The 71,660-nt window shown below is 35.1% G+C and overlaps 5 protein-coding genes across 8 annotated transcripts; 3 read left to right on the top strand and 2 right to left on the bottom strand.

The window, feature by feature from the left end:
- Positions 1–1,875: 1,875 nt before the first annotated feature.
- LOC115965901 (cysteine-rich receptor-like protein kinase 42) lies at positions 1,876–5,810 on the bottom strand. Of its 2 annotated transcripts, none has more exons than XM_031085201.1 (6): positions 4,918–5,810; positions 4,266–4,379; positions 3,712–4,062; positions 3,196–3,430; positions 2,862–3,006; positions 1,876–2,639 (listed from the first exon to the last, which is right to left on the bottom strand). In XM_031085201.1, exons 1-6 carry the CDS (start codon positions 5,768–5,770, stop codon positions 2,202–2,204), a joined length of 2,136 nt encoding a protein of 711 aa, XP_030941061.1. In that variant the 5' UTR covers positions 5,771–5,810; the 3' UTR covers positions 1,876–2,201. The 2 variants fall into 2 exon arrangements, with proteins under 2 accessions (XP_030941061.1, XP_030941063.1); XM_031085203.1 differs by having other exon boundaries at positions 2,521–2,679.
- A 13,152-nt stretch (positions 5,811–18,962) lies between these two features.
- On the bottom strand, positions 18,963–30,740 carry LOC115965699 (homeobox protein knotted-1-like 6). The gene is made up of 5 exons (XM_031084990.1): positions 30,253–30,740; positions 29,564–29,686; positions 29,254–29,392; positions 19,509–19,747; positions 18,963–19,306 (listed from the first exon to the last, which is right to left on the bottom strand). Exons 1-5 carry the CDS (start codon positions 30,598–30,600, stop codon positions 19,148–19,150), a joined length of 1,008 nt encoding a protein of 335 aa, XP_030940850.1. The 5' UTR covers positions 30,601–30,740; the 3' UTR covers positions 18,963–19,147.
- A 3,913-nt stretch (positions 30,741–34,653) lies between these two features.
- On the top strand, positions 34,654–35,529 carry LOC115964310. Its single transcript, XM_031083648.1, has 2 exons — positions 34,654–34,990; positions 35,072–35,529. The coding sequence occupies exons 1-2, from the start codon at positions 34,654–34,656 to the stop codon at positions 35,527–35,529; spliced, it is 795 nt and encodes a 264-aa protein (XP_030939508.1).
- Positions 35,530–52,538: 17,009 nt separating this feature from the next.
- On the top strand, positions 52,539–54,506 carry LOC115963979 (diphthine methyltransferase homolog). The gene is made up of 3 exons (XM_031083253.1): positions 52,539–52,603; positions 52,898–53,224; positions 53,437–54,506. The coding sequence occupies exons 2-3, from the start codon at positions 52,900–52,902 to the stop codon at positions 54,153–54,155; spliced, it is 1,044 nt and encodes a 347-aa protein (XP_030939113.1). The 5' UTR covers positions 52,539–52,603; positions 52,898–52,899; the 3' UTR covers positions 54,156–54,506.
- A 7,969-nt stretch (positions 54,507–62,475) lies between these two features.
- LOC115963562 lies at positions 62,476–71,387 on the top strand. Of its 3 annotated transcripts, XM_031082601.1 has the most exons (13): positions 62,476–62,979; positions 63,517–63,652; positions 64,128–64,264; positions 64,845–65,046; positions 65,292–65,530; positions 65,962–66,073; positions 66,294–66,438; positions 66,663–66,805; positions 66,926–67,092; positions 68,148–68,456; positions 68,537–68,592; positions 69,065–69,279; positions 69,916–71,387. In XM_031082601.1, the coding sequence occupies exons 1-13, from the start codon at positions 62,773–62,775 to the stop codon at positions 71,097–71,099; spliced, it is 3,252 nt and encodes a 1,083-aa protein (XP_030938461.1). In that variant the 5' UTR covers positions 62,476–62,772; the 3' UTR covers positions 71,100–71,387. The 3 variants fall into 3 exon arrangements, with proteins under 3 accessions (XP_030938461.1, XP_030938462.1, XP_030938463.1); XM_031082602.1 differs by lacking the exons at positions 62,476–62,979; positions 63,517–63,652 and having other exon boundaries at positions 64,179–64,268; XM_031082603.1 differs by lacking the exons at positions 62,476–62,979; positions 63,517–63,652 and having other exon boundaries at positions 64,184–64,272.
- Positions 71,388–71,660: the final 273 nt, after the last annotated feature.

The following is a 71,660-nucleotide window of genomic DNA, read 5'->3' as shown; positions in this document are numbered from 1 at the left end:
AGAATGGACCAAATATGATCAATTTTGACCGAATAGAACAAAAGTGGACTAGATGGACTGAATATGATCAATGTGGACCAAATAGGACTAAAGTGAATAAAATATGAAGGTACCCAATAGGACCAACGTAGACCAAATAGAACCAAAGTAGACCGAAGAGGACAAAATGGATAGAATGGGACCGAATAGGACTATTGAATGTTTATCATTTTTATTGCAATTTTATGGCTCATATTTCTAATTTATAATTTCTATTTTGTTTGTATTTTTCATCTCAAAACTAAAGAGTTTAGCCCAAATACAATAAAATTTCATACTTTTCAACCCAAAAATTAAGAAAAAAAAATTTGTGTGCTAGACTTGAAAAGGCAACTTATAAAAAGAATCAATTTAAGGCTCAATTCCTCTTAAATGGATTAAAGGAGACCGAAATTGACCGAGTAGACCAAATTGGACTGAATGGGACCAAAGTGGACTGAAGCAGACCTAATTGGACTGAATAAGACTGAAGTAGACCTAATTTGACCGAATAGCAATTGTTAAATTTTTAGGGAGAACAAATTATATTCAACAAATTTTTGCATTTTAACCTTTAGTTTATTACATTCTTTTTTCTTATATAATAATGGTAAGATCACTTTTTATATAATAAGTTCATAAAAATAAAATTGTGGGTTTGAATTAACTCAAGTGCTGAAGTTGTCTCTTGTTGTATTTAAACTCCAAATGACCATAAAATTGTTTTATTATAAATTAAGACCGTTAGCTAATAAACAAAAATCTCATGTCCCATATTTAGTATTCCATTTTATACTCTATAATTACAGTTACCTGAGTTTTTTCTATTTTAAACTTTAGTAATTTTATAAATAAAATAATAACAATATGTAGCAAGAAATAATTGGTGGAGCACAATGTAAAATACATATTAAAAAAGGGCAAAATATTTTTACTTCTTAATTACGGTAATTTTAGAAAAAACCCGATTTGAAAGGAATATGATTAACCGTGAACAACATATCTTCATTTGTTGTTATGACCACAAGAGACAGAGACGGCCTTAGTCTTAACAAAAAACCGTTTTTCAAACAGTTTTTGACTCCAACGGTATTCAACTGACTATTGGATCAGCAATCATCCTCGGCATGAAAACATAAACAACCATTTTTCATTGATGAAAAAGCTAACCCATTCCTTTTTCTACTATTTTGTCAGTTAAGATAGTAAAAGAGAATCACAGAACTTAGCAATTATTAGCCCAAAACAATGAACTCTGGTTTTGACATAGTTGTTGCATACGAAAATGTGATATTAGAAGACAGTCAACACATAAAAAATGAAGGCACAAACTGAACTTTTGCTAAATAAAGATATTGTAAATACATTGAGGTGGAAACATTGTTAGAAAAAAAAAATTTCAAGAAAAAATTACACATATTTATCCCATATTCTTGAGTTATTTGTTCTTTTTTATAAGGAGAGCAAAGATTAAAATCCCCATCTCCCATTATTTTAACTATAAAATAAAGTATGAAAAATTGATTTGCAATGTTCACACCACCCTCAAAATCAATAATTAGTTCATATTAAAAGGCAACTATCTAGCCAAAACTATTGGAGCTTTTGTATTGTACACCATAAACTACGAAAATTCTGCAATCAACTTCATGATTTGAGTTTAATTATCGAGACAACAACAACAACCAAACTTTATCATAAATTTAGTCCTTAATTTTGATAATTTAAACACTAATTTGGATGGCAATTAAACATTATAAATTAGTCTTGAATTGATTTTTTTTTATTGCAAAATTTTGTGATTTAGATATATATTACAAATTATCTATAATGTGGGGAGAATAATTGCCTGTAACTAAAAAAAAAAACATATATGATCCTTCTTTCCTTCAATGGAAAAAGAAAATGCCAAAACATCCTCTACATGACTAAACCCTCTCATTATTTGTACACATCCCCGATTATATGTGCAATAAACTTCCCTCATGTCATAATTTCCATTGGCTTGGGAATCCACCTCCGTCTTCATCATAAATACAAACTTCAAGGAGAGATTCACCACACATACAGTTGCATTGGAACCTTTCTTTTGGCCAAGATAGCCAATCTCTTTTGCCTACATTTCTTGAACTTACATCTGACATTAACCCCTTGAATCTTTAAAGAATTTAAGGTCAATATATTTACCTTATCTCAGATGCTTCACATTTTGATGGACTGGATTCAGCACTGTCCACTGTTGTGGACTCAGCAGCAGTATGAAAAGAATACACTTCAGTTCTCAGTTGCTCATTAAAGGAATGATCACTGGAATAATAGGACCGTTCAGTTGTTGTTTGAAAGTTTGAGGTTGAAGTTCTTGCAGCTGAATATTGGTTAGTTTCATCGGAACTTAGGATGCTAGCATTTAAGAATGGAGCCTGTGTTGGTGAGGGAATGATATATTCTTCATCGTTTAACATCCGAACCACTTCAGACATGGATGGTCTTAGTTTAAGAGAAGTTTGCGTGCAAAGAAGACCAATTTGAAGCACATTCGATGCCTCTCTTACAGAATATCCGCCATCAAAGGAAGGATCAACACATTCAAGAATTTTGTTTGCCTTGTAATTTTTCCAAACCTGATGGCAGCACGATGAAAACCATGTCATGTGCTGAGACCTATACATATGGTAAAATAATTCTAAAGAAAATAAAAAGGGTTGCATATGTAGGTTTTAAGAATTCAAATGAAGTGAATTTTTTAATTTCCACAAATATTAGAAAAGAACATATAAATATGCCCTATTTAGAATGTTGCTATAGAATATAGATTAGGAATGCAAAAGGAATATGAATCTTACAGATTGCAAAACCGAGCTTGATCTTTGTGTGAAAATACTGTTCTTCCTACCGCATACAACCTCAAGAACCAGCACTCCAAAAGCATAAACATCTGCCTTCTCGGTTAGCTGTCCTCGAACAAGATATTCAGGAGCCATATATCCCCTGCAACAAATGGTCATTGTTAACTCTTTAAGAAAAGGAAAGAATCATTCACAATTTCAGTGACTTTTAAAAACTATATGGTGGCTAACTATTTGTCAAGTTGGAACAAATTCTATACTCTTAACTTGTATGTAAACAATGATGTAGACCAAATATTAGATGAGACTAATGGAGATAGTTTGTGCTTACAGTGTTCCTGCTATTCCTGTACTAATATGAGACTGATCTGGACCAACACATTTAGCAAGTCCAAAATCAGCAATCTTTGGAGTAAGATTCTCATCAAGGAGAATGTTACTGCTTTTTATGTCTCTGTGGATTATTTTCACTCCACAACCTCCATGAAGATATGCAAGGCCTTCTGCTGTTCCAATTATGATATCAAACCGCTGCTGCCAATTTAGAATGAGGAAAGTGTCCTTAACTGCAAAAATAAGAGTTTGATTAATAATTAGAAAAATAAAATTGGAGTGGATAGACATCCAACACTATTCTACATGCTCTCCAGCTAAATTGTATCTTAAGTTAAATGAAACACAACCAAATTGAGACAAAGTTAGTTAAGATGCCAAAATCTGAGTCATGGTCATCCACCATTTCAAATTCCAAAGGACGTGTGGCTTTGTTGGCAGGTTGTACATATTGCAGTTTTTAAGATACCTCATGCTATTGAAGTTATAAGTAAAGTTAAGATGCATTACTCACCGAAAAGGATTTGATCAAGGCTTCTGTTAGGTACATATTCATAAACTAGAAGGCTTTCGGGGCCCTCAATGCTGCAACCCAAAAGCTTAACAACGTTCTTATGCTGAATACCACTGATCAAGTTCACCTCATTGAAGAACTCATCCACCCATTGCCGCGTATTGAACATCAATCTTTTAACTGCGACAATTCTTCCATCAGGGAGAGTCCCCTTAAACACAGAACCAGCTCCACCTTGGCCTAATTTCCTTGAGGAGTCAAAACCATTTGTGGCCTTCTCAAGTATTTCATACTTGAAATTCAAACTAGACTCTCTCACGGGAACTGAAACCCCATTGAGATTGTTTTGTGCTGCAGAGAAGCAAAAGAAGGTCAAACTAAAACATGGAAAAAAATGAACATTGAGAGGCTATTAAGATTTAAGACATGCCAGTTTCTTACAACTAATTTTTCAGCTTTTCGAAAATAGGGTGTTCGAAAAAGTTGTACCTAAAAAAAAGTGAAGCTCAAGAAAGTGCAGCTTGATAAATGTATGATTTTTTACAGAAATGTACCTTTTTTCTTCTGTGATATTCTCTTATAGCCTAAAAGAGCACCAAAAAGAGCAAACATAGATAAGGCAATAGCTGATAAAATGCTTGCTATGATGATCCCAATTTTAGATGACCCTGAAAATACATGAAATGAAGAAAATAAATTAGTAAGGTTACTAGCAACCCCAACCCGTAGCAGAGATGAAATGCCATAACATAAATTAAGAAAGGAATGTATTAAACTAAATACCCATCACATAATTACAATTGCAGGACCTCGAGCAAACAAAACAGGAAAGAAGGGGCGTAATATATGTTCATCAGAATTAGAAAATAAAACTCAGAGAGTTCCATTGAGCACATAATGTGAATTTATAGAACAAAGTAAATCAAAAAAGACAAAGAATATAATTCACTATAAGCCATTGAAGAGCTCTATTTTCTCAGGGTCCAACATCAAATATATACCATCATACCCAACACTCAAATTCAAAAACTTAAGGAAATAATGCCGAACTAAATAACAAGTACTAAAACTAACACCCCCCCCAAAAAAAGGACAAAATAAACAATTAAACAGCCTCAAAGAACGTTCATACAAAATACTGAAAATAGTATCCAATTAAAATAAAATAAAAAACACATTTGCTTTGTGAGAGTAACTTGTTCTTACCAGTTTCATCCTCGTCCCCAGCGCTATCAGCAAAGAATTTCTCTGTAGAATACCTCAAATAACAACCGCTATTCATAACCCTGCCATCTGTGGCCGGAGCACATTTTCTCAATTTATTCCGTGCATCTAACAAGCATTCTTTGCAACTTTTAGTATCCACTGTCATCCAACACTGCGCCATTGCATAAACAGCCTCCAGACCTCCTCTTTCCCCTGACAATGCAAAACCTTTGTTCAACACTGCCAAGTCAGTCACATTTTCAATAACTTTAAACACTTTTTCTTGAAACTCCTTTCCAATGTACACATCTTTGCTAACATTTGTGGGCAGGCTACACTTCACGTAGTCATGCTTTTCATTGAGGGACTCTTTGAAGAAGTTATAGGTATCGTAACGAAAGAAACAACCATCAAGATAAATGCGAGCCGAATTTGAAGGAAGGCATTTAGGAAGCCTTGTCCTGGACTCAGAGTAGCAGGATAAGCAATCCTTGCGTGAGAGGAAACCATAGCATTGAGCATATGTGAAGATCTCAGGCTTTGTCGAAAGCACAGCATTGGCTCCCCAATGCTCATCATTAATTTTTCTAGATACTTCTTCCATTGAAGATATGAAATTAGGAATGAAGTTTGGGCTGGATTCCAGCTTTATGGAACCACAAAATTCGCCGACTAAAGAGGCTTGAGGGTCAGAGAGGGAGACATCGAAGAAGAAGAGGAAGATGAAGAAAATGAGGAACACCATTTGGTGCTCTGTTTGATGCTCTGTTTCTTCTGTTTCATATGTTCTAGTATTGGTAAGAAACAGAGCAAATGGATGTTTATCTCCTTCTTTTTCCCTCTCTCTTTTCATGTGAGAATTGGGAGAGGGAGAGAAGTTGAACCCAACAAGGGAATGGTGTGGTTTGTGTAAATTGCTTTCTGTTTCTTCTTCTTACTTTTTTGGGAAGCATGATTTTTGTTTCAATGTTTTGGGGTTCCACAAAGAGAGAGAGAGAGAGAGAGAGAAAAGAATGTATGAACTGGATTTTGTTTGTGTTTTTACTTTATTTAGGCTACCGTTACGTGTTTCTCAAAAAAAAAAAAAAAAAAAAAAAAAAAGAAGAAGGAGGCTACCATTATATGAAGGAAGATTATAAGGTTCATGTTGGACACTCATAAAATCTTCAGTGAGATTAGATAAAGGTGCAGAATGTTTGACACCTGACAAGCTTGGATTATATATATAAATTAGAGCCACCAAAATGGTTAAGGTCGTAAATAGCCCACCTATTTATTAATAATTTAGATTCGGTACAAAATAAGTTTGATTATGTTTAGTAATTTAGTCAAACTTAAGCATAATAATATATTTGTGGACGATTATATTATCATGATTTTGGAGCTCGATTTCTGTGTGTGTGTATATACACACACATCTGTGCGTGTACATGTGTAAAATACACTTATAGAAAGTCAAGAATAAATTGACTAAATAGTTTCTCAAAAAAAAAAAAAATGACTAACTTTGTAAATAAGCTTAAAATATCAAATTATAATTTTTCATTGTTGATAATATACATAGTTAATTTCATAGTAAAAATCATTTATATTCATACAAAATAAGTGAATATAATTTTATAATTGACTCAAATAATATAATTTCAACTACAATTTTATTATTAATCATTAGCATAGATTTGTGAATGGATAATAAATTACACATTATATTTATTTTGAATAAATAATGAGTCAATCAAGTAACTTGTAAATAAAATCAAGCTTGCTATAATAAAAATTAAATTAAATTAAAATTAAAAATTAAAAAAAAAAAAAAAAAAAAAAAAAAAAAAAAAAAACCAAACCAAGGCTGAACATATAGTGAGCGTTTGGGTAGGGCTGAAAGTTGCGTTTCAGCCCTGCGTTTTCATGCCTTTTTTTTTTTTTTTTTCTTCTCTGCAAGTGGACAGTAAAATCACTGTGCAGGGGACAAAAAACACTATTCGTGCACTGTTTACGCACTGTTCACATACTGTTCATGGGTCCCACGACACTATATACACATTTAAAAATTATTTTGCTACAGTGTTTTCAGTTTTCAGTTTTCAGTTTCAGCAACAATAAGCTCAATCCAAACGGACCCATAATCTTCCTTTGTGATGAGTTCGAGCTTTGCTGCTATTCAAAAATTAGAAGAATCAATCCTTAAAATTATAATACCCAATTTAGTTTGGCTCTAAAAATAAGACTTGTTTAACAAGTTAAAGATCTATAAAACTTTCTCTCAAAAAAAAAAAAAAAAAAAAAAGATCTATAAAACTTTTCATGTAGACATTTTTCTTTCATTTAATTGATTTCTAGTTAGGAGTCTCCTTAATTAAATGCAAAAGTCTTGTATGTGATGGGTGCATGAGATACCTTCTCTCCTTAAACATATCAATACTAGTAGTGGTAACTATGTTGAGAAGGCAAAACCTCCTAATAGTTGTAGTAAGTTGGTGGATCAAAAGGATTGTAACCGCAATAAGGAATATAACTATAACTTAGATTGTGATAGATCAAATAAATGTACCAAAATAATAACTTGCCTAAAAATGAATTTATGTGTTCAACCAAGATCAACCAGTGAGACTGGACGAGCAGGTCCTGATGATTAAGTAAATAAAACTTTGGAAAGAAAAGAAAAATGCACGGTAATAGCATGTCTCTTATACAAACTTTTGTGTGTGGGGTGATGGGGTATTTATAGGACAAAATAGATGGTAGGCCTATCAGAAAATCATCCTTTCAAGTAGGCTGAGGGATGCACGACAAGGGTGCAGCCCCCAAAATTGCAAATAGATAGAACAAATTCAATTAATCGCATATCATTTGAATGATAGTTGGTGAGACACAATATATGCTGATATGAGCAACAATGGTACATCTGAGGGCGCTCCTTTCTTAGAGGGTTCACTGAACCTTAGGACTTTCGCATCCATTTGCCAATAGAGAAATACCAATAAAAATTAGAGATTTAGAGTTTGACAAGTTGTTTAGGATGGGTTAAGGAGAATAATCAATAATGTCTTGGAGTAACACCTAGGAGATGGAATGCCTCAAAATTGTTGTTGCATAAGTCCTAACAAGTAATGTCCAAACATGTTATTTGTGCAAAATTCTGACAAAATGAGTTTTTTTTTTTTTTTTTAAGAATCCAAAAAATAAGATTTGAGAGAGATAAACAAAAATATGGTCATAAATTCATGTATCTTATCAAGAGACTTATAGTTCAACTAGTGTTTGGTGTTTTCAATTGAGAATTAGGGGTGTGCATAGGTTGGGTTGGGTGGGGTTGAGGAGTTTTTTCAATCCAACCCACCATGGTTGAGTTGAAAAAAGCTCAATCTAACCCAACCCATCACAAGGGTCCAACCCAACCCATGTCAATCAAGTTGGACCCATGGGTTATACATTTTAAAAAAAAAAAAAAAAAAAAAAAAGAGCATTGGAAATTTAGAATAACAAATTTATAAGATTACCAACACAGATAACAATAAATTTACTAATCAAACCTGAGCATAGCACCAAACAAATACAAATTATTTGATTTATACATCTGTTGGTAGTTCATCAAACCAAAAGAGTAAATAATAAAATTATATAAAATATATATTAAATATAAGTGAGTCGGGTTGAGGCGGATATGTAAATCTGTTAACCCACACCCAACTCAACCCACTATAAAAAATTAAAAAAAAAAAAATGGCAACACAACCTAACCCATTAACCCTTAAAAACCAACCCAATCTAGTAGGTTCGGTTAGATTTGATCAGTTTTGATAGACCGATGGATTGGTTGCATACCTCTAATTGAGAAATTCAAAATTTTGAATCTTTTATTTCATAATTTCAGGGAATTTTATGAATTGGAATCCATTATGATATTTAGCATGCTACCTAACAATTATATTATAAAAATAGTTTTACATGATGTATCATTAATGTGAATTATCTTAGCTTGAATACAAGAGTTAGCATGTAACTTTGGTAGATCAATTAAAAAAAATGCCTTACTATAAATGCGCATGCTTGACATAATCAAATGGAAGCTACCCAAGCCGCCACATAATAAGTCATAAAAGGATGTCAAAAAAAAAAAAAAAAAAGTCATAAAAGGAGTAAAGAGAATGTCGTTCGCTATAAGAAATACCAACTATGATGAGAAATGTACAGCACTGGTGTTACACCACTCAAGCATTATGAGTTGTTCGCTATAAGAAATACCAACTATGATGAGAAATGTACAGCACTGGTGTTACACCACTCAAGCATTATGAGTTAATATGTGGAACTTTAAAACTCATTTTTCTTTCTTCTTTTCTTTCTTCTTTTCTTTTTTGATAATTCAATTGAGAGTTCAAATAGTGTATAAAACACCCTTGAACGTTTAGATCCCAATTACAAAATAACCAATTCAAGCTTTATGTCAAACAACTAGTGTGCGGAAAATGAACAAAAACTATAAACAGAATTGGTAAACAATCTAAGCCAATTAAAAACACATCCACAGCAGAAAATAAAAGGCAAAGACAAAGGGAAGAGAGATGCAAACACAAGGACAACACACTATATGTTATCGAAGAGGAAACCGAAGCTCTCGGCGTAAAACCTCTCCGCTGCCCTCCAAGCGGTCAATAATCCCCGCCGCCCTCCAAGCGGTCAATAATCCACTAGAAAATGTAGTTGGGATACATGAACAGTAATAAACCCTCCAAGCCTAATCTACCCGATGTACCTAAGCCCTCCAAGTTTCTTGCTCCAACAAGGTTGTGCCGAACCTTTTTCTTTTCTAACTTACCAGATTCCGCTATAATCCATAGCATCTGCCATCCTTGGCATTTACCATCCTTGGCATCTTCCAATACTTCCCAAAGTTCCAAAAACACTCAACACTCTAAATGGGTGTGGGTAGTGTTTGGATAGAAATCTTCTCTCAATAGATATGACAATGAGAGAGGGAATGAGAAGAGACTACAAAGATTTCTCTCTAAGAATGAGTAGCTCTCTCTAATTGAGTGGGTGTTTTGAAGAAACCTCTCTTAGGGTTTTTCTTTCTGAATAGTCACCTATATTTTGTGGGAATGAGGGGTATTTATACTGGTGTGAGAATGAAATGCGAAGAGTCAGTTTTTCCAAAATAAGGTTGGTTGGCGACTTGACCTCGCGACTTGACTGAGTCGCGAGTTCAAGCCACGAGCTAACTTAATGGCCAGTCTGGATTTTTGTCCTGTAGTGCTCTAGGTGGCATGACTGTTCAGCTCCCCTACATGCTCAGCGCGTGTGCAACTTTTGGCGGCTTGCAAGCCGCGAGCCTCCCGCGAGTCCTAGTCGCGAGTCTCTGCTTCACTGCACTATCTTGAGCATTTCTTCACACTCTCTCACACATTACCCTTACATGATTCCCACCTAAATACAAGGTTTCTAAGTGCTGTATTACAAGCAAATTTGTCACGGAATAAAGCCAACACATGGTTGATTAAATTCAACCTTACAATCTCCCCCTTTGGCTATTCCGTGACAAAACACCCTAAAACAGACTTTAGACTTAAACGTGAGTTTGGGAACAATGGCAAAACTCACTCACACCTAAATCTAGAAGCTGTGAAGCACATGAATCATATGAACATGAAACTCCTGAAACACAACAATACACCATGATCATTGTAAGCAGAAAAACATAAAATGCATATGAAACAGGCTATATGTGATCAAGCAAAGATGGAATTAAGAAACAAACTATGACTTGATCAACAATCAATCACTACAAGGTAGTGACCATAATGCTCATTCACACTTGGAATGAATACTTGAACATACAAGCAAACAAGAACAATGCAAGTTACTTTGTATGCCCAACACTCAACCAATGCATAATATACTAAGTATATACATTTAGGAACAATCTTACAAGGGTATAAGAGTGACAGTACTTAAAAGGAAAATGCATGACATTTAGTTAGAAGTACTGATTTAACAAAATATAAAAGGCTGCATATAGCATGATACAGACCATAAAGCCTACAGACAATGATAGCAAACCCTAAAAGCTTACAAAAGCAACAATGATACAAACCACATAATACTGAATAAAAACTTAAACAATATAAACTAAAAGTGCTTGAAGTTTCTCTCTTTCAAAATGATGAGAAGCTGTGATGCACTTGGAACATATATACTTGTAGCCTGAAATACTTGCACAAAACACATTAGACCCTCAAGGTAAAGCAAGTAATAAAAGGACAAGTATAATGTAACAAGTAAATTGTGATCAAGTAAACATGATGTGAAACATGTGAGCAACTTAATCATAAACCAAACCAGTCATATAGAAATGACTACAATGATCACATAGCAAAGCAAATGATCATCCGAACATGCATTCAATAAAGCACAATAGCATAGGGATATATGCATGTCCAAAACAAAACCATTATGCGATGAGAACCACAAAGCATAACTCAACGCAATATAAAGCCAACAAGAAAACAAACAGAACAAAGTTTTCTTATTATCTCAATGTCTTTTCCCCCTTGGTATATGCATCTCCCCTATGGAATATCTCTCCCCCTACAAATGTGCATGAGAAATAGAATTTCTCTCTCTAAGGATGTGCACAAGAGTCATATAGAAATGACAAAACACTCCGGTATACTCTTTAAAGCATACTCTCTCCTTTTTTGTCAGGAATAGATAAAGGGTCAAGAAGAAACGAGGGCAAGACATGAAGGTACAAATAATGCTAATGATGCATGAGGGGTGCGAGATGAATGAGAAAATAAAGCTCAAACCTAAGACAATGTAAATTGCTACAGAGCATAAGGAAGACATGACATGCTAGGATGAAGAAGCAAGGTTTAGATCAATGCATAACAAGGGTAGCAAAGGTGTGTGCAAGAGGTGGCTAAGTGCAATGCATGACCAATGCATGAAAAATGCACATGTGGGGCAAGATGTGTTAAATACATAACCAATAAACCAAACATGTTCCTAATGAGGAAATATAAGAAACCCCAAAGTTTGGTACTCATCGAAGTCCAAAGAAGCGAGAAAATGTCTAAGAGGCATTTTATCAAACACCTAGCATGCATATGATGAACAATAATGTGAAATAATGCATGAACATCATAAAATCCACCCTTAATACATGTTTTTTTTGCCACAAGGGGCCAACATCCAATACAAATCAACAAAAGAAACCAATCCCATTAAGAAATTTGACAAAAGATTAAGTTTTCCCCACCCTTATGATAAAAATCTCAACCAAGAGCACAAAACTTTCCAAAACATAATCCAAGGATCAAAATTAATGAAAAGAATTTATAATTACCTTAGAAATGTTAATGGAATGAAAAACCATTCAAATTGGTTGGGTTTTGATGTAAAACATATTGAAAGAGGGGTTTTAGAGAAGATGGGAGAGGTTTAAAACAAGTTTCCCACGAAAAAGCTCTTTAAAAAGCAGATTCTGGGCGTTTCGCGACTAACGAGTCACGAGCTGAGTCGCGAGTGAGTCGCGAAACCCCTCTGTATGAACTCGCAACTTGCAAGTCGCCAAAACGAGTAGCCAAAACTGGCAGCTTGCTAGCAGCTCACGTGAGTAGCCAAAATGAGTAGCCAAAAATTCTGACACTTGTTTTTCAAAACAGAACATGTTTAAACATTGAAAAACAAAGTAAGCACTAAACATAAATACAAAAAGTGATAAAAATCACTTCCAAAAACATATAAAATGATCAAAAATCTTTTTGGATTGAACCATATATGATTAAGCACACACAAATCACATTTAGACAAGTACAATCTAACAAATGAATAAGAGATTCATTGAACATTAGGCATATGTGTTGTGTGTGTATCAAATGTGGAATAGTCCTTAGTCTAAAGTGAAGCTTCAATGATCAATTTAATCAAGTCATACACAACTAGTACTAAGTCAAGTGGTCTATCTCAATTATAGAAATGAACATATATGACCTCTCACAAGAAAATGATTACATACGATGAAACTTTTCATTTGGCTTCTTTACAACTCATAACATTTGATCCTTTTGAATCAAGACATCTCATTTTGAGATCGATGCCTGAAATTTGTGATATTTCAATTTGATGAACAAGCCTTTGGCTTTTTGGGTATCATACATTTTCATATAAGTCGTTTTCCCTTTTTCCTAGTTGAATACTAGTATGTGCGACGGCTTTTGCAACTCAATATCTCTTTTCATTTGGAGATTTACATTTGGTGAGCTCTTTAAATAATAAAAATAAAAGAATGGGAAGAGATATAAGCACAAGTCTATGCATGTATCGAAACCAACATGACTATTGACTAATCATTCATGACAAGTTTGAAGATCAATTTACAACAATCACACAAAGATGTCAAGATTTTTCCCACAAAGATATAAGTGCATAAAGAACAATCTAAGCTCGTAAATGCACAAAACTATTTGTACAAAGGTACAAGACCAAATTCACATGTGATATGTACTCAAACATATACGATCAAACTTTTTAAATTTTTCACTTTTTATATGGTTTTGGATTTTTTACTCACACAAAACTGAAATATAAAAGTAAGATTAAAAACAAAACAATGCATACAAATAAATGCAAGATGCACAAAATGCATGAAGGTATGACATTTAATGCATGAAGGGTCCTACAAAGATCGAAAGAATTAGATCAAGGACCAAAAGAGTAAAAGCTCAACCATAGGAACCCTTCCTCATCCAAACGGAATGATTGTTTGGAATAAGTGTCTCATGGGAAGTGAGACGAGGGTTGGAAGAATGAGAACCGGAGATGCACATAGTCAAGGAGTTAAGAGCATTAAACATTTTTTTTAACAACATGTTATTTTCACTCAAAACTGATTTACTCTTTTTAGCACAACTTCCATGAAGATCAAGTTTTTCTTTTCTTTTGATTCTTTTGACAACATGAAACTTAGAGCATTGAGGTCTAAGATGACCAAAGACACCACAATGATGACACACAATGTGTTTAGGTCCACTAGGCCTTTTGGGAAGGGATCTAGCAATATGGTTTTGTTCCCTCTTCAACTTATGACATTGAAGTCTTATATGACCAATCACACCACAATGGTGGCAAGTTGGAACAAACTTAGATCCATCCCAAGCCTTAGGTTGAGACCTACATGGAGGCTTTGACTTAACAGCCTTTCTCTCCATCTTTTGATTTCTTTTATGTGGAGGAATGTACACTGATTTGTCCTTTAATGTAGAACACACACTAGGCACAAAATTGGTACCATAACATGATTGCAACAAATATTATCATCCTTTTTAGCAGTAAGTTCAGCAATCAAACACTTGACATGCATCTTAAGAGATTCATTTTCACATTTTAACTCATCAACAAGTTTGTTAGACAAAACAAGTTTAGCATCCAAGTCCATATTCAAACATTCAAACTCTTTCAGCTTTTTAAGAGAAACTTCAGCAAGTTTTTTATATTTTTCAACCAATTCGTTGGATTCATTGAGCTTAGCAATCAAATCATCCTTTTCACAAAATAACTTGCTCAAATTCTTTTGAAACTTCTTAACATTTTTCTTCAAAAGTTTGTCAACAACACCCATAGATTCAAATAACATGTTAGCACACTTATAAGAATTAACACTCATAGAGGCATTTTCACAAACACGTGGCATGTTACATTCATCACCAACCAAATCATACAAAGAGGCATACAAAGCACAATCCATGGCCAAAAAAAAAAACACAAGGGGTCAAGGATCACACTTAGGTAATTAAACCATAACAAGTGTACCCACTCTGATACCAATTGAGAGTTCAAATAGTGTATAAAACACCCTTGAACGTTTAGACCCCAATTACAAAATAACTAATTCAAGTTTTATGTCAAACAACTAGTGTGCGAAAAATGAACAAAAACTATAAACAGAATTGGTAAACAATTTAAGCCAATTAAAAACACATCCACAACAGAAAATAAAAGGCAAAGATAAAGGGAAGAGAGATGCAAACACAAGGACAACACACGATGTGTTATTGAAGAGGAAACCGAAGCCCTCGATGTAAAACCTCTCCGCCGCCCTCCAAGCGGTCAATAATCCACTAGAAAATGTAGTTGGGATACATGAACAGTAATAGACCCTTCAAGCCTAATCTACCCGATGTACCTAAGCCCTCCAAGCTTCTTGTTCCAATGAGGTTGCGCCGAACTTTTTTCTTTTCTAACTTACCGGATTCCACTATAATCCATAGCATCCGCCATCCTTGGCATCTTTCAATGCTTCCCAAAACTCCAAAAACACTCAATACTCTAAATGGGTGTAGGTAGTGTTTGGATAAAAATCTTCTCTCAATAGGTATGACAATGAGAGAGGGAATGAGAAGAGACTACAAAGATTTCTCTCTAAGAATGAGTAGCTCTCTCTAATTGGGTGGGTGTTTTGAAGAAACCTCTCTTAAGGTTTTTCTTTCTGAATAGCCACCTATATTTTGTGGGAATGAGGGGTATTTATACTGGTGTGAAAATGGAATGTGAAAAGTCAATTTTTCCAAAACAGGGTTGGCTGGCGACTTGACCTCGTGACTTGACTGAGTCGCGAGTTCAAGCGCGAGCTAACTTAATGGCCAGTCTGGATTTTTGTCCTGTAGTGCTCCAGGTGGCATGACTGTTCAGCTCCCCTGCATGCTCTGCGCGTGTGCAACTCTTGGCGGCTTGCAAGCCGCGAGCCTCCCGCGAGTCCTAGCCGCGAGTCTCTGCTTCACTGCACTGTCTTGAGCATTTCTTCACACTCTCTCACACACTACCCTTACATGATTCCCACCTAAATACAAGATTTCTAAGTGCTGTATTACAAGTAAATTTGTCACGAAATAAAGCCAACACATGGTTGATTAAATTCAACCTTACATCGATAATTATAATGAAAAATAAAGGATTTGAAGTCTAGATATGAATTTTAAGAAGAGAGAGGTATATAAATCTAAGCAAACAAGTATAAATTCCTAGTCTACTTACTTACTTACTTTTCATATTCTTTTTTTGTTTCACATTTTTTTCTATTGGAGAAAGCTTTTCTTTTTTGGCACAATAACCTAATAATCCTATTATATATATTAGAAGTTATAGATGAACTCCACATGAACTTAGCTTTATCAAATTTGAAATTAAAGCTAACTTGAAAGCTTCTCAAAATGTGTTTTGAAGCCAAAATTAGATTCATCTTATTGTAAGTATTGATAACTACTTTTATAAATTTGTTTATATATATAAATATATATATATATATATGTTTTTTTTTTTTTTAACTGTGAATTGATTTAGACATGTTTAAGGGGAAAAAAAAAAGAGGAAAAAGGGGGTGGGTCGACCAAAATTCATCCTCCCAAATGGAGAGCAAAAGTAAAGAAGAAAAGGTTTACTACATAAAATTTACTATTTTACCCCTTTTATCCACAATATTTTCTATCCTTATTTGATGTGATAAGAGCATGGCAATAAATTCATTCAAATCATTTTTGTTTTTTCACTTTTCCATCCCCTCTATCACATGCGAGGAAAACTAAAACATTCTATATCATTTCATGCTTATTGCCTCCCAAGATTACATTAAGGTGGAATTTCATCGTTACTAATACACTTCGCTTGAGTCAGATAAACTAGCTTATCCCTATCGCCAAAGCCTTAGCCTAATAAATCAAGGCTCCATTTTTATTTCTCTTCTTGTATAATGTTCTCTTTTAAGTGCAATTAATGACCAAGCAGAGTGTTGGTCTATCTCTACTGTATGGTGATTGTTATAGTGGCTAGTGCACACAACCTTACTTGTCAGGGAGAAAGAGGGCCATTAATTTTTGAACCCTTAGCACGATACATTTGGACTGAACTCTCAAGCCGAATACATATAAGAAACCATTATATCTTCTACTTGAGAATATCCCATGAACGACACAAACAGCAAAGCCAAAAAATGAAGCTCAGGTCAGGCAGCTCAATGTTACACATTTTCTAGACGTGAGAGAGAGAGAGAGAGAGTAGGCTAGGGTTTTTCCTATGTGGGTGGCTGGTTAGTGGAGCTAGGCCACTCTTTTTCTCAACAACCTTTTCTCTATAATGAGATGCTAGCTTCAAGAGCCTCTTGTAGTAAGGCTAGTGATAGGTTTTTCTAATGGGCTACCTACATGGATGTATATTGGGTCCAATGTTAACTCCCTAGGCAGGCTATCGAAAGCATATCTTTCATTTGCTTCCACACACTTGTTCAACACATAAAGGGTAAATGCTTTATATGACCAACATGTTTAACTTGCAAGGCGCAGACACTACTACCAAACTCCAATGAAACCAACATAGTGTAACCCCTAACAAAACAACAAAGACCCATATGATCGCATCATATTTAGTTTCCTTTGATCCCTCATGAGCTTAACCAACTTAGAGCTAAGCTCGATAACCCAACTTCACAGTAATGTCCTCATAGTCATGTCCAAACTCCCTACGTTGACATGAATGCCAAAGAATAATCACAAAACCATGATGTGTTACTAATATCGTCTTCCCTTCACCTTAGTGCCATTCAAATTTGACCCGACAGTTAACCAAACCATGTCCATTCGGGTCTAATCACTCATGGTCTCATGGCCATAGACAACAAGCTAAATCAATAACCATTGTTCGTCTATCTAGTGTCATAACAACTACGTGGTATGATCACATGCTATAATGGGCTTTTGAGCAAAAACTCTTTCATCCTCGTAAATAATTGTTCAAAACGGTATGGACCATTTACGAGGACTAAAATAAGAAAAGTGGACGAAGATATAGCTCCTACTTTGTAACCCCACCCAAAAAGGACTTAACGAGGTAAAGCAATCTTTTAGTCTAGATGATAATCTTAGGCAACGACAATGAGTTATGAAAAAGTAACCATTATGCCCTACTCTTTTGCGTCACAACAACAATCAATCACATAATTCTCCATAGAATCAACTCCCATTATTTTTTACAATTATTAAAAAAATAGTGCATGAAAAGTAGTTGATTATGATGGGGTTTTACGTCTTCAAAAATTATAACAATTTATTACTTATAAATAGCAAAATTGACCAACCAACGTAATTAGCGGAGCTAGGGGTATTGCCCCATGCACCATTAGGCAAGAGTGGGCTTCATCCATGCATGCACTCTTCATTCTGTTTTTCATTGGCTGGGGTTTCCAATTGAAACCCTAGCCGAGATCTCCTACTTCCAATCTTCGTATCTCGCTGCTTCCACTTCCATTTTGCTTGTTTTTTGTGCTAACATACATCATATTACACATACTATATATGATGATACAGAATCACTCAAAACATAATGATTTGAAAGATACATTCAGAGTGCAAAATCGATACTTCTAATATGTAAACCAAGCATAAAAAGTTTCTCTCTTTTTACACTCATCCAAATTAACCACATGTTGATTGCTCCTATGGAACCCTATGGTAGAGGAGAGGCAATTATCAGTGTCACTGAAAACCAATGGAGGAAAAAGATATTTGCACGGCAATTTTTTTTTTTCTTTTGCTGAATAGATATTTACATGGTATTGCATCAAACTAGATTGGATTTTAAATATTTCCTTGCTATTTATCCAACACGCAATGAGGAACCGTGCACATCCTTTTGCTTACCAATATGAGTGCATACTCCACATCATTCGGAGACCAAATGGTCCAAATCCCAAGACTAATGTTTGATGGAACCTTAGAACATGGAGAGCACTTAAACCTGTACCTTAAGGCCCAACGCCAACACTGCCTAACGCACAACACTGGCTAAATAACTCAACCACCCCAGCCCAATACACAAGCTTTCCTAGCTAAACAAGATCTTATTATTAAGGTGTCTCATCATTTGACCCAAAGTACACAAGATTGTGCTTATCATGGTAATGTAAAGTCAAAATTCAATGTGGAGTGTAGCGGTCACTACGTACGTTGGACATTATATACAAGCCATTTGGGATGGCGTGAAATGCAAGTCCCATTTGAATAGTAAGAAACAATCAAGATCTCTTTTGTCCAGCTAACTAGTTTAGAAGTAACACAAGCCTAGCAACCAAAACTAAGATTAGTGACAAAAATATACAAGAGAGCTAAGTGGTTAAGCAATTCATTATGCATTAGAAAAGGGTCGTGTCCGAGTTCCTCATACAAAATAATAGGATCCCACCTTAGTCATTCATGAAAATTGGTCCATAGAGACTATCCATAACAGCAAATTGCATGTTCTCTGATGGTTTCCAGTGACGCTTCCTTTGATTTATAAACCAGTTATTTATTTGTTTCTGATCTAGCCCCGTTAAATCAGCAAGGGAAACCTTGTCTGCTTCCTGAATGATGAAAAACAGTGTAGTCAAAATATTGTCAAGGACATTGGAATCATTGTGCTACCATAAACCCAAGCACCTCCTTTTTTTTGGCTCAAACTAACCCTAGCACTTGAAGTACATTCGAAGTTCTAAGCATAAAACACTTTGCAACTGTTTCATCAGGATAAAGAAAATATGACTATTGCTTCCAAGAAGTGCTTACCGTTGGGTATGGCCATTTGTAATGAACATTCCACCACTCGAGCAGGATCTGCCTTGCTTCTTTGGGTAGCTTGCCCTTCTTCTTCTTTTTCGAAAATTCTTGCTTCAGGCTACCGATATAACCGCTATATTTCCGCAAGAGTTTGTCCTTCAGTTCACGATCCTCATTTGAACGCTGGCACTCCAGCGCCTCAATCTCTCCACCACTGACATCTTCATCAGATGATCCATCTACTTCATCTGGTAAGATACAAAAACCCACAAGTGAAATTTTGTTTTCAACTTGTCCTTGCTCTACAGAAATGTGCTTAACATCAAAACAAAATCATGGAGAAACCATCAAAAGCGTGGAAAGAATCTTGAAATAAAAATGCTGTGCATATATAATGCAGATAACTTTATAAAAAAGAATCACACAAAGTACAAATCGATAGGCATGTTAAATAAACATATGTCAACATTTAGTGTTACTGCTATTACTCAACACACTCATGACTCACTTTTTCTACAAGAACAGCAATATTAACACTCATTGAGACAAAATCACGTTTATCAAATGAAGGAGGAATCCCTTCATCAAAATTCTAAAGAATATAATCATTAAATTTTGATGTTGAAAGAGGTGAATCTCTAAATCTAAATATACCTTAAAAATTCTCTATTGGACGGTGTATACCTAGATGAATGGATTTTGCCAAAAACTCACAACCATACTTCCACAGGCAAAGGAAATTGAATACAGAAAATGTTACTGTCAAATATAAAGTAACAAACATTATGAATTAAAATTGGTTAATCAAACCAAAGAAAACATTGTTGGATAGATAAGTTATATTCATATCATAATGGCTTTCAAGACATTAATCATCCTTGAATTTAATAATAGTTAACAAATAAGAACATAAACAAATTAGAGGATGCCAGTATTTCCTATTTAGGTCATCATGAACTTAGAACTTTTGGCACGTGAATAAAAATCAAACTAAACCAAAGCGTGATTCACGAGTACACGTGTTTATTTCATATAAAAAAAAAAAACAAACCATCTAGAAAACAAAAGATAATAGACATATGTTAAAAAAATCCACATAATAGTGAAAAACATGCACTCATTAGGTTAGATCATCACCATGCATGGGCAAAAGATGATAGACCCATGTACTTATAGTGCAGACTAACTCGTCAAGAAAGGAAAAATAATTTGAAACCTAATTATAATCCAAGTACTGCAACCGAAGAGTTAGTCTAGGGTTAACTCCTCTATATAACCAACTTAAGATTAATTGTAACATACCATTCATATAACAAAGATGTAACCACTTAATTTTATCCCCAGAAAAAGACATAAGACTGTCAGGCAAACTATAAAGTATAAACTACATCAAGCCCTACGTTTTGCTTCCAATTTGTCTTTCTACATTAATTTTATTTTCCTTCTTTCTTATTTAACATTTTAATGAAATAATACAAAGCAAAGTTTCAACTTTCAACCACAACTTTTTCCCAAAAAGAAAACTTTAAACCCCAACAGAAATTAACAAAATAATGTTTCTAGTTCACAAAAATCAGAAAACGGGGGGGGCCCTGATGGAGAGAGAAATGGGTCACTAACACCACAGCAAAAGGTCACACAAGCTAATAATGGAGTCAACCTTACCACCATTGTAATGGAGCATGACTCCATGTTTTCGCGGATGTGATGTAACACTATAGCCAATGCTACAAGCAGATGGGACCAGACGGGACCTAATTAGTACTTTTTATTTTTTGTGTACACAGATAATGATAGAAAACAAGTGCACGAGAGAGAGAGAGAGAGAGAGAGAGAAAGATGACTGAACAGTGAACAGAGACAAAGAAAAGATTCGTAGGTTCGTTGTGTCGTATCGCAGTCGGTGTGTGAATTGGGAAGTGGTGCCTTTGCCAAGGTACGGCCGTCATATCCAAAATTATTTAAGAAAAATATATAGTATATATATAAAAAAAATTCCCATATTATAAGCTTGCTTTCAATTTCTGATGGGACTACCCTTCAAAAACAAAAATCTTATGTAGGCTTTTGTTTTCTACTTTTGTCCATTAACATTGGAAAAAGGAAAAGGGTCTTGGCCTATTTTAGTGAATAAATAAATGGGTTTGAACCTTTTTCTTCCTAGCTGAAGTTATCCCCAGAAAAAGAAGATTGAAAACCCAGATATCACAAAAATGACACACAGACAGACATTTACCAAGATTTAGAGCATCCGTAGCAGATGTTGCAAAAATTATGTCATTTTACCACATCAAAGACCTACTTTATTATTTTACCACATTTGGCACATATCCCACATCTACTATGGGTGCTCTTATATATATAAATGCTAAAACTACTACAGATTTTAGTACATAACATTTACAAAATAAGTGAATGGTGAATTTCAGAGTCATAATAAATGTCAAAATTATTTTTTTATGTTCGTAAACACATTAGTTTGTAAAATTTATAGTCTCTTGGCTGTTAAAAGAGTTTTGTCACTTTTTCATTTTATCATATAAAATTTCTGAAATAGTTTAATATCGTATGCCCTAGGAGTATATGTTAATAAAACCCTAGTCTAATTTCTTTCTAACTTAAATCAGAAGCTCAGAAAAATGAAGAGACAGAGATTCATATATAAGTTATAAATAACCGAAACTGCACTATGAAAGAGTGTGACATAACTTTTAAGGCTTATTTATTGATACAGAGTAGGACTAGTCACTGGCCAACAAAGTAAAAATTCCTAGGGAATAGTAGTAATACAGCGATGGAGTGAGGCTAAGATTTTGAAAGCGCAGGTTGGAGCAGTGTGATTTCATTATATCAAAAGCTGACACCACCGGGAACCACGGGGGAGGCCATGTTTGGTCTCGGACAACTTTTTTGTACAACACATGTTGTCCACTTTACCCTTCCATTATCCACCATATACCCAAACTCAGAAAAATAAAAGAATATAAGCTCAGCAAATTCAATGTGGTTTTGGTTCTAAAAGCCTCGTGTTTGGTGCCAACCATTTTCAGTTTCTAAACAATTTTACACGTATTTTCACATATTTTTTTCACTCACACATATTTTCAAAAAATACAAACAACATTACCAAACAGGCTATTTTTGCAATTTTATATTGTACTTTCAATGAATAAACAACTAAACAAAAAAACTAATCCAAACACACTTGATTAGGACATGATGAGGCAGCAAATGTTTATATATTTTTTTTATTAAGCTTATACATTTTCTTCATTTGTTTATGTACAGTTTTTTAAAGCTTCATTTTCCCCCATGAACTACTCAACTTATTACTAAAATAAGAAAAGATAAGTCAATAAATATATTAAAATAAGCAATAGTCTATAGAAGAGTAAAGGGAAATGCAAGGAGAGTAATAATAAATAAAAAAATATAACTTGTTGATCAAAAGAATACTTCTAGCCAGCCAACTGATTTTCAGTTTTTTTTTTTTTTTTTTTAACTAAATTGCTTTGATTAACAGGGACAAAATCTACAAGTGCAAACAGTACTGTCAAAGAACAATTGCACCTAAACAATTTATCTAGTAATTTAGTTGTGCATGCAGCAGGAGGAATGAATAAGAAAGGAAAATAAAGGTTCATTTCCTTATGTATTTTAAATCATAGTCTAAGATTTCATTCATGTTTCACTGCTTGTTTGAATGTTTGTGTTCTACTTCAATTGAGGACACATCATTTATGTCAACAAACAACAACCCAGTTATTAGTTAGACTTTCAACATATGAAGCCCCTCTAAGTTCTTCCATTTCTGCACCAAACTAAAATTTTGAGATTCCAAACATATATAGCTGGCCAAATACAATGTGCTAGTATGTGTGCGCTTGTACGTTTTCATTTGGCATTTGATAGACCAGATGTACTGAACAGAACAAATGAAATTATCAATATCTGGGGTTTCTATAACAAATTGTCCACAACTGTCAAAAAACTTGCAAGTAATTTTATGTGCCACAAACTAAAGCAACGATATACCTTCCCAAAAACTAGTCTATAGCAAGATAAAGATAACACATGAAACTTTCCGATGTACAACCTCGTGCGTGCAGTCTACTGCTTTATTCTCAAAGTTAAAATATGAACAAACTACAGATTGTCAAGCTCAAATTTAAATAGTTCGTGAGTAACTTTTAGGACCACAAATATTAAAGCACATTCTAAGGCCTGTAAGCTCTTTTAAAGGTTTGAATCTTCTAAAAATAATGAGAGAAGAGAGAGAGAGAGTTTGCAACTTGCTTTGTTTTATAATAAATTCACTTGGTGCAAAGCCAGTAGTCATTAACCACATAGAAAAATGAATAACCCTCATTAGCATCATTATTATTTATTTTCCATAAGAACAAACCAAAATTATTTCGTTAGATGATACACAAGTAACAATAACCCTAATTAGCATAATCTTCAGCATGCAAATCCATATTCATCTATATTCAATTAACAGAACAATTTTTAGGTGATACACAAGTGGTAAGAAAACTCATTAAATTGCGTTTAGTACCAAGCAATACAACAGGAGGAACTTAACCTTGATTCTACTTTGGGATTATGACGCATCGAGTGCTAAGCTAAAAATTTCTCTTAGCAAGCCAAATCAAACCATGATTTTTTTCTCACTTTTTGCATACTACTTACTTTGCAATAGATAATAGGACAAAATAACATCCTAAGAATGCAAAATGAAGTATTTTATAACCCAATAGGCATATAACAAAAAATGACCACCAAACTTGACAAACATTTGGCATCTTTCACATATCTCTAAACAATTTTATATATTTACTACAATACTAGGTAAGTTATAAAAAAAAATAAAAAAGCACAAAAACTAACATCCATAATTTAAAAAGTAGCCTCCACTCTCTAGAAATAAAAGCATTAAGTCTCAAATTTCAAGTTTTCAACAATCTCCCTTTCAAAATAGAAAATCAAACTATCTGCAAGAAATGCACCCTTATTTTGATGTGAAGTCTTGTTTAAATAATTTTTGAGGCCATGATTATAAATTGTTTCAACAACAAAATAGTTTTTTTCCTCCCCACTACGTAAAGAGCCAAAAGCAATGTGCTTCCTATTATAAGGAGTGGGTGGTTATTGCAATTATATCAATAAGGGTTTAATTCAAGTGATTGGTATATATAATTTAATAATCAAAGGTTTATGATTTCATTTAAACAAAACATGAGTAAATTTAGGCCTTTCTCCCACGCATTCATATAACCTAAATGATCAAAATTTTAGGCTGGCCCTAGGCCCTCCACTGGCCCCTCATTGCCATTGCCATTGCCATTGAACACTTCAGTTAGTACAAAATCATTTTTTCACAATACAAGAAAATAATTACTAGTTAGTTGCGTTTAGTCATATACAAGAGTAAACAAACATGTAGAGAAAAAGAATAAATAAATAAATTAGAGGGGTAACGAGTATAGATAAGTAGCAGAAAAATACAGATTATTAGATAGAAGAACACAATTAACAACTACAGCTAATATAAGTCTAAGAACTTAAAAAAAAAAAAAAAAAAAAAAAAAAAAATTCTTGCAAGTTTGGAGAAATCTGACTATGATATCTAACATAAAGGTCTGAAATTATCTATGGCTTAATAACTCAAGAACTAAACAAACTGCCCAAAGGAGATTGCTTTCAGATAAATAAATGACATATTCTGCATGAAATATAGGCATGGATCTACAAACAAATAATGTGGTATAAAAATCTAGTTATAAGTTATAACCAAACAATCAGAGCATCACAAATCTACTACTAAGTCAACACCTTCTACCATGTGAAATACTTTTAAATAGTTTAGGAATTGGACGTGCCCTGTGAAATGATGACACATATTGACTAAGATATTATGGTACCTCGCATGAGAGAATAATTACCGCAAGCCCAAAATTAGAAGAGTTATAAATAAGCGGATGACAATACTACTAATACAGGAAGCACAGGTCTTCAATATAGACAACAAATCAGTGTAATACAGCCAATGATTTCTAACCCAAATGTAATTCATTCATGGGAGATTGAATCGTGTGGCATATGTCACAAAGGATTATATATTTGTGTGTGTGTGTGTGTGTTGGGCGCGGGGGGGTAAATTACACCACAATCACTTCAGGTGTATCAAAATGACATTTCCCCCAAATATTTGTATAAATGACACTCTTTTCCCTAGAGGTTTTTCTAAATGTAACATTAAAGTCCATGCTTGCTCAAATTGTGATTTCCCTAACATAATATTTATTTTTAAATATATTTTTACCCGAACTATGGACAAAATGACATTCCCTTGAGGGTTGTGGATGAATGACCATTGAATACATACAAACCTCAAGGAAGAGTGACATTTAGTAAAACCTTAAGAGAGGTTGCTATACTTTACCCAAAAATATATTATTTAAAGTGGGGCATTGGCAATCACAAGTCATTCCACTCATAGACAGTAGAGGCATGAAATGAAAGAAACCTTGTTTATCCTCTAAGAACCGGTATGGTCACCATGACTCGGGTTGGAAACAACAACATCAATGTGGAGATGCAACAGATGGTTAAAGGGCTTCAAGTAAATTTGCACTTCCTAAATAACCAACAGCATGTAATTGATGTGACATGTCAATCCCATCTCTGCGTATAAGTACACATTGGGGTTGTGTAACACACAATTACACAAAGCCACTAAAATGCAATCTAAAGCAATCTGCCTAATCCAAAACATCTGCAATTAATTCCTTCAAAACTTAAACTTTATAAATTTTTACGCATGTCTGAACCAGCTTATTAATTAGTAACCGTCCACAAAGATGGCTCTTCCTCCTAAACAAAATCCATAACCTCCATGACACCCAACTAGTAATAAAATATTGGATGAAAAAGAAGCTTTCCCTCATCCTGATGCTAAAAATAGCTTGAGCTGAGTTGGGACCATACTATGCGTGCAATCTCATAGCCTTGACCGCATAAAACAATTACTAAAGTGATCATTTTGGTGACAAAGTCCATCTGTCCCAAATACAAAAGCCTATGGTTTCAACCATTATACAATTATACACAGCCATAAAAGTAGGATATCAACAGTGATCAAGCAAATTATAAAAAATAATAAAATAATAAAAAATAAAAAATAAAAACATGATAGGTCTTAAAGGAAGATGATATCAGTACTCCAACACGAGCAAATGTAATATTTTGGAAACCTAACTTGCTGTATTCACTCTGCCACAATATCTTGTTCCAAATGCAATATTATATTAGGAATCTATTTGTGCTAATGATGCACATGATTAAGAAGAAAGGGGTTTCCTTTCAGTTCAAGTTTTATTTTATACAATTGGAACTACCTGCAACCATTCAAAAATGAATCCTTTTAGTGGTCATGAAAAACATTTTTCTCTATCTCTACCCTTTTGGATGGCAGAATAGGTGCGGTCCTTAGATCTTCGTCAATGTTTAGTTATTTATTCTGACCCATGGTATTAATTCAACTCATGCCTCATTGAAACTTAAACACTGGTTCCAAAACCAGACATCGTTATTATTAAGACCATTGTCTGTGTCTAGCTAGAAATGTGAACAATAACAAATCAATTAAAAGCAAAGCAACACATTTGCACCCACATTCAAAAAGAAGCAGCATCATTGCAATCACCAGAAGCACGTCTCCTAGATCTAGAGTAAGTAAAGCTACTTTCTCAAGCTTGTCCTAAAACTCTTATAAGAATTGATAGAAATCTTTACATGAGCCAGTTCAAGAATAAAGCTACAAAGTCTAATGTTCATTTGTGAACTGAGAATGTGAAAGGTTAGATGCCACGAGGCCCACAATACATGATGCAACAAGTCTCCAGTATTGTCAATATTGTATTTTCATTAATTAAGATTTAGAAATCTAACACCCACCTAAGCGTACTTCATTTCCAGCTTTACTAAAATACAGCTAACCAACCATGCCTAGTATACTGATGAGACATTACAAATATCTATAACAACCAAGAGGATGCCCCCAATAAAATTTAGCAATAATATATATGGCATACTGAGATTTTCAAACGGTTGTATAAACTAATATCTAGTTGCAAATAAGCTTAACATATGTGCAAGATACAAAGATTTATGGTCTCCACAAACTTGTGACACATAAATTGTTATCCCCAATGCAATAAACTTCAGGCTGCATGCTAATTAGGAGGTGGTTAGAGTCTATCGTTACAATATTAAATAAGTGATCAAATTCACCAATTCCAAACAACTTATACTTCTGTTACAATTGGTAATTTATCATGAACAGAGAAGGTCCTAATTTCGAACCCTATCTCCACTCTACCTCCCATTTAAAAAGTAAACAATTAAAGTCATAATATGTTAACAGCTTAAACCTTTGGGACTATGGTTAATTTATCACCTATGACATAAAAAATTTAACTGAGAATTTAATTTTCAAAACAAAGTCCTATCAACAATACAAAAACTACAATGTTCCCAAAAGCTCTACTAGTTCTTACTCATTCCAACCAAGTGACACGCCCCCTTTTAATGTGAAGTAAGGTATCTAGCCAACTTTCATGGTTCGGAAATTTTAAAAAAAAAAAATCTAAAAGTTACTGAACACAGAAAAAGTCAAAGTCTAGCTGCCTAGCTAGTCATCCTATGTAGGAGATTTTTGTTGGAGTCATTTACTTAACAAAGAGAAAAGAACATAACTTTCATCAAGGGCAATTCTATACTTAAAATTAATATGAGAGAGAGAAAGGCAACAAAAATCTTTAAAAGAAAAGGTACAAAACTTAATACTGATAACTATTAGGATTTTACTAATATGTGTGCCCTTAGGGCACACATTAATTTACATTTTTGGAAAAAAAATTTTCGAGAATTGAAAAAGTAATGACAGCTTTTTCAATTCCCAAGAAAATATTTCCAAAAAGTAATGACAGCACACATTAACCGGACCCTAACTATTATTAGCAGTTTTTAGTCCCAGAGAAATAACCAAAATAAGGAAACAAGAAAGAAGCAACAAAGAACTGGAAGAAAAGAGATAAGAAAGAAAAAATAGTATACAAAAGAAGAAAAGTTTCTATAGTACTATTACAAAGCCCTACACTGCACAAGCTATTTTCAAGATAATTATTGGTTATTAATTGGTAGAAGAAGTGGAAACATCTAAAAGAGAAAAAGTTTTCAATCATCCTAACCCTTAATATGTAAAACATTCCTCCATGTTCAATTCTTACATACAGAAGAAAATACAGGTACCTTTATGAGAAAAAGGGTCTCAATCTCATCCATTTCTAGGGTTTTGATTGTTGGTTTGTGCTATAGGTGTGTACCACTGCTATACATACATCTGAAATCTGAAAGCTTTTTTTGCTTGGCACCTACATGTTCAGAACCAATTGGGGAATTTGGGCTATGAAAGCTACCTAACTAGTGTCTGTATTTGTACTGTTCGTCATGTGAGTTTTTCCTATGCTAATGTGCGATAGGTTTTGTGCTAACGTGCGCCTTATCTACCTTCTTTCTTGACCTGCATATCCCTAATGTGTGCATAAAATTTAATAAATCTCTCTGGGTATTTTATAACACAGAAAAAGAAAAGTTAAAAATAAAATACCCACATAGCACAAAATTCGACAAAGTAGATAAAAAAATAATTTCATATATAAAACAAGCAGAGAGAGAGAAAGAGAGAGACCAGAAACACAGGTTCTGGAAGCACCATTATTGCAGAGAGTGTTGAGTTGGGTTTCAATGTTGTTCAGGAACGAAGTGGCTTCATCGAAAGGCCTTTTGAGATCCGATTTGTACTTGGACAATATATCACAGTAAGTTTCCTTCAAAAAGAAAAGAGAATAAAATCAAATTTGACCAACAAAAAATAAAAAGAAAACCCATCTCACACACACAGATATCAAGCTAAAATAGGAAAGCTTTATCTAGTTTTCTTTAGGGCTAGACTCTATAAATTGCAAAAGATAACTGTATATGTGAGCGAGAGAAAGAACCATGAATTGGTCAAGCTCTGGATCAGAACCAAAGCGAGTAGAAACGGCAACTGTTCTCTTACAAAGGTCACTTTCTCTTTGAATTTCATCCAAAACGTCAGCTATCTCCGGCGGTGCTCCGACCTGTACAAAAAGAAAGCCCCCCAATACAATCAAATTTCAAAGAATATTGCACAGTACTATATCTCTCTCCGTACAGTTTCTTATTTTTACACAGTTCTCTTATTTAGACTAAATAAAGATTAGCAAAGCCATTAAAAGCGCTTCTTCTACTTCTCTTTCCTTATTTATTTTTTTTCACATAATACGGCGGGAAATTCCGTAAGAACAAGCACAGGAGTTTCAGCATAAATATGTACACACTGTGCATATACATGTTACTACTATTTACGGCTTTTTTCTCAGATCTGAATGACGGGAATCCAAAGAGTCTGAGTTAAACTCTCCGTTTGGTTGATGAGAAAAGCCAAAGGTCAAGAAAAACCATTGGCCACACACAAAAAGCTTCATTGCTACTACTACTACTACTACAGACTACAGTAGTACCACTACTAATACTATTATAGTAAAACTCTTTCTCTTCCATCATGGGGTTCTAATAAAAACAACTTTTTCGTACTTTTCTTTCTTTTTTCTCAGCAACCAAACGGAGAGTCTTTCTTTAAAGAAAAGCATTGAATTTTGATGACCTTTTGGCAATCGATGTAAGCTTGGAGGAGTTTAGGGTAGAGAGGATGGGAAGAGATTTTGGCTCTGATTGCACCAGAAGCCTCTTCATCCGAGCTAGTTCTTCCTCCTCCTCCTCCTCCTCTTTGAATCTCGGCCACCATTGAAGCAGCATCAGATACAGCAGAAGATGATGAGCCGGACAACAAACGTTCCGGCCCAAAAACTTGCACCCGGTCAGCTAAACCGGCAACCGGAGTCTGAAAGGACTGGTAGTTGTTAGTATAATTGTTGTTCACTAAATAATTATCCATTGAACCTTGCACCGAGTAGTCGGTGGCGTTGGAATGGAGGCCGTACAGTTCATCCATAATACAGAGAGAGTCTGAGAAAGAGAGAGAGAGAGAGAGGGCAAAATCTCAGAGTAAGTAGTAAAGGAGTTGCAGAGAGAAGAGACTGAGTGAGTGTGAGAGTTAGAGAGTTGGGGAAGTGTAAAAATTTTAGCGTACAAACAAGGAGAAGCTGGAGCGGCTAGCCTCAGACCTCAGTTGCTTGCTTCCTTCTTTACAGTTCTCTGTCTAGGTGGACCGATTGGGTCCCCCTCCACGCTCTTTTTGGGGCGTGGGTTTAGAGTCAAAGTGGGTTCATATAGATTGTCAACAAAAAAATAAAAAAATAATAATAATTTTAATAAAAAAATTTCTTGTGGAGAAAAGGAGTGAGGAGGAAAGTAATAGTTCACCCAACACCAATCACCAAACACAAGGTATATATCATAAGGTGTGATAGTGTAATCCAAACAACTGAAAATGCATTTTTATTACATGTTATACTGCCCAAAATTATGGCATTGGGTATTGGCTGAGGACATTAATTTGAAGATCTTATGGTTGATGGGGACTTTAGAGAGCTCATAAGGATTCTACTGCTTGTACCCTTACTTTGTCTACCATTGGTGTGTTGGATGCAGGGTTATTAAACTTGACTTGGCCTGGTCGATCAGACCTATAACCCGGTGACCCAATGCAAAGAACAATCCGGGTCATCAATTGAATTGGATGTGCATAAGACTTGGTCAAAATCGATAAAATCCGATAGGTTCTAAGCGAACCATGTAACCCATTTAGGTTTTATCAACCCAACTGGATTTGTGAATTATGTAAAATTATATTAATATATCAATCTTATTAATTTCTTTATTGTTTAATATGTGATAATACTGTAGTTTAAATGAGAGAAAACCTAAATAAATAAATGCACTTTTCAATTTCATAAATTTAGTTAGCACATAGGTATGAATATATTAGTATATGCTATATAACATATTGCTTGAACCTTTTTTTCTCTTCTTTTGTGTATGTTTTTTGGGCTTTATTTGTTTATTGCTTTAAGTTTGAGTCTTTAAAAAAAAAAATTATCTTCTATTGTTTATATATATTTAATTTTTAAAATCTTTTTATTTGACTCTGCAGTTCGACCTTTGATCCACTGGTTGAACCAATAACCTAGTGACCCGCCTCATAAACCAGGTCAACAACTAGTCCGGGTTTAATTGCTATGGTTGGATGTTATTTTTCACAACATAGGTAGTCATTGTAACAAGGCCTCTCACTTGTTGTCAAGCATGTTGGTTAGATTGCCCATAGTGCATAGGCTGGCAAATCGTGAACAAACTTGAGCTTACAAGACTAACTATTTGATGTCCAAAACTTATGCCTAGAACAATTTGAAAAGAGTTTCTAACTTCTCAACACTTAGCTTAACACGACAATTGAGTAAGAATTGTCGGTTTATAAATCAATCACAGATTGATTGAAGGTCATTAAGTCATCCAAAATCTAGTATTTTGTGCCCTACTTGCTAGAGTATATAAAAACTTGTAAGGGATGACCAAATAGAGTTTTTAGAGAGTTGCTAATTATTTGCCTAGGGTTTCTATGGCTGAGTTCTCTCACACTATCAACCCAAAAAAAAAAAAAAAACTATCAAGATCTATGATTAAGGTGAAGTCGTTGCACACAAATCACAAAGATTAATATTGTGAGAAGGTTCTTAAAGTTCAAATGTTGTGTTAGTATGATCAAAGTTCACAGCAGAAGAGTCAAAGGATTTGAGCTATTTGACACAACAAAGGCCTAATCCTTCAACAAAGGCCTAAACCTTCAACCAAAAACCTTGTAATTCAATAGCATAATCCTATCTCTTGTATTAGGAGAATGTTTTCATATCCCACAATTGTTTTAAGTTTTTAACTATCAAGACATGCTTTTCTTTTTAAAAAAGTTCTCTCACTTGTCTATCTCTCGAGAGGCTTTATTTGTGTGATTAGATGAGTGTCCTAATTTCCTCCTAACTTTTTCTTTTCTTTTCTTTTTTGAAGTGGTTGGAAAGTACTGCTATTTACCATGTAGCCCATGCTGGTCGGGAGGTACTACTTGGACTAACTATTAGTCTATTATAAATGGTGAAACATGCAGTTCTTTTCTTTTTGTAGAAAAATATTGTACATAACTTAACAATAATGCTATCCCTCTTTTACTTTTTTTAATAAAAAGTTTATTATGTTGTTTCGTTTTTTTTTTTTTTTTTTTCTAAAAAGAAGAAGGAAAGAAAGATAAGATATTTCTCATGTTCAAGGCCTTGGCGTCTGGTACTCAACTTCCTTTTCCTCTTTTCTTATCATTTCGCCGGACACAAGAATGTGGTTGAGATGTTAACCACATTTAGGTGCAAAACCTATATGGATGGAGAGAAAAGACTAGAGAGAGAGATGAAGCAAAGCAAGAGCAAGTTGAGTCATATCTCTTTTGTGTATTATTTCTGTCCAAACTTTTTTAAGGAATTCAAAGCTGTTCATGCACATGAAAAACAATAAAAATTTTACCACAAATTAAAGCGTGTGATGCCCACTCGCACTCAGAGGAAGATTGAGTGTATATGTCTGTCCCTGTTTGTTTATTTCGAGAATACTCAGAAAGCAGCAATGAATGAATAAAATTTTTTAAGAAAGAAAGAAAGAAAGAAAGTCGCCCACTACATACGCTATGTGACTAGAGAGAAGTGAGTGACTCGTGAGCCGTGAATGAAGTGAAAATACTGATACGGATCATCACTTCCTTCATGGTGACGATAATGCTTGGATTCTGGTAGGTATGGACTGCCATGCAGTCATTCTCTCCAACCCTAGCTAGGGACCTATGCCTTTCAGTACTATTAATTACTATTACTCACTTCTAAACCCCATTTTCTTTCTGTTGCACATTGGCTCCCATTTTCCTTCATCATTATTATAGCTGCATATTAAATGGAAAAGATACCTCCTTTTTTTAAGTGTCAAGTACCTGTGATTGAGATTGATACGATTTTTATTAGCTTATTTGGACGAGTGGTTGTACACCTAAACTATTCCACTCTTTTTTCTTTTTCTTTTTTTTCCAACAATTCCGACCTTGCATAGTGTAAGTGATTGGCTAACGCATATTGACATCATTTTTTTTTCCTTTGTCACTTGTATTCAATTATATTATGGTTTGGTTTAGCAAAAGGAAAAAAAAAAATTTGTATTATGGTTTGTAACGACCAAGGGTTGTGGTTTAATGGTCTTAGATAATATACAAGATGCGCTAAGTATGAGGTATAAGGTTAAAGTCTGAATATGAACATTTCAAAAAATAAAAAAAGTCTGAATATGAACTTATTTTAATTACCTCTCTCAGTAGTTCAAGGTTCACTAGTATTTATTGAGGGACTGGAAAGTTATAGCTTACCGTGATTCTTTTGCACCTCAGCATGGTCTGGAATCCAATGGATAGAGTGGTCCAGGTAGGATTGTTACGTTGGTCGGCCCCTACCCATTTTTCTTTTATGGTACTAGATTTTCTTTTTGTATTTTGACTGAAGATCAAAGAAAATATATTATAATATAAAAATATATTATTCATATGTCAGTTTATGTGGCTAGGTTTTTACCTTTTATGCATCATTTTTTAAAATCTTACGTTTTTTTTTAATAAAAAATATGTGTATATTTTAGAATATTTTCAGCAAAAGGTTAATGCCAAACATACACTAAAAATAAATAAATAAAGACTTTTTATATATTAAAAAAATCAGAAGGAACATTGATGTATTTATAGTAAATCATCGTTTACTACAGGAAGAGGAAGAGAAGGAAAATTCTGTAGCCAAACTCTAGGTTCCTTCTTCTCCTTTGTTTGGGAAGCAAGGGTTTTTGCCACTTTGTTACACGGTTTAAAAAAAAACGAATAAAAGGAAATAGCTTGATATGAAGAGGTTGAAGCGACTCTCCCTCAGTAGGAGCTCCTCTCTCTCGCCTTAGCACGAGTTTCTCACTCCTTCAACTGATACGGGTCTGGCCTGGGTCTCAAGTAGCCCTTGGGGCTTGATACTTCACAGTCACTGAAATGGAACAAGTAGTCATTGATGGACTACAGCATCTTCAAATCACTAAAGAGGAAGAAGAAGAAATCTCCATATCAATTGCTAGCAGCTCAAACCTTTTAGAAGAGTACGAGCTAAGTCTGTTTGGCCGGCTTCTAGTTGACAGACATCAGAATATGAGAGCCTTTAAATCAACTCTTAGATCAGTCTGGAAGATAGGCTCGGATTTAAGGATCGTTGATATGGGAAAAAATATCTTTCAGTTCAAGTTTAGCTCAAGTTATCAACTGGAATGGGTTGAGAGAAATGGTCCCTGGAATTTTGATAATAACCTCTTGCTCCTTTGCAGATGGAGGAAAGGTTTATTAGTAACAAATATCTCTTTCACTCACTCTCCTCTCTAGATTCAAGTTTGGGGTTTTCCCTTTGAAAGTATGATAGAGGAGGTTGGAAAGGATCTTGGCAGCAAACTGGGCAGATATATTGAATCGGATAGGCATTCTTGGTTGTCGAAACAAGCAAAATTTCTGCGAATACGAGTTGACATCCCTATTGACAAGCCTCTTCGAAGGGGTGGGAACATTGTAGATATGGAAGGAGATAAACATTGGGTCACTTTCAAATACGAAAGGCTTCCAAATTTATGCATTTTTTGTGGAATATTGGGTCATGATGAAAAGCACTACACTAGTTCTCAAGGCAAGTCCGAATGCCATAGACAATATAAGGATTGGCTCCGTGCAAACAATGGTTCCAGGGGAGGTCTTGAAAAACAAAAAGCTGCAAGCAGTAATGGGCATGAGGAAAGAATGGATGAGGACCTTGGTAACCAATTTTTTCTGATGAACACTAATCCGATGAGCATGGGACCGGAGAAGATGGGGCTCTCATCAGCCTAGTCAAATCACACGAGCTCCAATAACATGAACTAGGAACAAGGCTACACGTTAGCCACCCTGCCAGTGAAAAAGCAGAGAAGTGACAATACGGTACGTCCCTTGAGCCCTGCACCCTCTCTAGAAAAGATCTCATGTGACTCCTAAATGCCGGTAGAGGCAGAAAGGGAAGTAGAAGCCACGCCTTCTGTTGTGGGCTGTTTTAAGCATGCATTAGAGGCTTATAAACCAACCAGCCCAAAGGAACCCATTAACAATCCCTCCCATGCAAATGAGCCCACCAGCACCTTTTCAAACTCAAAGAAACCCATTAATAGCCCCAATATTTCTTTAAGCCCGAAAAAAAAGAAGTATAAAAAGGATTGCTAGAGCCCAAGGAAGGGGAACCCAAAACACAAATTTAAAAGAACAAAGTCCAATTAGGCTCTCAGGTTCAAAAAGAGCAGCAACGTGTGAAGGTCTAGCTGAGAACGTAAACAAACCTCAGAAGAAGCAACGTGAGTCATGTCAAACTGAAGCACAAAATAACATTGAGAGATCGGCGGTGACTGCTGAGCAGCACTGCCTCAGCAGTCACTGCCGGGAGCAATGAATTCCCCATGCTGGAATTGCCGGGGAATTGGGAACCCCCAGATAGTTTTTGTGCTCTGTGATTATTTGCGGCGCTGGAATCCCAAACTCGTCTTCCTTTTGGAGACAAAATTAGTTAGCAGACGTATGGAGAAAGTAAAATACAAGCTGGGTTTTTCAAATGGTCTAATTGTTCCTAGTAGGGGTCGTAGGGGTGGCCTTGCTCTGCTTTGGTCCAGTGACACTATTTTGGAAATTAAGAGCTATTCAGACTATCACATTGATGCGGTTATTATAGAATCTAGCAATGGCTTTTTGTGGAGGTTCACTGGATTTTACGGGCACCCTGAGACTCATCTTAAGGAAGATTCTAGGAAACTTCTTTCTTTTCTTAGTAGTTAGTTTAATTTTCCTTGGTTTTGCTGTGGTGACTTTAACGAAATTCTTTCAATGACTGAAAAAGCAGGTGGTGTTCTTCGTTCTCAATGCCAAATGGACAAATTTCGGCAGGCTGTGAACTTGTGTGGTTTTAAGGATTTGGGGTTTTGTGGCCCTGATTTTACCTGGTGCAATATGAAAGAGGGGAGTAGCAAAATTTTGCTCCATTTGGACAGAGCCTTTGCTAACACTGAGTGGCTTGATCATTTCAAGGATCCAATTGTGCATCACCTGGTTGAATCTACATCAGACCATTGTATTCTTATCACCACAGACCCCTCCCGCCCGGCCAATAAGCGTAATCGCCGGTTCCATTTTGAGGCGATGCGGACAAAAAGGGATGATTGCAGAGATTGCATTGACGCTTCCTGGAACTCTGGCACCCTTGCCATCACTCCGGAAGGGATTGCTTCCAACCTCCAAAGATGTGCAGCTGCTCTATCAACTTGGAATCAGAATGTAATGGGTAATATTACAAAGAAAATCCAAGATACGAAAAGAGCCCTCACGTCACTTTCCATTGATGATAGAGGCAATAAGGGGGCTGAAGTTAACCAGCTTAGAAGGGAAATTAATGATCTGTTGGATAATGAAGAGATCATTTGGAGACAGTGCAGCAAGACTCATTGGTATAAGGAAGGGGATCGAAACACAAAGTTTTTCCATGCCCACGCCTTTGATAGAAGGAAAAAAAAAAAAACACCATTTTGGGGCCGTGGAATGATGATGGTGTTCGGTGTGAGAATAAGGACAGCATCACTGCTATTGCAATATCTTATTTTGAGAAGATTTACTCCACTTCCTCTCCAAGTGGTATCAATGAAGTCACCCATGCATTATCTAGGTGTGTTACGAAGGATATGAATGCTGAGCTCACCAAGGCCTTTACAAGAGAAGAAGTCATCATTGCACTCAAGCAGCTCCACCCAACCAAAGCTCCCAACCGGATGGTATGTCTGCAATCTTTTTCCATAAATATTGGGACATTGTAGGGTTAAATATCATAAACATGATTTTAAATGTCTTGAACTCAAATATGCCTATAATTGAAATTAATAAGACTAATATTGCTTCATTCCAAAATCCAACCAGCCCTAAAAAATGGCAGACTTCTGCCCAATCAGCCTATGCAACACTATATACAAGCTTTTATCAAAAGTCCTTGCCAATAGACTCAAACTAATCCTTCCAAGTATCATCACTGAAAATCAAAGTGCCTTCATTCTGGGTCGTCTTATTTCGGATAATGTCCTAGTAGCCTTTGAATTTATGCATTATTTAAACCACAAGGATGAGGGGAAGGAAAGTTACATGTCAATTAAGCTAGATATGAGTAAAACTTTTGATAGAGTAGAATGTAATTTTATTCATGAGGCTATGGTTAAGATGGGCTTTGCTAAAAAATGGGTGGACCTGATTATGAATTGCATCTCTTCTGTGTCCTATTCAGTTATTATCAATGGTGAGGCTTGTGGAAACATTACCCCTTCAAGAGGCATAAGGCAGGGGGACCCCCTTTCCCCCTACCTCTTTCTTTTTTGTGCTGAAGGCCTCTCTGCACTCTTTCATAAAGTTGCCCGTGAAAAGCAAATAAATGGAATTGCTATCAGCAGGGGCTGGCTTTCCCTTACTCACCTCTTCTTCGCTGACGATAGCCTCCTTTTTTGCAAAGCATCGGTCCAAGAATGCCAACATCTTGTTGACATCCTCAGCCGCTATGAAGCGGCCTCGGGGCAAAAAATCAATATCGACAAGTCCTCCGTCTTTTTCAGCCCAAACACCCCGTAAGAGAGAAGGGAATGCATTTTGAATATCCCTGGTCCAATGCAAGACTCCAGGCATAAAAAATACTTGGGACTCCCCTCCATCATTGGTAAATCCAAGGCTCAGGTGTTTGCGGAAGTTAAGGAAAGGGTGGCGAAAATGCTGGCTGGTTGGAAGGGAAAGCTTCTTTCAACTGGGGGGAGAGAGATCCTTATCAAGGCGGTTGCCCAAGCAGTGCCCACATACACAATGAGTTGCTTCCAACTCCCTAAGACACTTTGCAAAGACCTTGAAAATTTGATGAGGAATTTCTGGTGGGGGCAAAGGGATGATGAGAACAAAATATCATGGGCTAGTTGGAAAAAGATGTGTAAATCAAAGTTTCATGGCGATATGGGTTTTCGAAACATCCAACCTTTCAACCTTGCCATGTTGGCTAAGTAAGGTTGGAGAATTCTCACCAACCAAAACTCTTTGATGGCTCGGATATTTAAAGCCAAATATTTTCCTCACGATGAAGTTCTCAATTCCAAAAAAGGAAGCAACCCCTCTTACACTTGGCGAAGCATTCATAATAGTCTTGAGGTGATTAAGAGAGGCACAAGATGGAGGGTGGGTAATGGCCGTCGAATTCATATTTGGGAGGATAAGTGGCTGCCAACGCCATCTTCTTTCAAAGTGATTATGCCCCAAACAGATTTTGATGACTATCCTATGGTATCTTCCCTTATTGATAATGATACCAAATGGTGGAAAGTAGATCTGGTCAAGTCCATATTTTTACCCTTTGAAGCTAGCAAAATTTTAAAAATCCCTCTTAGTTATAATCTTCCCGAGGATAGCCTTATTTGGATTGGCAATAAGCGAGGGGTCTTTACCGTCAAAAGTGTATACCACACTGCTTCTTGCCTTGTGGACTCAAATGGGGTTGGGGAGTGTTCTTCATCTGATTCAAAAACGCTGTTGTGGAAAAGGATTTGGAGTCAAAAAGTTCCTCAAAAACTCAAAATTTTTGCTTGGCGATTTTGTGTTGATGGCCTTCCCATTATGTTCAATCTCAGTCACAGGGGTATTCATTGTTCAAGTTTCTGCCCCCTTTGTGACAAGGCTATCGAATCCATTACCCATGCTCTCTTCCTTTGTGATCATGCTAAGCTAACCTGGGCACATTAGCACAATTGTCCAGTTGATGTTATTCACTCATCTAGAGATCCAGTGGACATTGTTCTAGACATTATTGATAAAGGTTCCCCAAATGACTTGGAGCTTTTCTTTGCAGTGGCTTGGTCTATCTGGTGGAACTGTAACCAAGCTATTTTTGATGACTCGGGCACTCCTCCAGGGCAGGTTTGGGAGACGGCAAATAGAACACTGGGCGAGTACAAAGCTGCTTGCTCCCTACCTGTTTTTTCTCCATCCCCTGCCCCATCGGTTTGGCAAGCCCCTCCCCCGGGTTTCTACAAGGTTAATGTTGACGGCGCTACTTTTGATGATGATAGGCCTTCTTGTGTTGGTGTTGTGATTCGTGACTGTCGGGGCTCCCTCATTGCAGCCTCAAGCAAAGTCCTTCCGGTGCCTTTCTCTACCGAAATCATTGAAACCTTGGCGCTGCAAGAGGGGGTGCTACTTGCTTCTGATATGGGAATCTCCCATGTCCTTGTGGAGTCCGATGCACTCTCAGTTATTCAAGGTATCTCTGGCTGTGATACTGGTAGTGACTAGGGACATATTATTCAGAACATCAAAGATGTCTCTTCCTCATTTTCCTGATGCTCTTTTCAGCATTTGAAAAGGAGTGGCAACAGAGCAGCCCATGAGCAAGAGCTGCCAGCTCCTCTGGTGTCTCCTGGATTTGGAAGGGTATGTGTCCAAGTTTTATGAGGCATGTAATCTTAGAGGATTGTGGCTTGTAAGCTTCTGTTATGTTTGTTATGTCCTTTCTAATGTTTCTCTCTATTGTATCTCAATTTCAAATGAATGAAATTTCATATGTTTCCCCATCAAAAAAAGAAAAAGAAAAAAGGTTGAAGCGTAGCAAATGGTTTCTGATAAAGATCATTGTTTTCTAATAGCCTTCTCTCTGTGGACTCGAGTATTTTTTTTTTTTTTTTGTAAAATACTATTTTGGTTCCTAAATTTTAACAAAAGTTTTTTTTTGTCCCTAAACTTTAAAAAGTTCTTTTTTATCCCTAAACTTTGTAAAGAGTTTTTTCAAAAGTTTAGAGACAACAATAGGGATGAAAAATAATTTTTTTTAATAGTTCAGGGATAAAAACAAACTTTTAGTAAAGTTTGAGGACATAAATAAAATATTGTTAATAGTTTAGGGATGAAATATGAATTTTTCAATAGTTTAAGGACGAAAAATGATCTTCTTAAAGTTTAGGAATGAAAAACAAACTTTTAGTAAAATTTAGAAACTAAAATAATATTTTACCCAATTTATTTTTGTTGAATCTGTGGACTGGTATGGAGTACTAAAGCAATTAGCCAAATGATTGTGTATTTTACTATCAGGTCTTGTTGAGTACTCTGCATAGGCCATCATCTTTGTCGTATCATCCCTTGGTTGGACTTGCTCACTACTAGCTGCCATGACTATGCACTAGCTATCTCAAATCACAATACCCAATCCTATGGTCCTGGTAACCTTGAAGTCAGCTAGAGCCAAGTTCAATTTAAAAAGGGGGGGGGGGGGTGGCGGGACGAGTTGGGGGCAGGTAGCCATCAATACTCAACCAGGTCTGTTGTGCCGATTCGCATCGACTCATTGGAAATGCTATATCCCCATAGTTAAGCTAACTAGATTCTACAAAAATGCTATATGATTTATAATACGTTTAAAACAATCCTAATGAACAAAATAATTTTTAAATAGTTATTTAGTAAAAAGGGTCAAGCCTTGTTTCTAAAAAAAATTATGGGTATCTTTTGCAAATACATTTTCCATCGAAATATTTTCCTTTATTTCTTAACTTGTACTAGCATGGTGTTACTCATTTTACATGTGAAAATGTTACGCTCTGTTTGTTTTGATGTAAAATGTTTTATGAAAAACTTGTTTAGTATTTTATTGGGTTTGTTTCATTGTAAAATCTGGTCAAATTTGAAAATGTTTTCCATTGACTATAAACTCTTTTGTAAAATGATATAAAGCCTTTTACCTTAAAAAACGTGGTTAAATTTTTTTTTACAAAAAACACACAATGACTCTCTCCCCTCCCCTCCCATATGGTCGTAGGGCTATTAAAGCCGTTGGTATGGCAATCGGTGCTGGCAGTTTAATAGTGACTAGATTGCTAGTTTTGGTGATTTTTACTTGAAATTTTTTACATACCATACCAAATATCTAAAAATATCTTACTAAAAATATTTTCAAATGTGCATTTTATAGCTAAACAAGCTGCGCCTAAGAAACAAAGTGTGCATGTCATGTACTAAAGAATGAATTTTATTTTTCATACACCGACAGTTAAAAGTGTGTTATCCACTTATCTTTGCATCTTTTACAAGTCTTAGTCTTTAAAGAACGACTTAAAAAGTTTGCAAATTTAACTTTTTACATAACAAAAGTATAATAGTATACATATTTAATCATTCGTCAAGTTTAAAGATTATAAAATAACCCACTTTGATGATTATTTTATTTTTTTTGCTTTCACTTTATTTAAATAGTTTTCAATTGAATATATTTGCGTCAAAACTTGTATTTTGAAAAAGAAACACTACTTATAATATGTGTTAAGAATATAAAATATGAGGAAGACTGAAAAGTCTGTATATTAATGTGTGTATAACAATGTACAATAGAGAGCCTTATATAGGCTAGATATGTGTGCAGTACAAGTAAAAGAAGTAAAGTACAAGTACAGTAAACTGGGCTAAGCCCAATGGGCTAAGCTAGTACAAGCTATACACTAACATCCCCCCTCAAACTCGAGGTGGCAAGGAAGAAGCCAACTGGAGTTTGGATATAAGATCTCGAAGACGACCAGGCGGGTGAGTCTTGGTAAAGATATCAGCAGGCTGGTCAGCAGAGGAGATGGAGAATAACTTGAGATTTCCTTTCTTGAGATGCTGGCGAGTGATGTGGCAGTCGATCTCAATATGCTTGGTGCGTTCATGGAAGACATCATTATGAGCAATGTAGATAGCACTACGATTGTCACAATAAAGAGGAGTGGCAGTGGGCTGTGGAGCATCCATGTCAGCCAAGAGCCAGCGAAGCCAAACAAGCTCACAAGTGGTGTCGGCAAGGGCACGATACTTAGCCTCAGTACTGGAACGGGAAACCACATCCTGCTTCTTACTGCGCCACGAGACCAAAGAAGTACCTAACAAGAAACAGAAACCTGTGATAGAGCATCGATCAGTCGGATCACCTGCCCAGTCAGCATCTGAATAAGCATGAAGCTCGAGAGACGATCGAGAGGAGTAATGCAGACCATGATAAAGTGTGCCTTTGACATAGCGGAGAATCCGAAGAACAGCAGCATAGTGGACAGAACGAGGTGCATCCATGAACTTACTAACCATACCCACGGCATGTGAAATATCCGGACGAGTAACAGTGAGATAGATCAAACTGCCAACCAACTGACGATAACGAGTAGCATCGGATAGAGGTTCACCATCCAAGGGTGTAAGCTTTGCATTGTATTCCAAAGGAGTGGAAATAGTCTTATTATCGGTGACACCGGCTTTGGAGAGAAGATCAGAAGCATATTTAGCCTGGGAAAGATAGTAGCCATCAGAGGATGAGGTAACTTCTAGCCCAAGAAAATAGCTGAGAGTGCCCAGATCTTTCATCCCAAAATGCTGACTAAGGAAATGCTGAAGAGAGCGGATACCTGCAGAATCATCTCCAGTAATAATCATGTCATCAACATAAAGAAGAATAAGAGTGATACCAGCAGAGGATCTTCGAACAAAGAGAGCAGTGTCATGAGGACTCGAAGTGAAACCCTGCTGAGCAACAACTGAGCTAAACTTTTCAAACCAAGCTCGAGGAGCCTGCTTGAGGCCATAAAGAGCACGGCGAAGGCGGCAAACTTGATTGCCTGAGTGTGGATAGCCAGGGGGTGGTTGCATGTACACTTCTTCATGAAGGTCTCCATTGAGGAAAGCATTCTTCACATCCATTTGATAAAGAGGCCAACGGCGAACAGCAGCCACAGCAATGAGACATCTAACAGATGCAAGACGAGCAACAGGAGCAAATGTTTCCTCATAGTCAATACCATACTCCTGAGTAAAGCCCTTGGCAACTAGGCGAGCTTTGTATCTTTCAACAGATCCATCGGCCTTGGTCTTGATCTTGTAAACCCACCTACAACCTACTACAGACTGACCAGGAGGCAAATCAACCATATCCCAAGTGTGATTTTTATGAAGGGTATCTAGTTCTTCATTCATAGCTTGCTGCCAAAGAGGGTCAGTATGAGCCTCACGATAGGTGTGAGGTTCATAGAGAGTGGCAAGAGCAAAAGAGCAATGATAATCAGTGAGATAAGGAGGAGGAATGCTTACCCGAGTGGAACGACGAAGTTCAGGACCAATAGGAGACTCAGGAGAGGGTGGTGCCACAGGATCCAAGACAGGCGGGTCATATGCCGGAGATAGAACCAGGGATGAGTCGTCTAGAGAGGCAGTCGATGTTGAAGAATCCTCCACAAGTTCAGGATAGAGAGGGAGGAAAAGATCAGTAAAAATGGGAGACTCTGAGGAAGAAGATGCAGGAAACTGCTGAAGACTCGTGAAAGGACGATGTTCCCAAAACTCAACATGACGGGAGACACGAAGGCGACGAGAAATGGGATCATAGCAGCGAAAACCTTTCTGGGACACACCATAACCAAGGAAACAACAAAGACGAGTACGAGGTTGGAGCTTTGTACGTTCATGAGGAGGAAGAGAGACAAAGCAAGCACAACCAAAAACCCAAAGAGAGGAGTAGTCAGGAGTTTGACCATAGAGAAGCTCGAATGGTGATTTGTTGTGTGTAGTTGGTGAAGGAATACGATTAATGGTGTGCACAGCAGTGAGTGCTGCCTCACCCCAAAAGCGTTCAGGAAGAGAGGCTGAAATAAGAAGGGTGCGGACAACATCAAGAATGTGACGATGTTTTCGTTCTGCACGACCATTTTGTTGAGAGGTGTAAGGGCAAGACCGCTGAGGAAGAGTACCATGTTTGTCTAAAAAGGATAGGAAAGATTTATCATTATATTCTTGAGCATTATCTGATCGAAAGACTTTAACGGTGCGATTGAACTGTGTTTCAATCATTTTATGAAATGTTTGGTAAATAGACACAAGTTCAGACCTATGATGAAGCAGATAAATCCAAGTATATCGAGAAAAATCATCCACAAATATGACAAAATATTTAGATCCCCCCTCAGTGGGAACAGGTGCAGGACCCCAAATATCAGAATGTATAAGATCAAAAGGGGCAGAAGAAAAGGAGTCACTTTTATTAAAGGGCAATTTTGTTTGTTTACCAAAATGACAGGAAGTACAATCAAATTTTTGAAACTGAACTGAACCTAAATGACCTTGAGAAGCCAATAACTGAAGACGAGATAAGGATGGATGACCAAGACGAGCATGCCATAGATCAGGTGAGGAGGTGGCAGTGGTAGCAGCTGCAGAAACAACTTGTGAAGGAATCTTCAAGTCATGAACCTCAAACATGCGACCAACCTTACGGCCTGTCCCAAGTACTTGACCCGTCCGGGGATCCTGCACATCCACACCATGATTAGTAAATAGAAGATCTACGCCTAATTCGCAAAGTTGACCAACAGAAAGTAGATTTAAGGATAACTTTGGAATATGAAAAGTGTCACTAAGGGATAAACAAGAAGAAGAGATTGTTCCTCTATGACTAACAGGCATAGGAGTTCCATCAGCAGTGTAAATGGTGATTGGATGTTCTAAGGGTGCCTTATCAGAAAATTGGGATTCATCTGGAGTCATATGGTTACAACATGCAGTATCAAAAAACCAAGGTTGTTTACCTGAGGTGACAGAAAGAGCAGTGGAAGTGCGGGATAAAACCTGTTGAACAATTGTCTCAATATCAGCCGTAGTAAGTGAGGAAGTCAAAGATGGACCTGTAGGAACCGATGGATCTGAAGGACACACAGCAGCTGCCTGAGGAAGAGAGGCTTTATTTTGATCTTGCATAAATTTCTGTAACTTACGACAAACAGAAATGTCATGGCCTTTGGCACGGCAAAACTTGCAGTGAGCACCTTTGGAAGACTGAGAGGTGGGTCGCCCAGAGTTTATTCGCGGAGGAGCAGTGAATGCAGCAATGGGAGGCTGTGGTGAGGGTGTAGCCAATACATGATCAGATGATGTCATGTGATAAGTAGGCCGACGATTCTCCTCAGAAATGAGCTCCTTGACTGCAGCATCAAGAGAAGGAGTAGGGGACCGGCTAAGCAGAGAAGCTCTAGTAGGCTCAAAGTCCTCACGTAAACCCATCATGAAGTGCATAAATCTACGGCGATCTCGATATTTGACAAAGAGCTCAATATCCTTAGAACACACCAGTGGAGGATCTGCAGCAGAGAGTTGTTCCCACACAGTAGAAGTCTGAGAATAAAAATCAGAAATAGACTGACCTGTCTCTTGGCGCATTTGATAAAGTTTTGATTCAATGTGAAACTCCAAGCTTGAATCATTAGTGCAGTTATAGCGATCGGCCAAAAATTTCCAAGCAGCCTCAGCAGTTTCAAGACGAGGAAGAAGATTATGAATGGAGGGAATAGAGGTATTGATAAACCAAGACAAGATCTTACTCTAAATACTCTCCCATTCCTCTAGACGTTCTTCATAATCATCTGTCGTAGCAGCAGTCTTGGAAGACTCTTCAGCATCTGTGACTTTGGACTTAGGGTTTGGTACTGGCTTAGGAATTGAACCAGTCACATATCGCCACAGTTTACGACCCTTGAGAAAGACAGTCATATTCTGAGACCATGCATGATAGCTAGTAGGACCATCCAACATGATGGTGATAGGACGTATGATATCTCGTTCACTTTGTTGAGTCATAATAAAGAAAATGACAAAAAAGTGAAATTTAGAGACCTCAAATGCAGAAACGGAGCCCAAAATCAGAATCTACGCGAAAAACTGAGCAAGACAGGTCCTGTTGAAAATTTTTGACTTGGTCAACGGTCAAAGTCAAAGTCAACGGTCAACGGTCAACGGTCAACGGATGACGTCACACTAGGGCTGACGTGGCAGTCCGTGAAGCAAGGCTGGCGCGTGGGCGCGTGAAGGCGCGTGGAGGCTGCTACCTGGCGCGTGTGGCGCGTGAGTAAGAGGGACGGCGCGTGGCGGCGCGTGGAGGCGCGTGTGGCGCGTGTTCGTGAGGCAGAAAATTCAGGCGGCGCGTGGGGGTGCGTGTGAGCTGTTTTCTGGCCGTTCTTGGTTGGGTTTTGCTCGGGATTGTCTGTTCTGTCACTCAATGCCTTTGCTTTTGCAGTTGGATGAGCAGAACGACGAGATCCGAGAGTTGCTGGGACTGTGGTCGTGACGACGGTGACTTGCTTCTGGCAGTGGTTGCTGGATGAAGGCGAGGGCAGCGGAAGGACGCCGGAGATGTCCACAGGAACCAGAAAGTCAGAGGAATGGCTCTGATACCATGTTAAGAATATAAAATATGAGGAAGACTGAAAAGTCTGTATATTAATGTGTGTATAACAATGTACAATAAAGAGTTTTATATAGGCTAGATATGTGTGCAGTACAAGTAAAAGAAGTAAAGTACAAGTACAGTAAACTGGGCTAAGCCCAATGGGCTAAGCTAGTACAAGCTATACACTAACAATATGAAATTCAACTTTATTTTACTCTTACACCATATTTACAACATGTAACACACTAAATTACAATACTCCTGATAAATTAATCTGAATTATGATCTTTTACAAGACTCTTGATAAATTAATTTGAATTGTGATCTTATATATAAAAAGATTAATGGACCCACTAAGTGGTGCAATATTGCCACATTAATTGTTTATTGCTAAGAAGTAAAGCATAACTTTTGGACTGAATGCAGTCAATCGATATCATATATGATACAAAGATATTATACCGTGACGCACTTTCGTCAAAGAAAAAGCTATATAATAAACTTAAAATGATGGTAAAGAAAAAGGTTAAACTAATTAGACGGCCGAACTTTCCTCAAAAAAAAAAAAAAATAGACGGCCGAATGAGAGTTGAGAAACGTGACTAAAATCTAAATTAATACCCTCTTCCTAAGACTAAAATTAGATTCCCCCACAAATTAACAAAGAGGCTAGAGGAAATGGGGCATGAATTGTGATCATATTATTATAATAAAATCTTAAGTATGCCAAATCTTTTTCATTAGCAATTGCAAAGAACATCACTACATTTTGTCTCTTGATTCGCACCAAATGTTTTTTCAAAAAGTTAATGGGTATTCAATTCAATTCAATCCCTAGGGGCTCTTCTTAACAACTTTAATCATCTTAATTATATGCCACAAGCAACAAATTAATGGCAATTAATGTTCTTTGAAATAAAGTTTCTGGAATTTCTTTTTCAATAGCCTATATCCTCTGATATTGCCCACCCATGAGTGACCTTACGTTTTCCACACAAACTGAGATAACCAAGGACCAATGCTTGACCCACTATGGGCTGTACCATTGTACTAAAGTTTATGGAAGTACCTAAATTAGGTACAAATCAAGAGTCAAATAGAAATTATAATTCTTCTTACTTTTAGAAAAAGAAAAATATTATTAGCACATATATATATATATATATATAAAGTAGGGAAATGTTAACGGATGTCCTAAGTATAAACATAACAATTTTTATGAATTTATGAATATTTCATCGAAATGATATTTTGTAAATAATAGATAATAAAGTGATATCAATTTTTTTTTTTTTTTTTTTTTTTTTTTTTTGTAGACAAAGTTTAGTTATAAACTTAGTTGTAGCTTAAGACTATAACTCCACTTTTTTTTTTTTTTTGAATATGAATTTTAACAAATCTACTATTGGATTACATTTTCTTTTTATATTCTCCATGTTTGCAAAATTTTCAAAAGATAAAAAATCAACAGTCATGTTATCAATCAAATATTTAAATTTCAAGTTTATATAGTATAAAATTATGCATAAAAAAAAGGTTTATGGATCGAATAGTAAATAACATCCGATTAACATAAAATTTGATATGGGTGTTGATAATATAAAGAATATATAATCTAAGTTAGATTTTCAAAATATGTAGCCATGTTAATTTTTTTAGTGGGATTTGTAGCCTTAAACTATAACTAAATTTATAGCCAAACTTGGTTTCTTTTTTTTTTTTGAAAAATAATTGATATCAATGATAAATTCAAATGGGAACCAACAAAAATATTTCAACTTAATTGTTGTGAAAATTATTGTGTATCATCTTTTTTCCCCCTCATTTCCTTATTGGGAGATATGGGTACCAAACTAGAATTTGTCATTCCAGCCCTTTTCTAAGGTTAATTCAATGTCATTGGCCACTGACTATGGTTATATTTGTATAACATACAAAGTCATTAAAAGATTAAATTTGAATGGTCAAAATTCTCGAAAAATACTCTAAAATAATTTTGAAAGAGTCAACTTCCAGATAGATGCGTTTTTGTAACTTATATTTTTTTTGCTAAGATGTGTTATTGTTACTTTTGGAAACATATAATAGAAACCATCACAACATCTGAAAGAATTTATTTGGACTATCAGTTAACTAAGTTGCTAAATTCATCCATATATTACAAGTTTTTTTTAGTTATTATAAATAATTTGATAGTTGGGAAGAGAGAATTTAAACCTTAAGTTCTCCATTGAAAACATTAAGGAGTGCTTTTTTTTTTTTTTTTTTTTTTTTTTTTTTTTTTTTTTTTTGTTAAAGATTGAGAGGTGCTAATTGAGTAACAAATATTAACTACAAATATTAAATACCAAATTCTAGAAATAATAATTAAGCATGAAACATACAATACGAAGATTTTATAACAAATTAGAAAACCAATTAAAAAAAAAAAAAAAAAAAAAAAACCTATCTAATAGAATAAACACTTTGGGGATCCGATCACATAAAATTCAATATATAGGAAAAGTTATAATTAGTTAGAACTTACAAAACCTTTGTAACCTAAACTTTTTATATAAATTTTTTACACATCCGGCTTGCCTTTCTATCGCACTAGTCTCAAAATCCTGGGAATCATTCTAAATAGATTTCCTCCACAAACAAATCTCCTCCGCATGAAGAATAATCTTTGGCACTGAACTCGTTGGAAAGAATTTCTGTGGTTTCAAACTAATCTTGCAAATGCTTTCTAGGGGATCATAAAATGGGCGGGCAAAATCTAATCATTTTTTAGTTTAGCTTAAGGGAAAGAAAGAACTAAGATTTTATTTGTATTTCTATAGTATGAATCATGAAAGTCTTTCTCAATTCAAAAAGTCATGCATTAAGTGGTATATTTGTGACCAAAGTTAGGTAAACTACTCATGAAGTTTGGATTTTAAATCCTGACGATTTCACTTGGCCAAACTTCTAGCGAACTAATTGTGGGGCCCGGCCCAAAATAATGGGCTAGTCTAACTACAGGCCCATCCGAGGAGCATCCTGTCCGAGGAGAAATCACAGATAAAGCATTATTCTGACCCAGTAGCGCCAAAGAAACCTGTCCGAGGAGTAACTCCTCCTCGGACATTACGAAGTCCAGACGAGGAACTCGCCCCAACCATCGCAGTTCATCCTCCCAGCATATAAAAAGAATAAAATCCAAAATATCTCATGGAAAGCTGCCACCACCACATTAATTGCGCCACAACCACCCTCTTGGCCGCATTAATGAGGAAAAGACCCCTGAACAGTACTACCTTAGCCTCTGCAACTCACAAAGGGAGTGATAAGGGCGTCTGATGGGACAGATGCTCAAGTAGATGCTTAGATGATCAACAAGTGTAAGGTTGAGATGAGAATAAGAGAACTATATAATGTAGTGGAGTCCCTCAAAGAATAAGGGGGGGGAAAAAACTATATTCGGGACTGAAGAAATAGAATCTTACTTTCGAGATCCATCCTTGTGTTTTTGTTTTTTGCAACAATATTGTCCGTGTAGAAGACTGAATAGGCTCACTGAGGCTAAGTTCTTTGACCCATCCTCTACAAATTTTTATTGTGAGTTGCGCCTTGGGCCGAGGCCTGATCAATAGAGTTTGGGCCAGGAAAAACGTGCAACTACACTAATCATGAAGCTTTTGTTTGGATTATTATTTCGTCGAAGTGAGTTTGAATTTCATTTGAGCAAATATTTCCTAATCTTGAATTTTTTTTTTTTCAATAGCTCTGTACAGAGTTTTATTTTATTTTAATTTTTTTTTTATACAAGATAGAAATTGTATTTTGATATAATCTAAATGTATAGCTAATTTTGTGTTACTTGTTCTATCTAAAATTTTAAAATTTTTGTGACAAGAATGAATGATGCATTAACACCTGACACAGAAGCCAAGAAGACCACAATAATTACACTAGAACCTCTTAAAGTCAAAATTAAGAGAAAAATTGATTCCAAATCAGACTTCAATTGGAGTCTAATTTGATGCCAAGTGTCCAATTTAACTTTTTAATTTTGGTGAAGCTATTTACTACATTATTACAAGAATTGAGGAGTGCAATTAAAAAGGCATTAAATAATGTAAATAGTGTGCAATTGTAATTGTTCTTAATTTTTTCCATGCATATGCATGAGTCACAAGCTAGTTTATTTTTGACTCTTAGTTTGTGGTTGGAATTAGCTAACATTAATCTAACCTCCTAATGCAGTCACAAAACATCACATTACAGACTCAGGAAAAACATATAAGCCTGAGAAACCACAGACAAAAGATACTCTAACTTGTAAGTTCCCAGTCGGGGACTAGTCTAGGCTTTAATTGAGAAAGTTTAAAAAACCATTCCATAACACACTAGGAAACTAGTACAATTAAATCAAATGGGTTGGGCTAAGCATATTTACATTAACAATCATTCCAGGCCCAATAAATCAAATATGCCCCAATCAATAATAGAACAAATTAATGGGCCCAATAATATAATACATATCCCCGAGCCTTAAAGGCTTGAGGGTTTTGTCCCAGGGTGGGGAGGTGGAGTTATTTAATTAATTAAGTAAATATTTCTGACCAATCTCCAGAGAAAAAAAAAAAAAAAGCTAGACAATTTTAAACAAATAATACAATTAAAAAATAAGCTAAACATAAAGTCCTAGAGATAATTTTAAACTCCCACAATAGAAAATAAATAACAAAAACCAAGCATATAAAATAAATTTCAAATCCCTACAAAATATTGTATGGCTATGAGTATAAATACCATGTTAGTGCAGTTCTCAGCAAATGAAAGCTCATTAAAACATTTGGACTTTGGAAATACTTTAAAAAATCTTATACCCTACCAAAAAAATTCTTAATGATTCCAAACTGGCTAATCCTTTTGATATGAGTATAATTCTAATTTAAAAGGATGATAAAAAAAAAAAAAAAAAAAAAAAAAAAAAAAAAAAAAACTTTGACCTGCTATAAAAGGGTCTATCAAAATAAAACATACTTAATATTATCCAATTACAAAAGAGATGTGAGTACATATTTTCATGAACAAAATATTGTTAATGGCTTAATGCTAAAACAAATTATTTAGTTGATTATATTACTTTTATAAAAAAATTGGTACAAACGGTAAAATTTGGTTGAAAAGATTCCACGTGCCCAATACATGTTCTATTAAAAAAAAAAAAACGAGTTATTATTAAAATAAAATAAAAAATCCTTTTGTCATTTATCCAAGGAAAAGTTAATAGATGCTCAAAAGATATTGAATAAAAAATATTTTAAAAAAATTTTAGGGAAAATTTGTTTTTTGACACATTTTATATTTCTCATAAAAGAAGTATAAAATTTTCTAAAATGGTCAATTAACAAATGTCTTAATTATACTTGTTTACATGGCCTTTTATCCTATGCCAAACTAGTGTGGAACATGCCAAGCATGTGATTGGGCTAAATTAAAAAAAAAAAAAAGGTCAGAACAAATAACAGTGATTGGATTGGGCTATCAAGAAAGGCCCAAAGTAGAGGTAAGAAAAAAAAGCCCATAAACTGCTATTTGAGGAAAAAAAAAAAAAAACACAAACTTTTCATTTTGACACTCACACAACCTGGGACTAACTTCCAATTTCCAACTAACATAACGGTAACATCTCCAACTTTCGGTTCCTTCTTAGTTTGAGACTTTGAATTTCCTTAGCATAAGCTATCTGCAAACTTTGATTATGTATTGTACTCGTTTAAATTTAGGTTTTTTCCTCCTAAAATTAAAGCAACCCGGTTGTTGACCCTTTGAATTTTGCCCATAAGGTGTTCGACAAAATGCCCATATATGCTAATTTTTTTTTTTTTTTGGGTTATAATTGTTAAGTTACTTTTACAAGGCAATTTGGGTTTCTTTTATTATTGTTATTATTATTATTTTGTGTCAATGATTTAGGCATGGATGTGGCACATTGCTATCTAGATGGCAATGCTGATGCTGTGGAGTTTTGTCCGCACGATTCTTACCAACATGTTCTGGCGGCTTCAACGTACACGTTACAAGAGGGGGATTGTCCCAGTCGATCTGGGAGCATATCGCTGTTCAATGTTGATGCTAACATGGGTCGTTTTGATTTGTTTCATCGCGTGGACACAGTGGGCATATTTGATATAAAGTGGAGTCCAGTTGGGGGTAGTAATGTGGGTTCTTTGCTTGCTCAAGCGGATGCCGATGGTTTTCTGAGAACTTACAGTCTTGAGGATAGTTCAGATGGAGCAGAAGGTATGGTTTCTATTTCTGTAGCATATAAATAATTTAGCAGTCAGTTTGTTACTTTGTTTGTCAGAAAGTGTGGAGAAAAGGAATACATAATTTTAAAGAAGTATGGAGAAAAGAGAAAGGAGAATGTTAAAAAATAGTAAATAAATGTGTAAGCTTTTGGCTATTATATCTGTTTCCGTTCTATATGGTTTTGTTTTTAACTGCTGATGCAGGGAGTTTCTTGAAAGAGATAAATGGAGTAAAAATCAGTTCGTCCATGTGCCTTTGCCTTGACTGGAACCCCTCAGCCACATCAATCACAGTGGGTCTTTCTGATGGTTCTGTCTCAATTGTTTCTGTGTTGGAGTCACAAATTGAAATACAACAACAATGGAAAGGGCATGATTTTGAGCTTTGGGCAACTTCTTTTGATATTCACCAACCCCAACTGGTATACAGTGGTTCGGATGACTGCAAATTCAGTTGTTGGGATCTACGGCATAGTCCTTCTAAGTTAGCATTTCAGAATATCAAGGCTCATAAGATGGGTGTTTGCTGCATAGTGAAGAGCCCTAATGATCCTAATACTGTACTTACTGGTTGTTATGACGAGCACTTGAGGGTATGGGATGTAAGATCAATCTCAAAACCTGTAAATGAAACTTCAATTTGTTTAGGGGGAGGTGTCTGGAGAATCAAGCCCCATCCTATTTTACCGGGTATTGTCTTGGCAGCTTGCATGCACAACGGGTTTGCAGTTGTTAAGATTGAAGGGGATAACACTGAAGTGATTGAAACATATAGTAAGCATGAGTCACTCGCATATGGAGCAGATTGGCAGAAATGTGAATCAAACCAGGAAGGCAAAAATAAGAGTTCTGTGGTGGCTACTTGCTCGTTTTATGATCGGCTTCTTCGAATATGGATGCCAGAAAGTGATATCATATCATGATTTAGTGCATCTACAGGCATCTCTCTAATTGCAGTCAGAAGGATCCAAGTTCGATGTTTTCACCCTTGAGAAATCTTTTTTGATACTTCATTAGGTATGTGTGAGCATGATACATAACCTCTCTTCCTCCATGGTAACATGATTCAAGAAGATTTTTGGGTTCCAGATATGTTTATTTTATAAAATATAACTTTTATCTATATAGGTCCTTTTACTCCCATCCCTATAAGAAAGGATCCTTTTCAATTTTCTATTGGAGGACATAAGATCTACATTTGTTTTTTCCCCAACAATGGACCTTAAGGAGGGGAGAGAGAGAGAGATGGGACATAATTTTAATGAAGACATGAATTTTTTAATGTGTTCTTATTACTGAAATCCTTTATCACCTTTAAGGTTATTGTGAGTTGGCTTGCCCATTAATTTTGGTGAACAAAGGGTGATCTTCAAAATGAATTCAAGAAAACTTATTTCTCATCGCAGAGGGAGCTAGAAAAGAATGTAGACAAATGTGCTTAAATTTTATATTTGCAGTTGTGTATACTTGGTGTTAGGGAACACACATATGCTATCAGCTCAAGAAAATGTATGCCAATGTGCTTAGGGAACACACGCATGCCTCTCCCTCCAAAACCCCACACATAAAACCAAAGATCATTTACTGCCTGGTCTTGGCCCTTGCGTGGCCTTTGCCTCACATGGCCTAGGAAGCGTCAGATTCTGACCCAGTTGGTCTTAGGTTTGACCTTAGCTTGAGCCTAGTGGAACCTCTTAAATAGGTTGTTCGTAGCTTACTTGTAAAATGGGTATCTTCTGACATGAAACTGAGGTCATTAAGAACTCAAACCTGCTGAATATTCAATGAGTTTGTGGACCATCTTTCAGTCTGCTTGCTCAAGTCTGGCAATTTATGCTTGAGCTTCAGACCCAATTAAAAAGAAAAAGAAAAAGAAAAGATCTTTGGTTTTGTTCAAACCAATGAGCAATGCTTTATGAGTTTTTTGGCTGAATATTGCTAAATCTGGAGTTTATTTACGTTATAGGTACTGTTCCAACTTATTTAGGGAAATGAGGTAAGAGAGTGAATTTCGGCAACACCAACAAAAGTATGAGAGAGAAAGAGAAAAAGTGGGAGAAAGAAAATTTTGAATTTCGGTAATGTGATTATCGAAATTCCTGCTACCCGAACCACCCGACCGAGTGTGTGCTGTGTGCTCGAAATGTGAAGTACTCAAAAAAGAAACCAATTGTGGCAATGCCATTGCCGAAATAGGGGAAGAAAAAAAAAATTGTGGCAATTGTGGCAATGCCATTGCCGAAAATGGGAGGGGGGAAAAAAAAAGGTGTTCAAATTTGAACTAATAATAACTAATCACCTGTGATTTGTTGTAAAAATGTTGTGGACGTAGCACATTTTTTTTTAATTCCTCCCCAGATTTCGGCAACCAATATTTTTTTTTCCTTCCCATTTTCGGCAATGGCATTGCCACAAATTTTTTTTTTTTTTTTTACCCTCCTATTTTGGCAATGGCATTGCCACAAATCAATTGCAATTTTTTTTCCCTCCTATTTCGGCAATGCCATTGCCACAATTCCATTCCACTTTTTTTTTTTTTTTAATTTTATTTTTTTAAAAGAAATTATATGTGCACATAATTTTATAATATTTTTACAACAAATTTTAAGTGGCAGGTTGTTATTGTTGGATTAAAAAAGTAATCTCAGTGTTAAATTCAAATTTGAACTAATAATAACTAATCACTTATGATTTGTTATGAAAATGTTGTAAAAATATTGTGGACGTAGTACTTTTTTTTAATTCCTCCCCAAATTTTGGCAACCACTATTTTTTTTTTTTCCTTCCATTTTTGGCAATGGCATTGCCACAACTTTTTTTTTACCTGCCTATTTTGGCAATGACATTGCTACAAAACAATTGCAAAATTTTTTTTCCTCCTATTTCGGCAATGTCATTGCTACAATTTCATTCCACATTTTTTTTCTTTTTTTAAGAAATGATATGTGCACACAATTTTTACAATATTTTTACAACAAATTTTAACTGGTAGGTTATTATTGTTGGATTAAAAAAGTAATTTTAGTGTTAAATTCAAATTTGAACTAATAATAACTAATAACCTATGATTTTTTGTGAAAATGTTGTAAAAATATTATGTATGTAACACTTTTTTTTTTAATTCCTCCCCAGATTTCGGCACCCACTATTTTTTTTCCCTCCCATTTTCAGCAATGGCATTGCCACAATTGTCACAATTTTTTTTTTTACCCCCTATTTCGGCAATGGCATTGCCACAAACCAATTGTAATTTTTTTCCCCTCCTATTTCAGCAATGCCATTGCCACAATTCCATTACACTTTTTTTTTTTTTTTTAAGAAATGATATGTGGACACAATTTTTACAACAAATTTTAAGTGGCAGGTTGTTATTGTTGGATTAAAAAAGTAATCTCAGTATTAAATTCAAATTTGAATTAATAATAACTAATCACTTGTGATTTGTTGTGAAAATGTTGTAAAAATATTGTGGACGTAGCATTTTTTTTTAATTCCTCTTCAGATTTCGGCAACCACTATTTTTTTTTTCCTTTCATTTTCAGTAATGGCATTGCCACAATTTTTTTTTTTTACCCCGTATTTCAGTAATGGCATTGTTACAAACCAATTGCAAATTTTGTCCCCCTCCTATTTCGGCAATGCCATTGCCACAATTCCATTCCACTTTTTTTTATTTTTTTTATTTAAGAAATGATATGTGCACACAATTTTTACAACAAATTTTAACTGGCAGGTTATTATTGTTAGATTAAAAAGTAATTTCAGTATTAAATTCAAATTTGAACTAATAATAACTAATCACCTGTGATTTGTTGTGAAAATGTTGTAAAAATATTGTAGACGTAACACTTTTTTTTTTAATTCCTCCCCAGGTTTTGGCGACCACTATTCTTTTTCCCCTCCCATTTTCGGCAATGGCATTACCACAATTGCCACAATTTTTTTTTTCTTCCCTTATTTCGTCAATGGCATTGCCACAATTGGTTACTTTTTTGAGCACTCCACACTTCGAGCACACAGCACACACTCGGTCTGGTGGTTCGGGCAGCAGGAATTTCAGTAATCACATTACTGAAATTCAAAATTTTCTCTCTTCCACTTTTTTTCTTTCTCTCTTATACTTTTGTTGAATTGCTGCCAAAATTCACTTTTTTTCCTCATTTCCCTAAATAAGTTGGAACAATGACTGTAATGCAAATAAACTCCAGATTTAGCAATATTCAACCAAAAGACTCATGCTTTGCAATCTTTTCCACAATTGTTGATGTGGCAATGTGTGATTGCAGCAATCACTTTTTCACAATGACACACCTTATATTAAAACCACTTAGAGCATTCACATTCTGAAGTCATAAATTTTGCTTTCACAAATTTCCACAAAAAGTTATTTTATCTAATGTTACATTCTCATTATACAAAACAAACATTTAACATTAATGGTTTTATTTTAGCTTTTAATATAATAAAATAATATATCTGTTACAATAAAATAATATATTCACTATAAAACAGTGTGAACATGTGAATAAAATAATATATTTAATATAAAGCAGTGTGAACAAATAATTTAATAATACTTTTTTTTTTTTACCAATGAGCTACAGTGCACAGTCACTTTTGGCTATGCACTAGAGCTGTAAAGCCAAATTATTTGGCTTTGGCTCTACCCATGTAGCCATAAATTTGTATTTAGTGGTGTTAAAAATAGCAATATAGCTTTTTAGCACCACCAATACTAATGCTCTTACACAGGCCACCTTAACAATTGTGGATTTTTTTTTATACTATATACTTATGTATATATACATATATTTTTTTAATATCATACCTACAGTGTCCAAACAATTCCGACTCACTAGTGTTATTCTGCAATTACTGAGGCTAGCTTATTACATTTGTTGTAAGTTTGTAATTGTTATTAGTATGCTTTATGCTTTTATATTCTGTCTTGTCTTCTTGCCTATGGGTTCTTTTATTCGTTTAACTGTTTCTAGAAAGTAAATTGTGACAAATGTAAGAGTGTGAGTGGGCGGGGAAAGGATAGTGTATTTGAGGTTGAGCTTCTAAGACCCTTTTATCTTACAAGTTACAACTACAACCGCATTTGTCACCATATGAAGGAGATAGATCTTCATTTTCAATCGTTTTCTGTCTTTGCACTTTTTTCCTGCTTTTGTGGGGGCCTCAATTGCTAGAGACACTAACATTGTCTATGTTCTTTTGAATTCTTTCTGGCTTTACATTTACTATTGAAATTGATGGTCCCCAATTTGTACCCAGCTCATCATTCATTGTTGGCGGGATGCAATATAATTTACATAGGAAAGAAGAATGGGAACGAATTTGCTGAATCAGTTTCTTATCTTTTGGAACCAAAACAACAGAATAATCAGAATTAACTAGTTATTTTGTTCTCAATTTTTTTTGTTGAGATTGGAAAGGACATTGTTTTACTCACTTTACATTGAATGAGACGATGCCTCGTGTTTCTAAGTACAATGCCTTGTGTTTCTAAGTACTAAAGCATCCTTATAGGCCAACTCCTTGATGAGAAAGTCTTCCGATAGCTCTCTTAAGATTTTCGAAGTATAATGAGCTCGAGACGCCTAACTATATATTTGGAACGAAGTGAGATCTTTAATTCGATTATTGTACTAATTTATATTTATATATATCTAAAAGCTGAAACATAGTATTTATTGTTGTTATGTTCCAGTTGAGCCACATTAGCGTCTACGTCATTATTATTATTTTTTTTCCAATTTTCCTATAATTGTTTTAAGCATTTATTTTTTTTAATATTTACACTTCTCCAACATTTCTCCCTCTCTTACCTTTTTATATCCCCACTACTTCTCCAACATTTCTCCCTCCCTTACCTTTTCATCTCCCCACTACTCTCTATATTAATATCATTCTTCCTCTTTCCCTTCATCTTCCTCTATTTTTGTCTCTTCTTATCCACACCCTTTTACTATAAATTTGTCACTATCTCTTCCATTCTATGCATAGTTGTTCCTCATAATAAAAATGTTGTTCCTCTCTCTCTCTCTCAAATTTTTGGTGGATTTTTATTTTTATTTTTCTTGCATCTCTACTTTAGATTAATAATTTTTTATGTTCTTTAAAACTCTACTTTGGGTTAATGCAATTTAGTTTTGTTTTTTAAATTGTTGTTGTTGTTGTTTTTTTTTTATTATTATTATTTTTTATTGTTAAGTATTATCCTATTGTGTTATAAAGAATTAAATATAGCATATAAAAATATAATATTATTCTATCATATAACATGATTTGGATAATTTAGTATTTATTCTATTACATAGCATATTTTTTAGAGTGCTAAATTTAGATGTTAAGCTATGAAACTTGACTAATTTTTGTTTATTTTATAATCCTTTGTGGTGGATAAAGTACTAGAAGTACTCTATAATGCCATTTATTTAGAGAAAGACTTAAAAGTTAGAAAAATTTTAGAGGGTGGGGAATCATTTCTCCCTCCCTTACCTTTTCATATCCCCACTACCCTCTACATTAATATTATTCTTCATTTTATTTTTTTATTTCCTCACTACCATCTTTCCCTTAATAATCGGATGAGTGTCAAATTTTAGCTTTTACAATTTTATTTTAATTATTATTATTACTTTAAAACAATGCATATATAGAAATTTAATTCTTAGAGTTTGCTCATAATTGTTTATTTGATAGTAATATGTTTTGAGTGGATGGAATTACAATTTTTGCAAAGAAAATAATCTTAATAGATTATCCACAACAAATTGCTTTCCTAATTGGTCCAAATAATCATAGTTAAGTTCATTAATTTTTTTAGTTATGTTTTTTTATTGTTTTGGATTGTAGGCAGGAAAAAATAAGGTTTGAGAAAATTTATTTAAAACAAAAAAAATAATTTTCAAATTTTATATTCTTTTTAATGATTCATAAAAATGTTATAAATAACTTTTATTAAAAAATGAATATTTTCGTTAACTTGCCTTTTGAATTTCTAAGAAAGATTGTATTGTTTTCATTTTGGTACAAAAAAAATTTATATTTATGATTTATGATTGTTCCTTTATTACATTTATGATTGTTCCTATAATAAATAAAAATATAATTACAAAATACATTACTCTTTATTAAATTAGTTTAAATTGTTAAAAAAGTTTTTTAATAAAACCGTCATAAAAATAATTATCACGCCCAACGTGCGGATTCGCGGCTAGTTACAATATAAAAGATTAGCATCTATTTCATCAGAGAAAATTGCTTGCAAAAGTGAATTACTTTTAAAAATAAAATGTTACGAGAATAAAAAATATCATACAGAATTAGTCCACTTGCCAAAATTTCAAACACAATTAACAAATTAACCATGTCCACAAATTAGAGACTGAAGATATGGCTAATGATCAATAATCAATGGTTAGGGAAACACATTTTAATGTGTGGACAAGGAGGGATACCTTATCTGAGGGCAACATTTTCTATTAGCTGGACAACCGGAATCATTGGATCGAATCTACAAACACAAACCTCTAAACAATTGAAAAAACATTTACAGAACATATATGAAAGGAAAACATGTTTCTACTGTCATTGGAAGCTGTCCATGCACGTGGAACTGTTTCTTTACCAATGAGATTATAGGTCGGTTAATCGGTGAGGGTCCAAACTTGGGACTTTATTATTAATTTTCTGGGCCAGAAAGTGCAAAATAAAGAAAACAAAAACAAAAACAAAAACAAAGAAGTTTCATATATGCTCTTTATGTTATAACTTTCACAATTCTTACTCAATGGTCTCATTTAATTCGTTTAACTAGAGAATGATATGATGCTAAAAGCACAAGGGTGGAAGAAGTAATGGAACTATGGACCATTAACTTGTCTTTGTCTTCATAATTCTTTGCATTAAAAACAGAATGGAAGATGCCAAAATTTTCTTTTACTCCCAAATACCAGTAATCTAATGCAGTTATCACAAACCCATGACACATTAAAACATTCTGAGTGCTTTTAAATGTTTAACACAAGCAATATAAAATTATTACTTTTTCCTGGGGCTCAGTAAATTTGCAATCTTGCCCACCATTTAACAGGCCAAATTCTGTGGAAATTATATAAACTTGATCAAATTTTACAATCCCAAGAAATGTAATTGAACCAAGTGATTTGTTTTTATATTTTAGTTTTATTTTTAAACATGCTATGGCCTATGTGAGTTAATCCACTAAATGACATAAAGGTTGGTTTTAAACTCTGTGTTGGTGGGAATATTAATTAAGCTTGATGCTGCTTTGAGCCCCCTCTAGTAATTGTTTATAGCCGAAAAAAAAAACCAGTAATGCTTCTTTCCTGTCTTTACATGTCTGTCTTAATTTTATAGTACCAAACAAATTCTTGTCCTTGGTCTCTCTCTCTCACTCACTGGGCATTCTCATCATCACTCTCAAATGCTATAAATGCTAAATTTTAACATCAAAAGATCAAAAACCATACTCCATCACAACTCTTAAATCCTATTCATTTTGCAATCTAGCTATAGTGGGTTGCTAGAGATAGCAGCCCACTGTAGCAAGATTGTAAAAAAAAAAATTATTTGTTTAATAAAGAGAGAGGAAGGAGAGAAAGAGAGAGACAGAGGAGAGAGAGAGAGGAAAAATAAAAAATGAATAAAAAATAATAAAGAAAGAATATTCAAATGGAGTGTTAAACAAATAGAAGTTTTGATAGAATGGATATTGTAAAATGATGTGTTATATATTATAGGTTTTGGGAGAGAATTGGATCATAAATCAAAGATTTACTGGTTTTTTTTTTAATAATTTCTAGGTTTGTGTTCTTGTTCAAGACCCCATTTAGATCTCAATTCATATGATTTTTAGTTTTTAATTCTGTTTTTAATTTTTTTATTTAGTCAAAATTAATAAATTAATTTTTTTTTAATTTAGATGCTAAAATGACATTTTTAATGCTAAAAAAACTTTTTTTTATTATTAATTTAGACCACGTGGACATTAATTTAGTATTATTTATTCCTGCCGTTTGCCATGTTAACTTTCTCCATTTCTAATGTAACGACAGGGACTAAAACTAGAAGCATTTTTCAAAATAGAGACTAAAAACGATAAAAATAAAATATAAGGACCAAAATTGAAATAAACTGAAAATGTATGGATTAAAAATGTGCTTTCAGCCTATATCATAAAATTAGTTTTTAGAACGGTTGATGGGAATCATCTTACACTGAAAGCTTTTAACTTGCACCGTTGGTCTCACGTTCACTATCCTTAACTGAACCTTCATCGACCACTAAACAGTCCAAACCAATCTTCTTTAAGTCACTCTCGTACTTGTGCTATTCACTCTATAATCTCTGTTCTCTTCCACTAATCTCATTTTCAACACTGTTTCCATACAATGTCCTTCTCTCACTGTTCAAAGCTGCTTTCACAAACCCCAAAAATGTGCTTCTTTTGGTTATAAATTTTTGGCATTTACATGCATCAGACTTTCAATTGGGGTTTACTCTGAAATGGGCTTGCTCAAGCTTCCATTGTTGGTTTTACTTTGCTGGGTGTTCTCTCTTTTGAGTTTGATAGCACTCTGTGATGACTCAGAGCTCACCGTGAAGTTCTTGAAGGCTCCCCATACATTCTCTCATCTCAGCTCAGCCACATTCGTCTTTGAAGTTCTTGAGGGTGGGAATGGCGCTTGCACCAATTGTAATATCACTTGCAAGGTACGTTAAGCTCTAGTAATACTTTGTTTTACTTAGCTTTTGTTTTGGGTGCTCTGCTCTGCTCTGCTCTCTCTCTCTCTCTCTCTCTCTCTCTCTCTCTCTCGAGTTTATAAGATTCATGATTCTTAATTTAACTGGAGGTGGTTTATTTCAGAGAGTAATTAGCACGTCTTTCCACTCTGTAAGGATGTAATGAGCTTGAATTTTATTTTAGAGATTAGGCTAATCAAGAAAACTATTTGGAATTCAGTTTATTCATATATATTTTTTGCAATTTTCTATAGGTGATATGGTTATTATAATGAACAGTTACATGTCATATACTTGCTATTTGGTCATGGTCTTCCTGCTGCCAAGCTAAATGAATAGGATTGTTTTTGCTTTGTGTGTGTGTGTGTTTTGCTTTCCAACTCAATGGTAAGTGGGAAGTGAAGAAGCTGCATAATGGTTTGATTTGTTGGGATAACTTTAGATTTTCTCTTGATGTCTATTTGGCTTGTTCCACAAAATAAAAGGTTAATAAACTTCTTGGTGCAGCTGGATGATGGCTTTGCTTCGGACTGTGAAGGCAGGATGGTTTTGTATGCAGGCTTGCAGGATGGAAATCATACATTTGAGGTTTGCACCAACGGGTCTGGAGGAGTTGGCTGTGCTAACTATAACTGGACTGTTGGTTAAGAACCTTCCTTTTATCCCTTTTTTTTTTGTTATTATATTTTCTTCAACTACCACTCAACTTAAAATAAGACCTTGCTTGAAAGTCCTCGACAGTTATGTCTATGAGGAAATGTTTTGCCTCCCTATGTACCGACTAATTGAATGTGACAAAATCAATTCCCATGAGCTTATATTGTATTTTTTTGGTACCCAATTTCTAATTTATACATTTTTCTGAAACTGGCTCTACAGAACCCATCTACTCAATTTTCAATTTTATATGAAATGCATAACTTTTTCCTTACTATTCTTATTTTTAAAAACTTAAACAGACCCTGCTTACACTGAAGGTTAGTTTGACACTTCATCAAGCCTGCTGAAACTAACCGAGTCTATGATGTTAACATTGCAGATTAGATTTTCTGGCAATCATGCTGACTTATATGTTTCCTGTACATTTAGCTGATTCATATTATACCTTAATTTTGCAGATACAGTCCCGCCTACAGCATATATCACAGCCTCAACACCTTTCACAAATGCTCTAAATGTTTCTATAAATATATCTTTCAGTGAACCCTGTACTGGTGGAGGAGGTTTTGTATGTTCGTCTGTGAATGCCTGCAACGTGAGTAGGTGGCTAACAAACATATGAAAAGGCCTCTAAATTGATTTTATGTTCTCTCTTTGGTTCTTGCATTATTATAGTGTTTCAGCATTGCGGTTTTTGGTTGACTTGTTCTCAACCTTTCTATTATTGAAGTATAGTTTAGTTGATTAGAGAAAGATAAAATGGAGTTCCCTCTATTGTAATGGAGTCCCCTCTAGTGTAATGGAGTCCACACAGCACAAGCAATAATGGTGGATTATATCCCTTGCCAAGGATTTGTTATCAGATCTTTTCCATAACACAAGCAATAATGGTGGATTATATCCCTTGCCAAGGATTTATTATCAGATCTTTTCCATAAGGATATTTTATAATAACATTGCTTGAAATGTGTTGTGCACACTTATCAATACATGATATAATCTTCTTTATTTTGTATATTCTTGAAATTCCTCTCATGGAACAGTCCTCCTTGTTAATTGAGTAGATGCATAAAAATTGAGTTCCATAATCTAGGTTCTTTTACAAGTAATTTTGTCTAGACTGAATCATAAACCAAATTCTAACATGTTCATCATTTGTGGAAAACTCTTTATAGCTTTTGGTCTATGGTGCCGGCCAAGTTATACCATCCTCACTCAACATTCTACAGCCAAACCTCCAATATTCCATCCTTGTGGGTTTATCATCTGCTTCTCATTATGGGCGAGCGATTTTGGTAATGGATAAGAATTTTTGTACTGACAGTGCTGGGAACAAATTTACAAGAAACGTGAATTCTACTTTCTTTGTGCATTTCGGTGAGTCTAGTTTCTATTTCCATAGGATCAATAGGCTATATGTGTCATTATTTTCAAGAAGTTATAAGTGATATGTCCTTTCATTGCTATTCTTGTTTTTATCTAATTGATGCCTTGCGCTTTACTTACGGGAAATTTGTATCATATTAAAATGAATAATCTAGACCATTGATACAACTTAGTTTATCTAATTTAATTGTTGTTGTCAACATGTTCTTTACCTGCTGTGTTCATTAATTCCACAGATAGACGAAGTGTGTTTGTCAACTTGAGGATTCATGTTCCTGAAAGGCTACTTCAACTTAATGGTGAAACTAGACTGGTGCAAGCAACTAATAACTACAATAAACTAAAGGTGTATTTGTACTTTTCAGAGCCTGTTCTCAACTCATCTGCAGAAATTCTAAATTCTCTCCAAATGAGTCAGGGCACACTTCTTCCTATCAGTGGAAATGATCTTGGGAATCGCAGATTTGGCTTTATGGTCAGATGATTCTCACAATCTTTTTTTGTTATTTTTTCATCCATGAGACTAGAAGTTGGTTCATAAGTTAGGAGCCTGTTTAGTTGTCCTACAAATTTGGAATGGCTCATTTATATTTTGTATAATATGTAATGCACAACTTCATCTTGAATGGGGATCACTTAGAAACATTGGAGCCATTGATTGAAATGGCAAGTTAATCATTTTTAAAAATTAGTAAAATGCCCTAATTTCAAACATTTCATTTTGATGGTTGCATATTTTGAACTCCCCCCTAATATAAAATACAAAATGAAGCCATCAAATTCCACGGGCTGATTGAACAGGCCCTTAATGTTCTTGAATTTCATGTTTTGATATTTATTTATATCTCTAGGATATATTTTTCTCATACCTATTCTTGCTTATTCATTTTCACTCTCTCCTTTCAGGTTGCAAATCTATCTGGCATGGCTATAGTCACACTAAGCATTAATTCAAACTCTATAATAAGTAGACAAGGGACTCCAGTTTCCCAAGTTGCACCAGTTACTTTCCTGTATGGTACGATCTACACTAGTTTACAAGCGTTACAAAGAGAAAATAAATCATCTGTTTGTAGAAATCAAAATTCAGTTTTAATATTCTTTTACTCAGCTTGTTGAATATAGAAACTTTTGAGATTGAAATTTTTTTCCACGATTCTATGCAATCAGGAGAGCTTTACATTTGGATTTCTATTTTTAAGATGTTTCCTCCTGATAGATATAAATGTGACCTTCAGATTCTTTGAGGCCTGCTGTAAGGTTGAGTACACCATCCCATTTGAGGACAAGAGAACATAGCATCCCTATGTTAATAAAATTCATGAAGCCTGTATTTGGTTTCAACTCTTCTAATATATCAATCACAGGAGGGCATTTACAGAGGCAAGTCATTTCTGGTTACCTTTGTGTTTGTATATATGTATATTAACCTGTACATGATACGTCACATAAATAATGCACTTGCACACAAATGAGAAACCATAATGGTGACCTCTATACAATATTTGGGTTCTTGATGGAAATAATAATTCAATTAGTATGGCATATATACTCTCAACATTTTGTCATTTTTGTTCCCCTCCAATGATAATCATTATCATTTTCAGCTTTCGTGACATAAGTAAAAGCACATATTCTATAGAGATAAAAGCAGACCATGATATTGTATCTGTCTATGTTCCCGAGAATGTAACTGGGGATGTTGCTGGAAACAAAAATCTACCCTCCAATGTTCTACAAGTAAGGCACTGTAAGGATTCTTACTCTTTTCTCTTGTCGTCAGCTCAATTGTTGTCCAACATCTAAGCCCTAGGTTAGCCCTTTTATTTTCTTATTTATTTACTGATGTAAGGTTAAAAAACATATACAGATTCTGTGCCCAAAATATCTTCTGTGATTTCTGAGCTTGCAACTGCTTCATTTGTGGTGACATCTATTGCTTCCGGGTTGCTTATGGTTTCAATTGCAAGCCTTCACTCCATTGGGGAATTTTCAAGACCATTTTCTTCTTCTTCTGATCCGGCAAGGAATCTTTTTGTATGATATCTAATTCATTTGAACTATTATCTCATTAATTGATTATTTAGTTATACCATGATAATCTTTTACATGGGGGGCTTTTACACTGAGTTAGAAACACAACAATAAATAAATTGACATTAATGCTGAGGTTGGATGTTATAAAAAGGGTAGAGATAAATCTAACAAACTCTTTGGGGTTGAAACAAATTTCTTTAAATGACATTATTGACAAACAATCATGACCCCAAAAAAAGTTCTGATAGCATGTCAATGTGCACCTTTAACTTTCTTGGGACACCTTGAATAAGAACACTAAGCACATTATTGGCGATCTCTTCATTCTAAAGTTTGTTTATGGTCTTATTCTTTGCAAAGCATTTCATTTATGGTAAAACAAGATCTTTCTGATGTACATATCATATATGCTTATTTTTTCTTGGTGGTTGATCCACTATTTTGTAAGGTTGAACCAGAAGTTAATCAAAATGTACCAAGCAGGTTATCTCACTATGATTATATTATATGTAGCCTCTTGAAAATCGAGTAAAGTAATTAGAAATACTGAGGAACAAATTAACCCTTTTCCTCCTGTAGAAAAATAATACACACCAAGAAAAACTTTCCTTGATTTTTATACAACAGATTTAATATATAACTGAACTCTCTAAATATTTTGGTTGGTTTTGACCATGTTGTCTGACTTCTTGAATCATAGGACCAACTGAAGCCAGTGGAGCCTGTTGGTTCCAAAGATGGAAAACTCGGATTGACCTTTTCAGAGTGGGATTTTGTGGGCAGGGGTGTTATTCTATTATTGGCATAAAAAGAGAGAGGAGGAGGAGGAGGAGGAGGAGGGGGAGGGGGGGGGGGGTGGCAATAGACCCTCAAGAACTGCATCATTCTTGTAGAACTTGTCAAAATCATATTCTTGTAGAAATATATTGTTTTTGGCATGTAGATGATTGTAACCTACTGCCATTTTAAGTATCTGATATATAGCTTATCAAACCCTATGAACCGCATCATTCTTGTAGAACTAACTTGCATTTTTCCTCTTCTCTTTCATACAGAGAATTGCATGGCATATTCAGGTTTTTGCATTATCTAGATGGTTGGCAGTGACACTGCCAGTGGAGTATCATGAATTTGCAAGGGGTTTGCAGTGGAGCATTCCCTACTTCAATCTTCCATGGGAAACTCGGAACACCCAGCCGGTCTTGATGGGCTCAAGTCTCCCTTCCAACTCACGTCCCTACATATCTAAAATTCATGATTCAGAAAATTTTCCAGGTGTGCAGCCGAAACAAGAGAATTTGAGTAGGGCTGCTTCTGTATATGGGTTGCCACTGACTCCAATGGAATATAGATCATACTTTCAGGTCTGAAACCTCTACTTTTCCTGATTTCTTCAATTATCTAATGAATAAATTTTGTGATAGAATGCTTTGTACACCTGCAGAACCAAAATATTAGACCAGAAGCTGAATATATTTTGGATCCGCATATTTTAAATGGGTAAGTTATGAGGACTCTTATTTTCTATTATTACATGCACTTGCATATGGATTTTAGAGACACAAAACAAGTGGAGAAATTATTCCATATGGAGTTTTTTTTTTTTTTTTTTGGGCAAAAAATATACAATATAAAGCAGAAAAACTATGAAAGAAACAAAGGAATATTTCGACAATATATATATATATATATTTTAAATGTTGAATGGAAGATAAAGAATTTTGGGAATGTACGATTTGGTATACTTGTTATTTAGATGTAGAATTTTTTTGTAGGTGCTGTGAAAAATTAAAGCTGTTGATGCTTTGAATTGTTGCAAATTATATTTCAAACCAAAAGGACATTCTTGATACTTCATACCCTATTATTCATTTCCATTTAAATTGGTGAATTCATCATTTGGATTTGAGGTGCCATAGACATACTCATTTATTTATTAGTGTAATATCTTACTAGATTTTGTCTCATGTAGGTGGAGGGATTTTAGTAGAAGCTTGTTCTGCTTAGCCATAATTGGTGGCAGTTTCATACTGCTGCATGCTTTACTCCTTGTCATCCTAAAATTCAGGAAGAAAAATCCTGAAAAGCAGAGGGGTTATGGAGTACTCACATTCCCAAGATTTGAAATATTCCTTATAATTCTTGCACTACCTTGTATTTGCGAGGCCTCTGCTGCTCTAATTAGAGGTAACTTGACAGTTTGTTTCCTTCCCCACAAATGAATCTTTATCTATTTGTTTATGGTGCAAAATCTGAGTTTTGAAAGGTAATAATGCTGCTTGTATTGTATTTTCATTGCAAACCCAATATTAATGTCTTTCAAATATCTACTTATATTGAATTCTTTAATCAAACAATTGTCTACTTCTCATTATGAAACGCATAGAATGAGCTGGGTTTTTATTTATTTATTTATTTATATATATCTATCAAGTCATCTTTTCTATTCTACTTTCCAAATATGTGATGTAATTGTGACCATGTTCCTTTCTTGTTCATATAAGTCTCATGGAATTAATCATTATCATATTGGTTGGCACCAGAACTGGTCTACTGTCCCGTCTCCTCACATATTTTAGAATTTTCATTCAGTTGATGTTTCACACTGGTTGTACATTAACTCAAATCACTTCTGTGCATGACAACCATCATATCATAGTTATCTGACTGCATCATATCAGAGTTACACCAATGTGTATTGAGAACTAAGATTCACATTTTTTGCACATTTACATGCTAATTTTCATTGGTTTTAAATTTTAACGCTAAGAACTTCAAGTACAGATCTACATGGTTTAATCTTATCTTACTTTGTGGATTAAGGAGGATCGGCATCAGAGATTATAGTTGGCATTCTGCTTCTGGGTGCTGTGTCATTTCTACTGCTGGTATTGCTCTTGTTCCTCTCTATAGGTATTACATTTGCAAAGCTACTTCAATACAAGGAAGTTCATCAAGTAGGTCGGAGATTTCACTGGTATCAAGAAATAGTCCGAGTAACTCTGGGTCCTGGTAAGAGAGGCCAGTGGACGTGGAAAAATCAACAGAACTCTAATTACCTAACCATGTTAGGGCCTCTATTTGAAGATTTAAGAGGCCCCCCAAAATACATGCTCTCACAGATTTCTGGGGGCAGTTCCCTTACACATGGTGATCGGATCATTGCCTCTGATGACGAAACTGAAGATGCAGAAGCACCTTTTATCCAAAAGCTGTTTGGAATACTCAGAATATACTACACGCTGCTTGAATCCGTGAGACGCGTTACACTAGGGACTATGGCTGGTGCCTATAAGGAGAAGCGGTCTTCTAAGACTCCCACAATAATCTTGTTATGCATCACCTCTTTTCAGCTCTTCTTCCTTGTTCTCAAGAAGCCATTTATTAAGAAAAAAGTTCAGTTGGTTGAGATCATCTCAGTTACCAGTGAAGTAGGTTTATTTGCTATTTGTTTTGTTCTCTTGGAGAAGGAATTTTCAGCCAGGGTTGAGACTATAGTTGGAGTGTTCATGCTTATACTTTTCCTAGTGGGATATTTACCACAGATGATGAATGAATGGTGTGCTTTGTATAGACAGACAAAGCAGCTGGACTCGGCTGAGAAGTCTTTCTTAACTGGTTTGAAGATAGCTTCAATTGGATTAGTTCTGCTTTTCATCCCACACAAGTTTTTGGAAAGCAGGTTCCCAGTTAATGGTCACCATGGGGATGGAGAGACTAATGTCACTAGTTCTTCAGCTGAAAGGAACAGGAACTCTGGGAGTAGGAACTCAGGCACAACTGTGCCAGAAAAATCATGGTTGAAACAGCTAAGAGAACTGGCAAAGGCTAGCTTTAGTAAGGATGAAAGTGGGGCTCCAAGTGATCCCTCAACCAGTCGTGCAAGATGGAGTGGGTTTTGGGGCACTAAAGGTAGTGGGAGCCCTACTTTAAATGCATCTTCTGATTTAAAGTCAAATCCAAGCGGGTTGTACAAAGATTTAGAAGCCATTTTTGCATCCAAGTAAAAGTTAATGATTCAAAGAACATTTCATTTAGAACTCTGGTTTCATTGCAGTTTCTCTATCCATCTTCCAACAGCAGATGCAGTGCTGACTCCACTATTTTTTGAGAAGTAATGAGAAATGGGTGATTGCTTAAAATTGTGGAGATGGGGTTGTAACCCTTTTTATTTTTAAGTTGTGAACCATTTTGTGGGGCACATAAGAGTAAAATTTTGTCTACTTTTGAATAGCCGTGAAAGTTAGAACTATAAAAATTTAATTTAAGCAAAAGTTGGAACTTGTTTGTATCTAGTTGTATTGGTGCATATGTGCAAGCATGGAACTGCAATTAACATGTAGTATCTAGGGAAATCAAGTTTGCTTCAAATCAGATATAAAAGCTTTATTTTTGACTTGAGAAGCAAATAAACTGATAGTAAAAAAAAATTTAATGATTGGCCAATGGTAGCTTGATTATCATTCTTGTTGCCACCGAGTGACAAAAGTTAATTCTGTAAATTCATGCTCCCTTCAGTCTTTTGCATTCACTGGATGCCTTAAGTGCAGTCACTAGCTTCGCTTGCT

The sequence above is a fragment of the Quercus lobata genome, chromosome 10, assembly GCF_001633185.2.
Source record: "Quercus lobata isolate SW786 chromosome 10, ValleyOak3.0 Primary Assembly, whole genome shotgun sequence".
Classification (NCBI taxonomy): Eukaryota; Viridiplantae; Streptophyta; class Magnoliopsida; order Fagales; family Fagaceae; genus Quercus; species Quercus lobata.
This window is presented reverse-complemented; position numbering and strand designations above follow the sequence as displayed.

What these genes read in the sequence shown, in the direction of transcription:
- LOC115965699 (XM_031084990.1), bottom strand. Translation starts at nt 30,600, where the DNA reads ATGGATGAACTGTACGGCCTCCATTCCAACGCCACCGACTACTCGGTG. An exon ending in CTTACATCGATTGCCAAAAG is followed by an intron (nt 29,687 to 30,252) that starts GTCATCAAAATT and finishes CTTTTTGTACAG; the next exon opens with GTCGGAGCACCGCCGGAGAT. An exon ending in CAGAGCTTGACCAATTCATG is followed by an intron (nt 29,393 to 29,563) that starts GTTCTTTCTCTC and finishes TTCTTTTTGAAG; the next exon opens with GAAACTTACTGTGATATATT.
- LOC115964310 (XM_031083648.1), top strand. Translation starts at nt 34,654, where the DNA reads ATGGAACAAGTAGTCATTGATGGACTACAGCATCTTCAAATCACTAAA. An exon ending in CCTTTGCAGATGGAGGAAAG is followed by an intron (nt 34,991 to 35,071) that starts GTTTATTAGTAA and finishes AAAGTATGATAG; the next exon opens with AGGAGGTTGGAAAGGATCTT.
- LOC115963979 (XM_031083253.1), top strand. Translation starts at nt 52,900, where the DNA reads ATGGATGTGGCACATTGCTATCTAGATGGCAATGCTGATGCTGTGGAG. An exon ending in TAGTTCAGATGGAGCAGAAG is followed by an intron (nt 53,225 to 53,436) that starts GTATGGTTTCTA and finishes CTGCTGATGCAG; the next exon opens with GGAGTTTCTTGAAAGAGATA.
- LOC115963562 (XM_031082601.1), top strand. Translation starts at nt 62,773, where the DNA reads ATGGGCTTGCTCAAGCTTCCATTGTTGGTTTTACTTTGCTGGGTGTTC. An exon ending in ACAGGAGGGCATTTACAGAG is followed by an intron (nt 66,439 to 66,662) that starts GCAAGTCATTTC and finishes TATCATTTTCAG; the next exon opens with CTTTCGTGACATAAGTAAAA. An exon ending in ATCCGGCAAGGAATCTTTTT is followed by an intron (nt 67,093 to 68,147) that starts GTATGATATCTA and finishes TCTTTCATACAG; the next exon opens with AGAATTGCATGGCATATTCA.
- LOC115965901 (XM_031085201.1), bottom strand. Translation starts at nt 5,770, where the DNA reads ATGAAAAGAGAGAGGGAAAAAGAAGGAGATAAACATCCATTTGCTCTG. An exon ending in AATATCACAGAAGAAAAAAG is followed by an intron (nt 4,063 to 4,265) that starts GTACATTTCTGT and finishes GCTTCTCTGCAG; the next exon opens with CACAAAACAATCTCAATGGG. An exon ending in CCTTGATCAAATCCTTTTCG is followed by an intron (nt 3,431 to 3,711) that starts GTGAGTAATGCA and finishes TTATTTTTGCAG; the next exon opens with TTAAGGACACTTTCCTCATT.